This window comes from Gymnogyps californianus, chromosome Z, assembly GCF_018139145.2.
Source record: "Gymnogyps californianus isolate 813 chromosome Z, ASM1813914v2, whole genome shotgun sequence".
Lineage (NCBI taxonomy): Eukaryota > Metazoa > Chordata > Aves > Accipitriformes > Cathartidae > Gymnogyps > Gymnogyps californianus.
The window spans coordinates 16,308,228-16,369,175 of NC_059500.1; the positions used below are offsets into that span (position 1 = coordinate 16,308,228).

Consider the following 60,948-nt stretch of genomic DNA (forward strand, 5'->3'; position numbering starts at 1 on the left):
CAGGCAGGAAGAAGCCACATGAATTATTTGTACAAGCTGCAGCCCTGCAAATTAATTCTTAGTGCAGGAGAAAGACACTCTTGCAGAGCTTACAGCAATCAAAGGGCACCCTGCAGCATCAGCAGGGCCACAGCCAGAAGAAGGATCAGGTAGAACGTAGGACATGGGTGCAAAGAAGAGCTGCTAGAAGCTGCTGCCACCCATTTGGAGGGCACCACGTTAGGTTCCCCAACTCATATTTTGGAAGGAGCTCCCTCTCTGTGGTGGGGTAACAGTGCTGCAGGTGTTCACCTTGGAGAGTGTGAAACAGCCCCACTCCTCCACGGGCTCACCCCACGGATGTAGGCATTGCTTTCTGCTGTGGCTGCCGCGTGACTTCAGAGGAAGGCACTGCCTGCTGAGCATGTCTGGCCTTCTAAGAAATAACAATATTTTTTTAAACACCCACCCTCCCATAACTACAGCTCCTTTAATAGATGATAATTTTATCACCGATGATTAAAACTGAACACTTGCAAGCCTGCAGCTGTATTTTTGTTACCAGGCTTAAAACCTCAGTTCCTGGAGCCACCAGAAGTTCAGGCCCGGTGGTGTCCCCCCAGATTTCCTCTGAGACTGTCTTCCTTCTCCCAGGATGCTCCAGGAGCCCCCATCCTCACTCACCCTCCCCTTCCCATTGCAGCAGCACCCCAGCTCTCTGCGAGGTGGGGACAGCTCGCGCTCCCCAGCGGGTTTGTTGCCTCTTGCACCCTCCTCGTCTCAAGCTAGTCATAGCACTGCTCCTTCTGCTTTTCAGTTTGCTGCAGTATGAGGGATAAAGCATGTAAGCAGCCATGGAAGCCATCAAAGGGGACTTACTTTGCCATTTTTTTGCTGTCATTTGCATGGCAACTCTTCGTTAAAGCTGGTACAGCATTGTCCTTTGCAGCTCAGCCAAAACAATCTACACAACCATGTTAATACAAGAAGAATTATTTAACAACAGAAATCTAAGCTTCAAGGAGCCCTTTTGCAGAAGTAATTCTCATTATGTAGGGTTAGGTTTCTATGCATAATACTGATTTTCGGAGACTTGATAGCTTCCTAAGGGAAAAAATATAGTTTAGATCATGCAGTGTAAGAGTAGCTGGCAGCTACTGGTAGTGAGCAAAATATAGCTGCAAAAGTTTACTTTATAATAGATAAGCAAGAGTCTTGTGTCTTCCTGGAGCCTGACTGGAATTCAAGTATTGTTTGCTTTTTTCTCTCCCACAACACACATTTGATCTTATAACACTTTCAAAACGTTGAGCAAATGGAATACTGCAAGTTAAACATTACGTGAGTCAAATGTACCCATTACCATGACTTCAAAACAACTGCTCAGAAGAACTTAGATCTGTAAGCAAATATTTTAATGAGGAATTAAGAGTAACCAGTGTTTACCACAGCTCACTTTCCTAATAATTCACCTGCCAGCTCTGTGAAGATTTCTGAATATAACACCACTCCTAGCCATTCCTACAGCTCCTTTTTGTTGGTGGGTGGGTGGTTTTTTCCCCATCGGAGAAGCCCAGAGCATTTGACATCTGTTCGTTATTTACCCAGTGCAATGCACTTGGCAAGCGCAGCCAGTTCTGCTCATTTCATCACAAGAGTAAACCAAGGCACGGCAAGGCAGAGCCTCACTGCCAGTGTTAATGGCTTACATGGCACTACGACAATTTACACCAGGTAATGATATATCCAAGGATGTTAAACTGGTTGCCAGGGCTATGAAACAAATCAGGGCAGAGCCAATAGCAGAGGGAGACATTGCAGTTCTGGTCACCTCTGCTGACAACACAGCACCTGCAGACTGAACCACTGGCAGCCCTCAAGAAAATGCTGTAGGAAGGGAGTTTGTTGTCAGGAGTCTCAAGAGTACTTTTTTTTCTTATTTGAAAATTAAAAAAATAACCCACTGGTCCACATAAATACATGTATTTGAGACATATTTAATAAAAATATCTCAAAAATTCAAATAAAAAAATGCAATGTTTATTTTCAAAATTATAGTCACTCATCCCCTCTAAACTGAATTTCCTGAGAGCAAATATAAAACAATGAAATTTAAATTCAAGGGTTTCAATTTAATTTTTTTTTTAATTTCTAAATGTAGATGACTGATTTCTGACCCCATCAAAAACAATGTCAGAACTACCAGTTATCTCAGTGGAGTCAGGATTTGACACAAAATATGTGAACTCCTGCGGGTAACAGCTGAGGATAAACATCCTGAAAATGGCACCTCTGCTTACTTTTATAGCTTGGGGATGAGAGGCAGTTATTTTTTTAAGCTGAACATAGCCTACAACTTGCTGGCTTTAATCTCTATAGCTTTCTTAGGGTCACACTAAACCAGTCCAACAAACATCCTTGTTAAAAAAAAAAAGTCTTGCATAAAGTATAAGTTGGTCTAAGCATCCCTTTAGAAACAACAGTATTGATGACACAAATAGCCTGAAGTAATATCTACACTTTTTATTAAAAAGGATCTCTGGATTATTTTATTTCACACAGATTGATGTTACCATATCTTCTCTAACCTTCTATGTTTGGGAGTACATTTTTCTATTTTAAACATTATTCTTCCTCCTCTGTTGTCCTCAGAGCTATATTTTAAGATAGTGTGACATTAGTTGTCCAGTGACAAATCAGTTTCCTGACCCAAAATTATATTTTAATTTCCATATCAAATCCAGTGCAATTATATTTACTTCAGTAATTTTCTCAGAGCTTTAGTAAGACAAAGAAACTTCATTTATTTAAAGCTTTTTTGAGTGCTTGTTACTGTTGTGTGTAAGTGCAAGAAGGAAAAGGAAGTGACAAATAGTGATTTTCAGGATTTTATTTTTTAATTACAGAATTCTGCACCAGGCTAATAAGAACTGACAGAGTTCTACGAATACAAGTGTGTTAAGAGGACAGTACATGTACCCATGACAACAATGGAAAGATGCTTTAATGTTCTTTAGTATTGCTAGCTCCAGAAATTATGGGTTTTCATTGCCTTTTTCTTGAGCAAACAGGTATTTTCAATAGCATTGATTCAGAGCCCACAAGCTTTGAGACTATGTTGTCCACCAAAACCATTAACAGATCCTTTGTTTATTTTAACAGACAAACAGATAAATGCAAACTCCACCCTGACCTTAGAGCCAAGAGAGAGTGGGTGTAAGTCAGTGCATTTGCTTTCCTTCTGAAAAGGAGACTTCTGAGTAGTGTGAACGTCACATTTATCTCAGAATACCCATACCACTTCTGCTGCATTGAGACATAAATTGTGTGGTATGTAAAACTGTAGAGCTTCATCATGTTTTGTTCCCCCCCCGTTTAAAAATTCTATGGAGAAGACCATTAAAAAGTTAAAGTTATTATAATAAAAAGCTGGGTCCCCAGCATAAGCAGGTTCTGTGGCTCATGAGAGGATAGATACTTCCACTTCTGCGAATCCTTTCTTGGGGAGATTTGCCTGAAATACACATGAGTACAGAAAATTTAATTGACTTCAACTCAGCAACCTGAACCAATGTTACAACAAAATAGCACTAACTTTTTAGCAACCTATAGTAGAACAGCTATGATTTTATGGTTATATATTTTTAAAAATTAAGGACTCCAGTACTGTAAGAGTCATTTTGTCCCTGGCATTAACAGAACCCAGACTTTTTTGCATATATCTCATCTTCTGTGTTTTATAGACCCCTGCTTTGGGACACTCAGTGGCTACACAGTTATTCTTCTCTTCCCAAAGGCCTTTCACCTTTTTGGCATTAAAAAAGGGTATCTGTAATGTTTGCGCTCTAATGGAAACCAGACGTGGCAAGAATGAAAGCAGAGCCTGAATCCCACAAAGCAAACTTTGGCCCCAAAAGGCTTCAGCTAAAGCTAGCTTTCTTCATCTGTCCCCTTCTGCCTGGATTTCTCCTTGGCTAGACAAAGGTCTCCATGGCCATCAACATTTCCACGCCATCTTTCACTGTTGGTATATGGTATGCGTGGCCTCTCTTTCCCAAAATTGGATGTTGGTGGGCCTGGAGCAGCTGACAGGAAGGTGCCATTAAGACAAGCTATTTCCTTCCTGTATGTGAAGACCATGTTTTTGGGGGCATGCACTTGAACAGCTGCAGTTCTTTGGTTTCTTTCTTATAGGAGCATGACAGCTCCTCAGCTTTTGTTTTGCCCAGTGGTAGGCTCTGAAGTGATTTCATTCCACCTCTTTCAAGATACAGCAGTAACAGAAATAAAACTCACCAGGCCTATTCTTAGCACAGCCATAGCAAGTACTTTGTGATTACAGCCCAAGGCTCAAGGAGAAGCCCAACACGGGCTCTGACATAATGACCCTGAGCTCAGGAGCCAGACACAAACTGTAGACCAAAATATTTCCTCGAAGATTAAATAGTGGTGGTATTTTGATGGGAAATTTGTTCTGAAAATCTTTAATGTTCAATCACTATTTAAAGGTAGATTTTTTTTAATTAATCAAGCAGCTTCAGTTTCTGTTACAGAACTTTGAAATCGAAGCCCCCTGATCTCTCTGTCCTTGAAAAATATTGCTGTTTTGATTTTCTACCTTGTTTCTTTAACAAAGCCTGAGAGCTGAAATGCAGCAGGGTGGAAGCTGCCTTCTCAAACACTCTACAGAGGACTAGCCACAGGCCCACCAAACCAACCCTTATCTAATAAACCTCACTCAACCCCTGTCAGCTCCATGCAGTAACAGCCTTGGATTTCTTTCAGATGACCCATCAGTACCTTCCCCGCAAGCCTTTGCTCCCTCTCCCATTCTCCCAGCCCCAGAAAGTACCAGCAGCAGCTTATGCCCCTCACTCCTCTTCCCCTCCTTCTTCCCCAGGGGTATTTTCTGAACTGCTTTCCTTTCCTGAGCATGCTTCACTTTGTTCCTCCGCAGAGGAGCCAAGAAGCCAAAAGAGAGCGTTTTTAAGGGTTTTCCTTCATCAGAAGTCTTTTGAATGTTCACTTGCACTCGAAATAAAACTGAAAGTCAGGGCCCCCAAGTGCAGTGCAGCGCAGTCCAGCAGTGCTCCTGTTTTGTTACTGCTTTTGTTGCAGCAAGTAAGCTACGAAATCTTGCAATGGACACGGCCCCAGATTATAATTGACAAGTTGGGTAAGTGTACTCTTGGCTGTTTGGTATACGATTATGTTAGAGGCCAGATGCAAATGATACACATATTACATGTTGTACAGATATACATTTGTCCAGAGCAAACCCAGTCCACATCAGAATAAAAATCATGTTAGCAGTACTGACAGATTTGAAATGCTCATGTATTTTAGCCCCTTGCTCTCAACTGTTACCCTTCAGGGCATTACAGATTGTCTTGGAAAACAGCCAGCATTTTGCACTCCTCCTCTGCATAAAACAGCTGAAACTGTGTTTGTTTTTAAAAGTTGCCTAATAATCGAGAGCTTCCTTGCCAAGATTCAAGCCTGAAGCCAAGTGTAGAGACCATATTAACATCTTGGAGTGGGGGAAGGAGAATTTTTGCGTGAAAGAAAGAAATAAATTCCCTGTCACAGGGAGAAAGTAGAGAAAGATCAAAAATGAAAGCACTTAAAAATTAGTAAAGGACCTGAAACATAAACATGAGGGAGGGGGGAAATTATATTGTTTCTCCATGGATATATCCTTGTATTATTGCTTCCAAGATCATCTTAAAGCAACCATTTTTTCTAGAAAAGGGGAGGAGAATAAATTAAAATTCCAGAGTTCTTTTAGAAGTACAGCTTTCATGGTTCCCTGTATTGACAGTGTTAAAGACACTCAGATTTCAGTGACATGACATTTTTGAAAAGCTTAGAGCATCAGACTTCCAATTCAAAATCTTATTCTTCAAAACAGAGAACATTAGCGTTTTCACAAGACCACCAACTTAAAGCAAACAGCCAACATAAAACTGAACAGATAGTTTCCTGAACTCTCTCCACAAAAGCTGGCAAGACTATCTGTCATCTGTCAGTTGCAGTACCACTCTCAGACTCAGGGCATCTGGCTCCTGTTACCAGCTGTGTCCCAGTAGTCCTTTATGCACTTTGGACAAGTCGTTTACCTCCATATGCCTCAATACTTCAAATGCAAAATGTAGAAAATAGCTTTATGCTACCCCATGGTGCTCATATTATTTATACATGTACACGTGGCCTTTATTACTCCAACCAGAAGCATTATGCCCATATTCACTTGCAAAAGCTGTTGAAATTCACTGAAGTCTCCTTCACTGGCTTGAGTATTGAACACACATCCTTCGATACCTAATTTTAAATAAATAAATTTAGAATGCAGTACACCTTGAAAACCACCAGCTCAGTACAAATAATAATAATGAGAAGAAAGCACCTGTTCATCAGTAAAGGGCAATTCCTTGAAGCTTGGAGTAGTTCATTTAAAATACTGCAAGTTAGATCTCTCACCTTGCCTGGAATCCCAGGTCTCCCCTAGGCTCTTTGCAGTGGTCAGGGGACCCTATCCCTTTCAGAAAATTTAGCTTTGAATCAAAAAATCAAGACTTCTCCAAAGCCTGAAACTGCTTTTTGCCTGGTATGACTCCTGAGACCAGTGTGCATGTGTGTGTTTATTTTTTTTCACTATGTCCACTTTATGAATGGGTAAAACAAACCACAGAGGTTAAATGATTCACCTACAAAGTCTTTGGACACAAATAGAGACTCTTGGTATTTTGCATTCCCAACCACCAGATCTAAGAAAAAAGACCAGTGCCTCACGCCAAGCAGAGCCAGGTACCAGACAAGTCCATGTCAGAAGGAGGAGGAAGTTCTCCAACAAATGCAACACGAGTGTATTCCTTTTAACTGAAGAGGAAGCTCTGCCCTTAAGCCATACCCTTCCTGGTTCATAGAAACCTCTCCAAGAACCAATTTTGCAGCTGAGTTTTGAAAATCTTAGGCTAATGTACTACTTTCCTTCCCATTTCTTGATGTGAGAGGTACATCTCATAGCAAGCTGGGAGAAATGCTGCCGCTGGTTACCAACTGGGAAAGAGCTGGGAGTTCTCATAATCCTGGATAAGCCACATGCATCTAGCTGCGGCCTCAGGCAGGCAAACATCTTCCAGTCTTTCATGCTGCCAACTAGAAATAATATGTACAATCTGTGAGCGCTCCAAGGCTCATCTCAGTCACTAAGCTTCACCACTTCCATTCAAGATTGCAGGCACTTCACATAGTGCTCCTCTTACACTCCGACGTCAAAAAAGAGCAGTGCAGCCTTGCAGCCAAGCTTTCCATTTCAGACTTCCATCTTCCTGCTCTGAAGGAACATTGCTAGTCTGTGAGTATCCCATTCTGTGATTATTTTGAAAACTATTTTGGTTAGGCTAGATCATACCTGAAGGCATCCTGAGAAAACCCAATAGCTTTTGCATATAAAACTTGTACTTCATGAGGCTCAGGCCTCTTCTATTCCATTTCCTTTGTCTGTGTTCAAATTTGCTTCTAGTAAATAGTTTTGTTTTTCAGATTTAACCAGTACGAAGAATTTAAGCCAGCCAGATGGAAATACCTTCACAAAATTACTAAGAAATGTCATGTAGTAATACTGTGAGTGAGTTCCAGGAATTACTGAAAGTCACTTGCTATTTATTGCTTAGTAATATAGTGCTTGAGGTTTCCTGTCACTAGTTCAGTTGTGCCAAAGCTTAAAAAAATAAAATATGTTTTCACATGCTTTGCAAATGCCTGCTTCTACCGGATCACTTTACAAAAAGACCAGACCTGGTATTCAAGCATGCATGAAGGAGATTGGAGGACCTTTCTTTATTCACTTTGTGACCAAACTGCTTGCAAAAACTGACCATGAGAGCAAAAGCAAAAAGGATAACACAGAATTAAAGTGCAGTAGGCATCATTCTCCCATGATTTCAGACAAATAATTCTGTCGCCCTTACCAAATAACTCAAGCACAGCATTTCATGTTCATTTCAACTTGCGGCTGCTAGGCCACGTTGGATAGGCAGCCCCTCACCACCACAAGGAGAAGGGCTACTCCACATCCCCCTCTACTCCTGAGGCTGTCAGCTGAGACCACAGCGCAGCTTTCATGACTGCAGGGAACTGACGTCCTCAGCAGGAACACGCAAACGCTCCTGTTCCCGACTGAAGCACAGCAGAGTGTTTCAAGATGCCCTGCCTACGTGACTGAGGACCACAGACTCATGCAGCCTGTCAGGGACCTTGGGAGGACTCCAGTCCAACGCCCCGCCCAGAGCAGGCTCAGTCGTGGGGTCCAACCACGTTCCTCAGGGCTTTTTAGCCTGTTGGGGCTGGCAATATGCCAAGGATGGAGATGGCACAACCTCTCTGGACCCCTGCTGCTCTGCTGGGCTGTCTTCATGGGGAAAAGCCTTTTCCTTATCATCAGGCTGAGCATCTCCTATTTGAGTCTGTGACCATTGCCTCTCACCCTCCTGCTGTTTGCTGCTCTGAGGAGCAGCTTTTGCTTCTCAGTAACGTCCTCATAGATATCAGTGGGCAGGAGGGCACAGCAAGAACGGAGCTACTCCATGGTGGGCACAAACAGGGTGACCCTAGCACAGGCAGTGGCTACAGTGGTGTCAGGTTGGTGACAGTGACCAGTCCCATCTGCAGCCCCAAACAAGGTCAGGTAACAAGTCAGTCCTGGGGTGCACCAAGGGAGTCCAGCCACAAACAGCAGGAGACAGGGCTGGGTGCACTGTGGTGTAGCTCAGGCCAGAATGGCCTGATGGGCCATTGGGTTGGACTAGAGACCTCTGAGGTCCCTTCCAACCTCCACAATTCTGTAATAGATCATTTCAGACCTTGTGTTTGTATTCTGGTAAAGGGGTATGGAAAAGTAAAGTGTTTGACACATAGACTGGATGATTGCAGTCTGGTGGGCAGAGAATGAACTCCAAACTCTGAATCTGGTTTTATAAGAGTAGGTGCACAGTGAACCAAACCAAAGGAACAGACTGTGTTTGATTAATTCCCTTGTGAGGTTTCTAATGCAGCCTACTTACAGACCCAAATTCTGTGACACAGAATCTCTTAGTAGGTTCCTCAACCTTTTTGAGAAACAGCTTTCAGTATCTTCAATGTAAACAGGAAAATCATTGTCACTGTTACGCACTGTGTCTATCTTTGCTTCTGTCTCCCCTGATAAGCCTCAAACCCATTAATTTTCCAAGGTTGGGAGAAACAGTAATATTTGCCAAATGGAGACAATGTTGTCAAGGAAGTAAATGCCATTGGTATCCTTATCCAGGGAACTGTCTGCAAAACCCCAGCCTAGTCAAAACTGAGAGATCAAAACGACTGTGAAGCTCAAAGATGAGAAGCTTTTTTTGAGAGCCAAAGCAGGGTGTACTGACCAAAAGGAGAAAATAGGGGCAACTTTTACACGTGTTTACAGCAAAACAGTGAGCAGAATATATGTTGCTCTGGATCCATTTTAACTGCCCCAAGGGGACACAGCTTACACAGCCAAAGCTACCTCTCTGTTTCATGTGCTGCCACCTTCAGCAGTGAAAATACAGGCTTGTCTGGTGACAGAAATATCCCTGTGTCTCAAGCGCAAAAAGAGCTGGTACTTCTCAGAAATTACTTCTGCTAGTCTCTGCATGTTTCCTTAGAGGGAGACCGGTTAGGTCATGTACTCTTCCTTGGACACCATCCAGATTTTAAGGGATTCATCCTTTTGCCCCATAAAAATTCATGTCTGTACACCAGCACGGCACTCTAATGTGGTTTTCCGCCTATTTACATGAGTAATGTCAACAGTGACATGAAGTGGTATAGCCACCAACTCTGAGGCAGCACCCTAGGGCATTTCAAGGATGTGTTCTGGCTCAGGTCTGCCACAAAGGAGGCAAGCCCACCAGCACTCTCTCAACAAGGACAGAGGAAATGAGATAAAACAGTGAGAACTAGTGCAAAGGAGGGACTAGAATCAGAAATACTCTAATTCTACTACTCTGGGGTAAAATTGGGTGTGCTGGCGATTTCCAAAAAGGATAGCAGCCCAGAGCTCAGACAATTTGGCTTCTGGGGACAGGAGGTGAAGACAGCCTTTTCTTTTACAACCTCAAGGAACAGACAGCAGGTGGGAGTTTTAAGGGCTTTGCTAAACTGGCAGAGATCTGGGACTGATTGGCATGCTTACTTAAATAAAGTATATGATCATCAGAGAGAGCAGCCTCCCTACCCTCACTCTCTGTGCTCCCACTGTGGTTCCCAGCCTCTGTTTTTCATGTCCTCCCTTCCTACCCATAACTCCCATCCTTCTGCCCAAATAATTACTCCGAACAAAGTCTGTGATCACATAGATCCTTACATAAGGAGGTACAAAACTGCAACATCTCCCAGGACTGGCCTCCTGCCTGGGAGGCTGGGCACACGCGACCCTTGTGTTGCAAATATGCCACCAGGACTGACAGCCTGATAGATAGAAGGCAAGTGGTTCAGGTGATAAGCAATGACATTTTTACAGTTTTCTGCCAAGAGCAGCGAAGACGTTGTACTCAGTGTCTTGTGCTTAGGAAGATCATCTACATAAAGAACTTGCTGAGGAGGGAGTAACGGCACTGCAGACTTGTCCCACGTTGATGGTGTTATGTGAGGGGCACAGGTCAGAAAGAGAAAGGAATAGCTGAAGTGTAAAAGAGAATGGTCATCTGGTTGCTGTCTGTGCAGTGAGTGGGCATAGCTTCACTGAGACCTGGATGAGTAAAACAGGCTATTAATTCTCCAATTTAATGTTTTAAAGAGCAAATCACTTTAAATCAATGCACCTCTGCAACTTCCTTTTACACGCTTTGCCGTGCAAGAAGAGCGGTGGTAAATACATACATCTGCTATGCAGTTTTACATATATTTATTTAGCTGGCAGAAATTATAATTTTGCAAAGATCACTAGAAGCAATATATTATTCTTAAGTGTTGGAAATGAAAGACAAATGCAAGCTGATCCAGTGGCAGACATACCCAGAAAGCAAACAAATAAGAAATGTTTCATCTGTTGTTCTCACAGAAGAAAGACAAACAAAAAGACTAACTCACAGTTTATTCTCAGAGCAGCCCTCTCATCAGGCAACACAGGCCAACACTAAAGGTTTACAATATCCATGAGTTCTTGTTTCTGTTGCTATTAAACTCTGCAGCTTTACTCAAGTCATTTAGGGAAGCATATTTTAGGGAGGCCACTGACTTGGGAGTGCTTCTGGTTTTGGAAGTATGTTTTTTAGGAGGTGCATAATATTTCCTCCTTTCTGACGTTTTGTTGTCAGAAAAGCTTTTGATCCTGATGTTTCCAAAACAGTGCACACAAAAATCAGGTTAGCTAAAATGAACCTTTAGATGGACTTGCGAAGTAGGTTGTGTACTTAATATTCTGGAAGTTCCTGGAAGACTCAGAAGTAGCATATGCACAGAAAGGGAGAAAAGTAACTCTTTTGTGGTAGGCACATTTTATCACATGTATTCAGGAATATTTCAATAATTCCCTCCCACAATCATATGACAGTTGTCACTGTGGTACTGGAGAAGGGAGGAAGTTATATCTTTGTACCCAAGCCAATGCTATAGGAGGCAAGCAAACTGTGGGTGTTTATACCAGAAAAAAACCCCACAGCTAAAATAAAAATGTTAGTCAATATTTATTATTGAAATGTTAATTCCACAGCAGCATTAAGGGAGGAGAAAAGTAGTGAGGCCAACCAATGTTTTCCAGCTCTTCACCCTTTTCCAGGAGAAGCACAAATACAACACAGTATCAGAAGCAGGAAGAAGAGCACAGGTCCTGGTCGGGACAGCCTCAAGATTCTCCACATCTTGGAGAGAGCAGAGGCCATTCAGCAGGAGATACTTAGGAAGGACAAATACCTGACATTCTCCTGAGAGGGGGCTGTTTCAAGATTCAGTCAAAACCAGGTGAAGGAAGGAAAAGAGTTGAACCGTGGTCTTTCACACTTCAGGTGAGAATTTGGACAAAGCGGGAAGAGAGAGAGAGACAAGGAAGTACAACCCAACCCTGCTTCTTTGTCTAACTCCAGGAAAAATCTGTGGCCGTGACCTCTGAATAGACACACTTTTCCAGCTGGTTGGCACCTTTTAGGGTCTTCTACCTCACGAAGCCTCCTCCTCTCCAGAGAGTTTCCTAGGGGTGCCTTACTGGCTTGCTGGCTTTTGTGAATCGCCTCTATCTGGCACCTGGGTCTGCAAAGCTTTCATCAGAGGTTTAGGTGGCTCTGAGATGCAGTAATGACTGAGCACTACTCTAACACTACTGGTCTAGCAATTACTGGTGATGACTAGGTTTTCTTCTATGAAACAATTTTGATTTTTCTTTCATAAACACGGGAAGGAGAAGACTCCAGCAACGGCATGCCTGACTCAGTGGAGGGCTCTGAAACAATGCCGTCTACCAGCCTCAACTGCCCTTTCTGTGATGGGACCTCAGGCTCACCAGAGCTTTGAGATGGACTTGCTGAGACATTTTTCTTGTAATGAGCTCCCCAAAGAAATTCAAAAAGCTTTCAAACTCACAAGGCCAGATTTATTTTAGAATTGGGAAAAGAAAAAAATTAAAGCAGTTAGGTCAGCAGAAATATAAACATGTTTATAACTAATTCTTTCCTGGTACCAGTGTCCCTGTTTCCATGCCTGACTTCAGCCACCTCAGGGACTACCCAGACTCCCTGATCCCTTAGGAGTTTCTCTGTCCATCACCATAAGACCACCCTTTTGGACTTGTTGCATATATCCTGCCCTCCTCAGCAGTCTCTGCTGCAAGGTCTCTGCTCTTTCCTCTGGGTCTAGACAGGTATCAGGGCATCTCAGTGTATGGGACCATATCTCCTTCAGCACATTCAGTTGCTTTTGAAGGAAGGGATACTATTCTATCCTTTCCAGAGGTGTCCACCCAACACAGTTCTTACAAATGAGCTTAATATAGGAGCTGAAAGCAAAAAGGAATAAATAGACACTGTTCACCAGGCCATCAGATTCACAATGGGAAACAACAGAAATTTCCCCTACATCACTCTGAAAGCAAGTCTTTCAGTAATGCTGGTTTTCACAATTCAAATATATTTTTATTTAAGTGGTTGACCTCTTTAGGTATTGGTTTCTTTAATTTTCATATCAGTCTTGTATCAGCTTCTTATTTTTTCAGGTGCAAATCTTAGTCATTTTGACCCTGAGGCAAATTATGACTACATCAGCATGTGTGAAACCCAGAACTGAAGTTAGATAACACTGCAAATAAAACCCTAAGAGAGGAAAGACCTTCTATCTTGAATACATGTAAAATGCAACTATTGTCACCATTTTGCCCCTTAAAATGTAAAAGAAAACTTCGTGCACTTGAGCCTATTCCTTTGTAATTTGTAGCACTGTTTCAAGTCCTGCATCTATTACTCCAACTCACTGCTTCATCAAATTTTTGAACGAGTGTAAGCAAGAGAACCAGACATGAAACCCTAACCCATCTCAGATTTATATGGCTATGCCTCAATATATGGCTCAACATTTTTGGATCTCAGCTGTGTCTGCTAGCCAACATGAGTATGGGAAGCTCAGCACGTGATATGCTAATTATTTCAGGTATGAAGACAGATGGGAGTGAAGTTGGGATACCAGGTAAGAAGGAGAAGCGGAGGTGTGATAGTGTAAAGTTCTCTGTAGTTAAAAATGGTGACAGGTATATCTACATGGCAGTAGAAAAGGAAAAGCGAGATTTGCGCTTCACACTGGTACGTACTAATCAATGATAACTTCTGCTGAGAAGTATTATGTTCCTGCACCTCTCCAGTAGCACGACCTGACAGGTAGTCCTCTCCCTTTCTTTTCTGTTTGCTGCATGACGTGTGTGAAGCACTGACAACGCATTCTGACTCCAGGTTTATCCGTTAATCAACACTGTGGCATGGCTTATCTGCACAACCCCTTCTCTGACAGAAGAACAGAATAAAAACTCTCCCTATGCTGAACCCCTGGGTAGCAAGAGCTTGCAATATCCAAACTTTTAAGTCCTTTCATGACTACAGGTAGCAGGCTTCAGAAAAGCTCTAAGGAAAAGGATTAATCATGTGTTTGTCCTGATTATATCAATGGAGTCAGTGCCTTTGAACTCTGCTGGCTACAGGGAAAAAGCACTCAGCTCCACTTCTGAGAACCACAGACATGTCTCAGGACCTTCTCATACCCTCTTTTACCAGACACACTGATTTGGGAGACAAGAAGGAAAACAGAGAAGTTTTCCTCTTTCTCCCCTTCTCGCTTGTCTGATGGCCCAAACAGGGGAAAATCCTGGAAGAGATGTCCCTGGATTTGGGTCACCCCAGTGCCTGAGACGATACTACAAAAGGACTAAGCAGCCCTAAAATGTCTCACTTAGCATGCCACCACTGCCAAGCCAAGCTACTATACCTAGGAGCACTGCAGTAAAACCACCCAGGTGCAGTCACTGAATGCTGCTGTTCCCAGGAAAGGTGGTCATGTATCCATCTCAGAGCACCCGTCAGGTATGAGCATCTGATCTCAACAGGTGAGTTTGCCATAAGCATCTCCAAATCTTCTGACAGAAACACCTGGAGTCCTGTAACCTAACAGACTATTTCCTATTTTGTAGGAAGAATTTCATAAGAAATTGCGTGAAGAATGATGACCCAGCATGCTGACCCAGCTATGGGATGAAACAAGCCAGAGTACTAATAAATCAATGAAGTGCAGGAACCTGGTCAGAAACTGCTAATGTTTTGATTACTTCTCCAGTGGTATTTGGAGACTTTCCAATAGACCAGAAAACTAGGGAAGGCTGTGATTTCCTCCTGGCCAATGGAAGTCTGCAGAAACAATGTCTTGAGATAGGACTCCTTTGTCTCTGACCAGAATCATGTCTTTCAACACAGAGGAAGAGAGAGCAAACATACTTACAAATTTCTTGTTAATCCTTCCAACAACTCCTCTGAAACGAGAATAAGCACATGCAACTAACAGAATAAGTTCAAACTGAGCAATTTGTTCAATGCCACAGAACAAAGAATAGCCAAACTAGAACTCGATCCCATCCCTTAGCTATCCTTTTTGTCTTCTTACCTGACACGTACAGTTAAACTAATAATGTTTATTTATTTCATAGGAACTGTTGATCATGATAGCTCTATTGCTTGAAGATAGTGAGCATAGAGTATCTGCCTACAACATTACCCAGCAAAAACTGTTGCAAAACGAAACCAGGAAGTCTACGGACTCTGTACTTTTTTCATGGATTCTCTAGCTTTTAATACGCTGAAAAAGTCTCTAATTCTTTTTCAGTCCCTCTGTTTCTGCTGTACCAGAAACCCTTATTCTCAGTTCTTGTAATTTTAAGCATTTATTCTTCAGAACTCCTGTTAATCCCCTTTTCAGGTTTAACTTTCTTGATTTCATGTTCCTTTCTATTGTCCTAACCTGCATTCAATTTTCTCTTCTGGAAGAGAATTCTTTAGGCTCTAGGGATATCTGAGAAGCTATTTCAACCCAAGCTGCCCCATGCCAAGACTCATGCTGTTCATATCCCTCCTATAGGGCATCAGTGTCTTCTTGTTATCAAATGTCTCGTTGTTTCAGCTTACAAATCATAACCACAGCTCTAAGCACATAAAGATCCTTAAAACATGTAAAAACTGCTACATTTTTTTCACAAATCAGAGCCAGAGTTAGAGGTGAAAGAGCCTTTCAATCTCTCCCATTGAAGCTGCTCCATTTTGTGAAGACAGGGCAGGAACCTAAGCCCTGCCTCCTTTCCTGATGGTACCTTTCCTTTCAGTACCAGAGATGTTAGCTCCACTGTCATTGAACCTAGGGGCTGAGAGAGAGAACAACTGGAGAGTATGCCATTGCCCAGTGGTCAGAATACTAACCTGGAAAATGAGAGCTGTGGTCAAACCCCTTGAAGAAAAGAGGGAGGCATTCAATTTCAGGTTAATGAACAGAATGTCTCCAACTCCATCACATCATACAGCTGTTTTTCTGTGTAATTCCTACTTTAGTAACAATGCTGTGATAATTCCTACTACATCCAAGTAGCACAGAAATACCTGGCTTATTCCAGCAGGGATCAGGCATGGCTGACACATTTGGCTCTCCAGTGTGTTTTAAGATACAGTTTGTTCTGGTAATGTACCTAAAGAGCTTCAGAAATGCAAATCTGTGCATCAAGGTCCTCAGATATCTCTAAGGCTAAACAATAACTAAGCAAGGATCTCCAGAATATAAATTTGGCAGTTAAATAACCATGCCATCTTACTGTGATCATTTCCAAATGACACCCAGCTGGTGGGAAACATAGAAACAAGAACACAATGGGCTGTGTCAAGATGACCTACATCTCCCTCCAGCATGTGTGTTATTGCTTAAGGAAGTCCGATAGCATTTCCAAATTCACAGAACTGCAGTTTTCACCAGGTTGCAGAAGACTAATGACTAGCCTGCAAGAGTTGGAATTCAACCAGCAACTGGTGGACTTTGTTTCGTTATTATCTAATTGCTGTCTCCTTTTATGGCAAAATCAAGCAGAATGACCCACAAGTAATAATGACCTAAGCCCCTATGCTCTACGTTGTATTTGAAGATTTCTTCTTGTTCTATTCAAGCTGCCTTTTCAGACACGAAGAAATGTGCCAATGGCACTTTAAAAACAAACAAAATAAACACAGACATGGAAATGTATGCCCTGTAACATCCTGAACTCTATGCATTAACAGGTGATTGATAAAATCTTTAGGTGGGAAACAGGAGGCTGGATCCATAGCTAGGGCCCATTAGCTTAGGTCTGTGTTAATCTCCACCACAGTTTACAGCAACTGGGGGTCTGTGCAGTGTTCTGTGGTGACACAGCCACTTCTACTTTGTCCACGAGCACAGCCTTGACACATTTTACTCACCACCATGAGTAATTTTTCTTGGCACATACATACACCAAAATTTATCGTTCAGAAGAAGATTGTCACAGTATTTACTCAGCTGTGATTGCAAGCCCAGCTGCCAACAGCGACAAGAAGAGGTACTAATTCCCATCTCTCTGATATGGGTACAGGAGCCAGTAAGGGAGACAAAGCTGGAAAAAAAGGAGCAACCCAAAGGGAGAAGAAGGTGTTTCTGGCCCAAGTCATACTGTCATCTGCCTACTGAGTGATGCAGGTTCTAACGATCCTGACTGTGCTATCAGTTTAAACCATGGGGTTTAAGTTGGACTGGAAGATTTTCACAGCAGCTAGTGAACTTGTTTCTCTGGAGAGAAGAGCCAAAACTTGTTATTCCCGCTCATTTTTTAGGGCTAATTGGATCTGTAATCTAGTTTCTAGTTTTTGAAGTTCCTCTCCTTCCAGCTGTACCACCAAATGTCCCACAAAATGAAACAATAACAGCAAAAGGAAGAAGGATAAGAAGTTATAAGAGAGAGAGAAAAACACACAGTTTCAGAAAAAGACTGTGTGAGAAGAAAGCTTTAAAGAAGGAAAAAGGCTTTAATACATTGCTCAGAAACATGTATTTTCTCTTAAGTGAACTGATTGTTTTCAAAGCCAGCATGCAAAAAGCATCTTCTTTCTTGTTTGCCACTCATTGTGACAAATTTTACAGTTCTTTGTTTTGGGGTGTTTTACAGAGCATGAATGAGCAAAAGTGAGGGAGACTTTCATGCTGGGGAATCAGGAGCAAAATTTGTACGTGCAAGTTTCCAAAAGCAGATGGTGAATTTGGGCGCTCTTCTGAGTACTCACAAGGCCTGATTTTGGAGGAGCCCTGAGTGTGTACAAGTCAGCAAAGAATGAGGAAACACAGTAGGATATAACCGTTGATAGAAAGAGAGAAGACAACACCCTGTGCTGTGTGATCACTTGACAAAAAGGGAGCTCTTGAATCTGGAGGTGGAACCTGCCATGCAGCTTTGTGGTGTACAGTATCTGACCTCAACATCTTGCACACTAAAGACATTTTTTATGAAAATATCAGCACATGTGGTGGTAGCTCCAGGCACTCAGAAAGAAATAATCAAATTCAGCTCTCCCATACCAAATCACATCACTGTTATTGCCCTAAATTAAAAAGGTGTTTGTTACGGATTCCAGCTCCCCTGCTGTCAAATCCTTTGCTCCTCCTGCATCTGAACCCCACCAAGGGCTAAATCCAAGAATGACTACTCAATGAAGCCATTTTGTGCACACACAATGAGCATTTTGTTCAAGCTATTTAAGACATATTTTACAATAAATCTTTTCATTATCAGAGGCATTTTAAAAATGTTTCACCTTTAGTCACAGTTTACAGATTCACTGTGTACAGTATTAAGTTTGGTATTTGATGCACTACACTTTTTTTTTTCTTTTTAATGCTTAATCGTTTTTAAACCACTCCATGTCGCTAGAGAGGACCAACCAGGGGTAAGTAAACATTTTTGTCCATAGCATATGTTTTCATATTTAATCTTAGTTCAGTATGTAACAGGTTCTTTCTCAGAATAGAAAGGCAGGTGACAATATCTATATGGCTACAACTGCTTTATAGCATTGGTTTCTTTATGGTGTTTCCCTGTGAGGTTTTTTTTTTAAGATCAATCATTGTGCATTCTAAAGGGCAGCTGTGACATGCCCTTGGAAACATTTTTCTTTAACACATATTCAACTAAAAAAAATCTACTTTTGAGATGGGCACAGACCTATAGCTGACTATGGCACTGATCTTGCAAAAAATATTTCCTGCACAGTGGGGGTTTTTTTACAGTCATGCAGTGTCCCACTCATCTTGCTTGCAGAAGCAAGACTGGCTTGCTGGAACCAACCATGGTACAAATAGAAACTGTTTCTTAGACTTCAAAACAAATGTAATGTCAGCTTACCTCTCTGCTGAGCTTTGTCTCTCTTGTTACTGCAAATCACAATAAAAACAGACTCCAAACTCAGCTCCTAGTGAGCACCTCCTCTAGGCTGCAAAATTCCATGACCTCCCCAGGAGTCTGCTTGGAACTAATGAAATGAGCTGACGAGTATCAAAACTGTCTCCTCTTCAGGAAGATCTAGCACCAAAGTGACTCAATTGAAAATTCTGCCTGCTGATGCAAGACCCGTGATGGGTCAGTAGAAGAACCACATTTCCCTGTGTGGGAAGCCTTCTGTATATTAAAAAGAGAAAGGGACTCCCTCCCACATCTCATTTTTCATATTAAACCTGATCCAATGACGACTTCCTCAACAAAGACATCTGACCCAAAGGTGCTGGGAAGGAATACAAGGTTACAGCCGCCTCATTTGCTTATGACTCCTTTACTCATGACTTCACCCCTCATCCTCTAAGAAGTGAATTTATCCTCTATTCACTTCTAAGAAGTGAATCTATCATCCTGTCATACTGGGGTGGCTGTATTTTTCTTCTTCCCTGCAGTGGGAAGCTGAACATTACCTCTCCTCTACACACAACACAAGAGGCTAATGAGTTCCATCACACCAGGAAAACAGCAGACTCTATGCTGCATACGGGGAGGCAACAGGGAGGCACCACTGCAGTGTGTACATGCTCTCAGACTTGCTTTAGATAATTTTTAGCTAATGTGGGTACAGGAAATAGTGAATTTGCAGCAGCATAATGCTGAGTACTTAGCAACTGAAAGCACTTTCACCCTGACTTCAATAACCAGGCCAGGTAGCTCAAAGGTAGTGAGAGTACATCTGTGTGTGTCTCCTGACGCTGTGCAGAGATGTCCTGAAATGGCTGGTGCTGCCATGAGGTACTTGCTTTTGCAAGCACAACTGCCCAGCATTGCTCCTTGCTGCTGTGCAATGTCCCAGATACAGATCCTTTTGCTGCTGCACGGGGTGGTACTGATCAGCCACAGATGTGGCCAACAATCTCAATAAATAGTGCAGAGTAAATGAAGCAGTGAGGCTGCCTGTTCCTCTTCCACAGATGGGGAAGCTTCTTCACATTTCACCCGTTAGACAGTATCATGGAGTAGGAGACAAGCCAAAAGTTGTCACCTGAGCTTGTCCCACTGTGTTTGCACCTTCCTCAGCTTCTGCCAGTGAGCAAGTGCCTACAGGGCAAAGTACTTCCCATTCATTGTTGTTCATTGGTTTGTCATTTGCAGTAAACACTTGGAGATTCCATGGTGTCTGTTAATAGATGTTATAGAGTCTCCTTGTGAGTGAGGCTCTTGTGTGCGAGGCTGATGTCATCAAATGAGGTCACTGAAAAAAGCCAGGTTAGATATGCTCTGACCCTGGTTAGTCATCCCCTAATATTAGTCACTTATCAGAAAAGTCATGAAAGGTTTCAAAATGTGGACAGAGTGTACCGTTTATTAACTGCTATTCCAAATTATTTTGTAAGAAATGTGACAATGAGGAAAATTTGGGGAAATTTTTAGGGGAAAATTTTTAGGTCTTTAAATCCACTGAGTCACTATAGCTTCTATTTAGAAATCTTCAAATGAGGCTTCATGATCTTTTAGTAGAACGAAATCAGGGGAAAGTTAGTGAACATGACAAGTTGGCCTTACGTCACTGGCTGTATATTTTGCAGCAGCAATCACAGGGTATTTCACTGTGCTTCAGCTTGTACATGTCTCCAAGGACCAAGTGCTCAGCAGAGCTCTAACTAACAAGATCTAGCTTCCCCTCTGCTCCTTCAGCTTGAACCTACGGCCCAGGGATGGGACTGTTTCCTTCAACTAGGTCATTTCACTAAAACACATGGTCTGAAACCAGGGAGCTGACCTTGTCAAGCAATGACTGCTGCACTGAAACCCTGCTTTGCCGTTCCAGCAGTGCTTAAAGATTCATGCGTGCAAATAGTTGAGGGTGTCCTACCCACAAGAAACTTTGTGCACATGACTCCGTGCAGAATCATCTCCTTGGCAGCGTAGGTCCCACTTGAACAAGTATTTATGGCACAGGTTGTTCAGCCACGCTTGAGGCTCTATATTTATGCAAAACAGAGTTTAGTCACCACACAAAATCTCTGTACTGGAACTACAGTGAATGGAAAGGATCCAAACCTGGGACACAGATTTTCTGCTACGTTGCAAGATCTGGGGAACAGGAAATGAGGTTATGAGGCTCTGCCTCTTGCTCCCAAGCTGCTAACACTCTCACAAACAACCATTACTATGAATTAGACAGCTTCAGCAGGTGTCCCTGCATTCCCAACTTCACAAAGGGACAGGCATGGTAGAAATGAGCATTGCAAACAGAAATTTGAGAGAACAAGTTAAATGTGCTCACTGAAATCAGTCCTGTTCAGAGGTCAGTTCTTTGTGAGCAAGGTCCTATTATGTAAACCAGGATTTATGCAAGAGGAGACCATCTGGATGCCTGTGACCCTAGTCCAGGAGTTGCTTTGTGTCTTAATAAAATAAGACATACTACAAGGAACTACATGAACAACTTCCATCACAGCTGCCTTCTCTTGGGAAGCTGTTCTGCAAAGGACCAATGATGCTGCAGGAACAAAAGGCAACCATATTTGCCCTGTGAATTTCTTTGGTTTCACTGCCCTTTTTCTAGTATTTGCTGTTTTGTATTTGTATTCCCATTCTTCCCTTTTCGTTCTGTTTTCTCCTCTCTTCCACTACCTTACTTTCCTTTTCCTCACAGCGACCACTCTCATTTCCATCTGCTCCTCCCTGTGTGGCCTCATCCTGAATGGGAAATCTCCTGAACTTTCTGTCAGCTGATCTAAAGCTGATACATGCCAGAAGCATCAGATCATGCAAGGTTCAAAAAACAAGAAGACACAAATTAAAACGGAAGGTTCTAGCATGAGGGAAGGATGAATTCTGTTTTTGCCAGTTCAGAGCTGTTTCTTTCTGCATCTTAGGAACTAGATAGCATTAACAAATGTCAGGACTGCTAAAATATGCAAACAAAGGCATTATCTCTTTTACTGGAATAGAAAAGAATACAGCATACTTAGCCTCTTTTCCAGGGATATGCAAAAGCCTTGCAAAGACAGAGGCACAGCACGCCATTTACTGAGATTTCCTAAGGGAATTCAATCATTGCTGGGTGTTGGCGGTTTTTTTTGCAGATCCCCCACAGGCAACAAACTTCAGGGCGACGGTTCAGGTTGCTCCATACCCGCCGGCGGCGGGCGGCGGGAGCGCGCCGCGGAGCGCAGCGCAGCGTTCCCCCGTCGTCGTCCCCCCCCCCGAAACTGCCGCGCTTCCTCTAGGTGGCACACGTACCTCTCCTACAATTCACACTGAGGCGGGAACGCGCCTCCGACGTTGCCTTTGGCAGCTTTTCTATGGGTTACTGCAATTTCAAAACAAACAAACAAACAAACAAACAAACAAAAAGGCAGGTCCGCTGCCCCGGCAGGGAGTGGGGCCGGGGGGTCCGCGGGGGCGAGGCAGGGCGGCAGGTGGGAGATGGGGGGCATCGTGTTTGCCGTCCCCAGTAAAAGCGGTGAGCGCAAACAGCAAAGGTCATCATCAAGCAGAATGCGCTTGAAAAACTGCCATTGGCTTTGAAACCTGTGGTAGCGCGTGGGAACTGTTAAATAAAGTCAGACTTACAAAAAATGGGTATTCGAATATAGCAACTGTGTGGAGAGTACAGAAAAGCCTAATTCTGCCCCAGAGCAGCCTGCCATCTCCCACAGACATGGAGCGGTGTACCATCAGCCCCAAAAGCAGGAGTCATGTCTGCTGGGGCTGGAGTGTGCCAAACACCTTTGTGTGCTGCCCCTGCCTGGTCTGGTTTTGCAGCCCATGCGGTCGGGGTAACATCTGTCACAGGCATGACCTCCATTCACCTGCTACTCATACTAAAAGTGGTATCTCATTGCTTGCAGACGTTACCCACAGATGAATGGCATGTTCACCACACATCCTATTTCTCCACTACTGTGAGCTGCTGTCTTGCAGTAGTCTTGTTAACCACTTCCTCGCTGTACTCTTACCTCTGTGTTTGGAGGTCCTGGTTCTTACTCCTGACGCTTGAATACCAGCTGTTAAAAATGTTGGGGGGGGAAGGGGAAAACAAATAAGCGAAGAGCCATATTATATTTATTGTTAAAGGCCTTATTCATACAGCACTCATAGTAGTGGTGCTCTGCTTTGCTGTCACCTCTAAGCAACACCACATGACATACAAACCTAGGATGACCACAGGTCATGACCCAACATGTGCCATATAGATACACATACAACCAGAAAATGCAAAAGGATGAAGTTAAGATGATACGGAGCAATTCTCCAAGTCTTCCAAGATTCCCCAGTCTCTAAGTGCTGACCATTAAGCAACCATTTTTTGATCTTTTAAAATTTGCGTTCAAGAACTGCATAAAACATTGCTAGTCAGAAGCCCTCCCCATTCAACTGAACAGACGGAGAAGCTACCTCCAGCACATGTGGAGGAAATCACATGCCTGGTACACACTGTAGACATCTGAAAATGCCACCAACCAACACTAACCCTGCTCTTGGGAGGCCAGCACTCCACCAGCTGCAGCAGCTGGCACACCCCTGTACCCAGGGTTTTCTGCCTCTCCGTTTGGTCACTGTTTTGGAGTCCAACCAGGAGGGTTGCTGCAAACCTGATGAAAGAAGACATGACAAGCAGGCTTAGGCTGTGATATTAATGGTCTGCCCCTGCAAAGGAGGCTGTGCTGCCAGCTGCAGAAACCCCGTCACTCCTCAGTGAGGACCTGCACCTCACACAACAAAATTTTGCTGTGGGAACAATAGAAGAAGGGCTCCTGAGCTGTAAAATGTTAGACTTTAGAGGGGGCAGCCAGTCTGTGGGATATGATCAAGCAGATGTGCTGCATTAGTACGTTAAGGATCATTGCAAGATTACACACAGTGTGGAAGATGTATTGAACACAGCAGCAATCAGTAACTGAAAGAAAAAAAAAAAAAGCAACTCAGCTTTCCCTTATTGTAAATAAAGACTTTTTTTTGTTTTTTCAGTGGAAGCAAGTATTTCCAATCACATTCCACTCCTGAATAAAATCTGGAGGTTAATACATACAGCTTTATAGAGAACTGCACAGTGGTTAGAGATATCTGAGACTATAGGAATGGTAACTAATGTGCATATGTGCTATGACAGGTGGGCACAGTGCCATTCCAGAGGCAACAGAAAATGAAACACCTGTGTTTCCTGGGCAATCGCCTCTTTTGTGAATATGTAACTTGAAAACAAACACATGCCCAAATGTGCTTGATAGCAGCCATCATAGGCTGTACCAAACCCACCCCAGAACAGTGTGTGATAACTCGTAGCACACCCCGCAGCTTGCACTGCAGCATCAGCAGGCACAGCAAAAGCAGCAGATTAGCTGTATCCTCCCTCCATGCATGACAGCCGCTTCTGCTGACTACTCAGCCTCTGCAGGAAAGCAATGAGGGAATCTGAAGCTATCCCTGCCCCTGAAACAGGGTGTTACTAACCCGTTGTTCAGCATCACAAATCATCCTGATCTGCTTTTGTTCACAAAAAAAAACCATGCACACCCACACAAAGTGCCAAACCTCTCGTCTTTTCCCCACTTTGAGCATCCTCTGTGGCTTACAGCCAGGAAAAACAGCTTTAGCGGGATTAATTTTGCAAAAGGCAGTGGCGCTATAGAGTAATGACTATATCTAACCAAGCTAAATTGAAATATGAAGAGGCATATTGTAATATAGCAGCATGAGAAACAAGGCTAGTCAGGCAACTCTATTTTTAAGAGAGTATCTTAAGGTTGCAATCAATGAAGAGTCTGCTATCACCCCGCAGACAGGATCTCCAGAGTCACAGTGCCTCTTCCACTGTGAGAAGGATAAAGAAAGATGACTCAACCCACATTTCTAAACAGGATTGTTCTTTGATAAGTAGTCTTATCAAAGCTTTTGTAGGAAACGCTGCATACGTAAGAAGTTTAAAATGCAATGTGACACAAGTTTAACATGTTTTACCACTAAAATAAAATAAAAATTAAAAAAAAAAATCCACCAAAGTGAAGTTTTAATGACAGAAACGTTAACAGCTCATCCAGTCTCACAAGAAAAGGATAAATCACAGATAGAAGAGACCTCCTCAGGTAGAAACAATTTCATTCTAAACCATACCATAACATGCTCTCTTTATTGCTTAAAACCACCTAAGCTACACATGTATTATAAAATATCCCATTCCATTTGATGAGATCATATATGCATTATTTAAATCACAAGAATGCCAGCATTGCTAAATTATAAATTTGAAGTTATTTTAAAACATTTTGTGTCAAGACACTCCAATTTTGCTGAGCTTATCTTAAAATATTTGATACTAAAAGACACTTATTGTTCCATCTACTCCCATTTCACTGACGCTTTGATAAATTACAAGGCAAATCTCTTTCATTATTCTATTTAGCATCTGTGTTCTCATGTTAAAAATAAACCCACTGTGTCTTAAGTCCAAGGTCATGGGCTCTTAGATACCAACAGAATATCAAGGTAGGCCTTTCCTGACCATATGGTGTCTCCTTGCTTATCCATAATTATGACAGCTAAGAACAATAAAAGTGTTTTTATAACTGAATTTTGGATTTAGAGATTCTTGTATAGAAAACTTTGTCACTTAGGATTAAAATATTTGTACACATGTAACACCAGATTTGATTGCCTGATTAGTCTTGTTTTACTGTGGGAGATGTTAACTTTCACTGTCATCAGCTGCGTCTACAGACCTAATCATAACACAAGCAACCCCTGCAATTGTTTCAACAGAAAAGAGTCTTACCAATGAAACAAGGCATTTAACTGTATCCAAAACTGTAGAAAGGATATACTTAAGGTGACAAGGCATGAGCCAGAAACACCAGTAAACCCAAAGCGGAGCACAGAGAGAGACTAAATCATGTCTTAGAAATGTAGGGAAGACTTAACAGTCCTTGATTCACCCAGCATAAATATTTCAGCAGTAAGTATGAACTCTACAAAGCACATGTTGCATGGACAGATACTGCACACATAATATGTGCTCAACATTTTACTGAAGCTTATTTTACTTGTGCAAACACTTTGCAAACAAGTTAACTGGATAATCGATCTTATCAGATAGGCTACTGTATATAAAAACTAAAGGATAGTAAAGAAATCAAAATGCCAAGCACCTTCCCATCATCAGTCATACAGAAATACTGAATGTCTTCAGTCAGATCTACTATGTTCCCCTCCCCCACAGTTTTGGCCTTGATTCAGGCTCACACTCAAAACTCATCCCTCAGCCCTTCACTCTGCCTCTAGAGCTGCCTACTGTTAGTTTTGGCAGCATAGCCTGCAGCTACAATACACACTATTTAACAAATTTATTAAGAAAGAAAGAGAATAGTCCATGTTCAAAACTGGAATGCAAGCTAGACAGAAACTAAAACTTCACCCCATGCTTTTTTCTTTCCTGTACCATCCCTTCTGCAGGACAGAAACCTATGCTTCTGCCTGCCTAAGAGTGGAGTTTGACCAAAGCCTCAGACATCAGCTTCATCTCCATGTTTCCATCTTCTAGCCATTGCAAAAGGGCTTTGAATGAGAAATAGCAAAAGACAAAGCCAGCGGACAGAGTTATTTTTGATGTTTAAATGACATCAGGTAAAGTTGGAAAGTAAGTTGCTTTCCAATGACTTTTCAGAGTGCACATCTCCTTTATTTTGGAAGGCTGTGTGAAGCTTGGAGAATGGGGGAAATTATGACATGCCAAGAGGCAAGGAACTGAAAGTTCAACATTTGGAAAGAAACTGCTTGAGGAACTGAAAATATTATTCTAGTTTTCAGCTAAACACTTACTTCTAGCATTTAATGAATGCTCTGGAGAAAGAATGCTGTGGTTAGAGTCAAACCATTGCTCCACCATTCTGATGAATTTTTAAGTACTTTGGTGTAGCCAGTCTGGGGAATGACATTATCCTGTTTCCTGCTTTTTTGATAGTCCCAGTTTCTGGGCTTATGTGGTTAGGAAAAAGAAAGATCTTAGCTTTTTGCAATAGGTTTGAAAATACAACCCCAGAAACTGATATAATTAATAGACAAGCTAAAGACCACCAAAATGTTTGGGGTTTATGGTGTGATAATTTAAAGCGTGTAATATGGTGACTCATGGCTTGGGCTTTACAATAGCCGGACTAACAGTATACAGACACCTCATTGACCTGGGTTCGGCTGGGATAGGGTTAACTTTCACAAGAAGCTGGGAGGGGGCACAGCCAGGACAGCTGACCAAAACTAGCCAAGGGGATATTGCATACCATATGATGTCATGCTCAGTATATAACCTGGGGAAGCTGGCCAGGGAAGGAGGGATCGCAGCTCGTAAATGGGCTGAGCATCGGGTTCTGGGTGGCGAGCAATGGCATTGTGCATCACTTGCTTTACATATTCTTCTATTAGTATTATCGTTATTATTATTTCTTCTCTCTTTGTGTTGTCCTATTAAACTGTTCTTATCTCAACCCACGAGGTTTTACCTTTTTCTTCTGATTCTCATCCCCATCCCCCCTGGGGTGGTGGGAGGAGTGAGTGAGCGAGCGGCCACGTGGTGCTTAGTTGCCAGCTGCCTTAAACCACGCCAGTCCTTTTTGGCACCCAACGTGGGGCACGAAGGGTTGAGATAACGACAGAGCAGGTTAAAACAAAATTTGTTATACACATTTCTTATATGAGTTAAATAGTTGCTGGTCACAATGTTGGTTCATTTGTTCACATGGTGTTGTTATGTAAGTTCTTATATGCACTATGTATTCCCTGCGGTGATGTTTATCACCTCTGGGAGAGGGATCAGGACTATCATTTTGCTGTACTGGGTAGTGTCAACTTATGATATGATTACATCACTGGTCATGAGGTTAAGCTGGTATTTGTATGTGCCGTTGTTGTCATGCTAGTATCTCGGGCGCCTTCTCTCAGAATTTAATAGTAATCGTACCCAATCTATGGGGAAGATGGGGGGATACTTCCTCCCACTCTTTCACGTCCTCTTTCTCCTTTAGGCTAATTACGACAGCTTTTGAGAATTTTGAATATCCTTGGGATGTTCAAGCCAGCATGCTCTTATTGCTATGTCTCCTCAATGTGTCTCAGGTCTTGTTTAGGGTTACACAAAAATTTTTAAAGAATACCACCCAGAGATCTGCCCTAAGGCTGGATAGTCATGGGTGTCATGGCATGTGGGAGGATATGGGCAGGTATCTAGAGAACTTCTCACTTCCAATGGTTTGGAACTTTACTCCTGAACAACTATAGGACCCTGATAAAGTGATAGAATATTTGAAAGGAAAATGCTGTGGCTATTCCAAAGAGGCCCAACTTACTGCACTGAGCTGGGCCCTCGCCTGTGTCTACCAAACACTGCTCGATATTATGCAGCACCCTCAGGGGAAAGGGAGGGAAAACAGACCGACAGGCACTGTAGCTACTCCAACCCCTGTGACAAGCACTGCAGTTACCCCAGCCCCGGCGACCGGCACTGTGGCTACTCAAACCCCGGCTACAGGCACTGCAGCTGAACCAGAGGTACCTGTGCCAGTATCAGTCATCCCTATGCAGAAGAAGAAATACAGAAAAAAATCAGTTCGCTTAATGAGGGATGAAGGTGAACCAGAGTCATCACGAGAACAGGAGGAAGAGGCAGAACCAGAGATAATCACTCAATCTCTATGCCTGAGTGAGCTGCGAGATATGTGAAAGGATTTTGGCTGCCATCCAGGTGAGCACATTGTTACCTGGCTGCTCCAGTACTGGGGTAATGGGGCCAGTAGCTTGGAATTAGAAGCTAGGGAAGCCAAGCAGCTTGGATCCCTGTCTAAGGAAAGGAGCATTGACAAGGCGATTGGAAAAAAGACACGAGCCCTCAGCCTCTGGAGGCGACTTTTGTCAGGTGTGAAGGAAGGTACCCCTTCAAGGAAGATGTTATATGTCACCCAGGCAACTGGATTGCCATGGAGAGAGGTATCCAGTACCTGAGGGAACTAGCCATGCTGGAGGTGATTTATAATGATCCGGGCAATGAGCAGTTACCCACAGATCCAGGTGAAGTCCAATGCACACAACCCTTGTGGCAGAAGTTTCTACAAAGTGCACCACCATCGTATGCCAACTCATTGGCAGTAATGTCCTGGAAAGAAGGTGAGGGACAAACGGTGGATGAAGTGTCTGGCCAACTCCGGCAATATGAAGGAAGACTGTCTTCCTCCCTATGGGCCTGCATCTCGGCCGTGGAGAAACAGTCCCCGGAGTTCCAGCAATTCAAAGAGGATATGTCCCATTCCCCACCTGTGTGGGCCCATATGTCAGCTATTAGAAGTAAGCATTCCTCTGCTCAAGAGAGAGGATATAGAAGGTACACACCACGGGGTACCCTGTGGTTTTACCTGCGCAAGCACGGAGAGGACATAGGGAAGTGGGATGGAAAACCTACCTCAACCCTAGAGGCACGGGTACATGAGTTGCAAGGAATAACAATCACAAAAGGGGATTCTTCCTGGAAAAATGCCACTCCGGTTTCCAGTGGGCAGCTCCCCAGACAGCATGGAAGGGCTGATCTTACTCCTGATCCTCTTGAAGGGACTTCTAAGTCATTTTTACAAGAAGTGAGTAGGGAATCCTATGATCAATACCAGAGGGGCCCTGCCTCCAGCCAGGTGGAGGAGAGGGACAACCGGTTTTACAGGACTGTGTGGATCCAATGGCCTGGCACGTCAGACCCACAGGAGTATAAGGCTCTAGCGGACACCAATGCACAATGTACTCTAGTGCCATCAAGCTATAAAGAGGCAGAACCCATCTGTATTTCTGGGGTGACAGGGGGATCCCAACAGCTAACTGTATTGGAGGCTGAAGTGAGCCTAACTGGGAACGAGTGGCAAAAACACCCCATTGTGACTGGCCCAGAGGCCCCATGCATCCTTGGCGTAGACTACCTCAGGAGAGGGTATTTCAAGTACCCAAAAGGGTACTGGTGGGCTTTTGGTATAGCGGCCTTGGAGACAGAGGAAATTGAACAGTTGTCCATCTTGCCTGGTCTCTCTGAGGACCCTTCGGTTGTGGGGTTGCTGAGGGTTGAAGAACAACAGGTGCCAATCACTACCACTACACTGCACCAGCGGCAATATCGCACCAACTGAGACTCCCTGATTCCCATCCATACCCTGATTCATCAAGTGAAGAGCCAAGGGGTGAGCAGCAGGACTCACTCACCCTTTAACAGCCCCATATGGTCAGTGCGAAAGTTTAATGGAGAGTGGAGACTAACAGTAGACTATCGTGGCCTGAATGAAGTCATGCCACTGCTGAGTGCTGCCATGCCAGACACGCTAGAGCTTCAATACAAACTGGAGTCAAAGGCAGCCAAGTGGTACGCCACAACTGATATCACTAATGCATTTTTCTCAATCCCTTTGGCAGCAGAGTGCCGGCCACAGTTCACTTTCACTTGGAGGGGCGTCCAGGACACTTGGAGTCGACTGCCGCAGGGGTGGAAACACAGCCCCACCATTTGCCATGGACTGATCCAGACTGCACTGGAACAGGGTGAAGCTCTGGAACACTTGCACTACATTGATGACATCATCATATGGGGCAACACAACAGAAGAATTTTTTGAAAAAGGGAAGAAAATAGTTCAAATCCTTCTGGAAGCCAGTTTTGCCATAAAATGAAGTAAGGTGAAGGAACCTGCACCGGAGATCCAGTTTTTAGGAATAAAATGGCAAGATGGATGTTGTCACATCACAATGGATGTGATCAACAAAATAACAGCTATGTCTCCACCAACTGATAAAAAGGAAACACGAGTTGTGGGTTTTTGGAGAATGCATATTCCAAATCACAGTCTGATTGTAAGCCCTCTCTATCAAGTGACCCAGAAGAAGAACAATTTCAAATGGGGCCCTGAACAACAACAAGCCTTTGAACAAACTGAACAACAGTAGCCCTTGTGCCAGTCCAGGCAGGGCAAGGTGTAAAAAATGTGCTATACACCACAGCCGGGGAGAATGGGTCTACATGGAGCCTCTGGCAGAAAGCACCTGGGGAGACCTGAGGTCGACCCCTCGGGTTTTGGATTCAGGGATATCGAGGATCCGAGGCCTGTTATACTCCAGGTGAAAAGGAGATATTAGCAGCATATGAAGGAGTTCGAGCTGCCTCAGAAGAGGTTGGTACTGAAGCACAGCTCCTATTAGCACCCTGACTGCCAGTGCTGGGCTGGATGTTCAAAGGGAAGGTCCCTTCTGCACATCATGCAACGGATGCTACGTGGAGTAAGTGGGTTGCACTGATTACACAATGGACTTTAACAGGAAACCCCGGTCACCCAGGAATTCTAGAAGTGATCACAGACTGGCCAGAAGGCAAAGATTTTGGAATATCACCAGAGGAGGAGGTAACGCGTGCTGAAGAGGCACCATTGTATAATAAACTGCCAGAAAATGAGAGGCAGTATGCCCTGTTCACTGATGGGTCCTGTCGCATTATAGGGAAGCACCAGAGGTTGAAGGTGGCTGTATGGAGTACCCCAGGACAAGTCACAGAAACTGCAGAAGGAGAAGGTGAATCGAGTCAGTTTGCAGAGGTGAAAGCCATCCAGCTGGCTTTAGACATTGCCGAACGAGAAAAATGGCCAATACTTCATCTCTATACTGACTCACGGATGGTGGCAAATGCTCTGTGGGGGTGGCTGCAGCAATGGAAGCAGAGCAACTGGCAGTGCAGAGGTAAACCCACCTGGGCTGCCCCATTGTGGCAGGATATTGCTGCCTGAGTAGAGAACTGGGTTGTGAAAGTACATCATGTAGATGCTCATGTACCTAAGAGTCGAGCCACTGAAGAACATCAAAACTACCAACAGGTAGACAAGGCTGCTAAGATCGAAGTGGCTCAGGTGGATCTGGACTGGCAACATAAGGGTGAATTATTTATGGCTCAGTGGGTCCGTGACACCTCAGGCCATCAGGGAAGAGATGCAACATATATATGAGCTTGTGATCGAGGGGTGGACCTGACTACGGACACCATCACACAGGTTAACCATGAATGTGAAACATGCGCCGCAATGAAGCAAGCCAAGCAGTTAAAGCCTCTGTGGTACAGAGAACGATGGCTTCTGAGAACGAAATATAAATATGGGGAGGCCTGGCAGATTGACTATATCACACTCCCACAAACCCGCCAAGGCAAGCGCCATGTGCTTACAATGGTGGAAGCAACCACCGGCTGGCTGGAAACATATCCCGTGCCCCATGCCACCACCTGGAACACTATCCTGGGCCTTGAGAAGCAAGTCTTATGGCAACATGGCACCCCAGGAAGAACTCAGTCAGACAACAGGACTCTTTTTTGAAACAACCTCGTAGACACCTGGGCCAGAGAGCATGGTATTGAGTGCGTATATCACATCCTCTATCATGCCCCAGCCTCTGGGAAAATTGAATGATACAATGGACTTAAAGACTACCCTGAGAGCAATGGGTGGTGGGATCTTCAAACATTGGGATACACATTTAGCAAAAGCCACTTGGTTAGTCAACACTAGAAGATCTGTCAATTGGGCTGGCCCTGCCCAGTCAAAACTTCTGTGTACTGTAGAAGAGGATAAATCCCTATAGTGCAGAGGAAGAATATGTTAGGGAAGACAGTTGGGGTTAGTCCTGCCTTGGGCAAAGGCAAACCCATCCGCAGGATTGCTTTTGCTCAAGGACCTGGGTGCACTTGGTGGGTGATGTGGAAGCATGGGGAATTTTGACGTGTACCTCAAGGGGATTTGATTTTGAGTGAGAATAGTCAGTGAATTAAATTGTGTGATGTTAATTGCTAAATAACCCTGCCACTGTATGTCATCACTACTACAGTTGCTATATGCCAATCAATGGTATTACAGTAAGAATCACCCAAATCAATGAAGGATGGACTTCGATGAAACCAAGCGAAGTGCAGTTGGTGATGGAACTTGAACTGGCTTCAGCAACTGGTGCCCATCAACATCCTCAAGATCGATATCTTCAATGCACAGACCGTGGGCGTGGGCCGCGCCAAATACACAAGCCACGAGCTCTGGGTGCAGCATGCAACAATCCAACACCATACACCATCTCTCCTACCCTGAAAGGCTGTTATGACAGATGAAGTCCCAAAGTCATGGATTAAATTAACTCAACAGACACGTTAGAGGGATGGCCCATAGACTAAGGGAATGATATCTCTGTGTGTGTGTATATCTCTCTCTCTCTCAAAGACAGGAAAAGTGGTGGTAAATAATTGGAAAGTGTAGGATCTGGGTGTGGTGCAGATGGTATAGAATAAGGGGTGGATGATGTCCTGGGTTTGGCTGGGATAGGGTTAACTTTCACAAGAAGCTGGGAGGGGGCACAGCCAGGACAGCTGACCCAAACTGGCCAAGGGGATATTGCATACCATATGATGTCATGCTCAGTATATAACCTGGGGAAGCTGGCCAGGGAAGGAGGGATCGCAGCTCGTAAATGGGCTGAGCATCGGGTTCTGGGTGGCGAGCAATGGCATTGTGCATCACTTGCTTTACATATTCTTCTATTAGTATTATCGTTATTATTATTTCTTCTCTCTTTGTGTTGTCCTATTAAACTGTTCTTATCTCAACCCACGAGGTTTTACCTTTTTCTTCTGATTCTCATCCCCATCCCCCCTGGGGTGGTGGGAGGAGTGAGTGAGCGAGCGGCCACGTGGTGCTTAGTTGCCAGCTGGGCTTAAACCACAGCACTCATATCCTCAGTAGTCTGCCAGCCAGCTTGGGAAGATCAGGTTTGGTATTCCTACGAACTAATTTTCAAGATGATCTACAAAGGAGAATGGGCTAGAGGGAAAGAAAACTCCTAATGCTTTTCTTCTTAATAATTCATGGGCTTTACAAAAGCAAGACAAAACTAACGTAATACAAATTCTTTGCAGGTCAGCTTTTAAAAAATGTCTTGACCTCCTTCATGTGTTCCTTACTTAAAGGTAGGACAGGCACAGCTACCAAGTGAAAAATTCAGAAACATTCACTAAACTCTCAGCAAAGCTCACTTTGCAATCAGCTGACAAGAGGTCTGAATAAAAGTTCAAAAAAAGTAATTAGTCCTTGATGTCCATGGGCTCAGTAAATCAAAATTTCTTATTGCAAGATTTCTGTATGTTGAAATAATGCACTAAACTACACCACCTCCAAGTCCCCAGCCCCGTTTGGAGTATTTCACATCCTTGAGAATATGAGTTGACTGTAACTAGGAAATCTTTCTCCCTTGTTCCCTGTGGAGATATAAATGCATAGCTATAGAGATAGAGCAATCGATAAGGATAATTTACTACAGGATAAAAGTGAACCTACAGATTCACAGCATGTCTTTATACGCAGCTAAACTGTAATGAGAAAGTCAGTAGCTTTCAGCAGCTAAGGTCGACCACTGCACTCTTGATCAAAATAGAAAAAACTAGCACAATGTGACTGATTCTCCAATTCAGTCCAATAGATGCATTACAGCTTAAGCAGAAGAGCTGTCATTAACACTATAAATCTACGTACATACACTTAAGGACTGGATTAAATGTTTAATTAAAGACTTGCTCATTGTGAATTTTATGTAGTCGAGTAACATAGTCATTTATTGTGGAAGATGCCTGACATCTGCCTGACACATTAAGCACTGCTTAGCTCTCAGATAGCATGTTACCTGACTCACCCCCTTCTTCAGACACTCCGAAGATGACAGTTCCCTACAACTGCAGAATCGCAAAGCCCATGAACAGGGTGCACAGCAGCTTTTACCATTTGACTTTATATATTGAAAACATCTCAAATTCACTAGCCTTTCTGCTGCTGTCCCACAGGCCTATGAGCACAATCCTTACATGTGTAAGTGAGCGAAAGAGACAGAGTGATTTGTTCAGCACTGTACAGTTAAGTGATGGGGACTTGAGAATTATTACTTAGATTCCAGGTTGTTTTGCTACACAGATGCTGCAAAAGCAAGCTGGGGCTGTGCTAGACTTTGTGAACTGGAGAATGTGTCCTAGATTCTGCATTCATGTCTTCCTCTGTAGTCAGCTAAACCTCTAGATATCAAGGCATCTAAAATAAAAAGAAAAAAAAATTTTAAAATCAAAAACCTAGATCTAAACAGCACATTTGCAGATGCTGTAGTTTATCAGCGTTTCCATAGTACAAACCACAGGACCAAGCCTTTGGGCCATCTATGGATCAGGAAACACTTTCTGGTGGAACAAAACTAAATCCCAAATAACAAAATCAGCAATAGCTTACAGAGGAGGTAGTTGACTAGCATCTGCTCATGTTTTGGTAACTTACAGCTCTCTGACATAAGAAAGTCATTGATTTCTTTTCTAGTTTGAGTGCTTTCTCTACCACTGATTCAGCTATTCTGCGAGAATATTTTGTCAAAGAGCTCCAAGGAAGCAAATGGCATATCCAACATAGTAAACAAACATAGAAGCAAATTTCAAGGTCTCTCTCACTGAATCTGTAATGCTTACACCTTCAATAAGAATAACAGTGCACTTAGAGAGCTCACTGCAAACACAGCTAGGCAACTAGCCATAAAATTGCCAGAAGTGTGTCTATGCAGTGTTTTACAGTGGTCGCGTCCACATTGTTTGAAAGAATACATAAAGAACAACTGGGTAAAAAAGAGAAAATCCACTTCCAAAATAGTGTCAATACTATTCAAAAGAGACACAACTAAATTTGAGTTAGTGCTTATACTTCCACTTGAAAGAAATGCAAAACCAGCATGTTTTTCTGTTCTGATTTATGTCCTTATTTATTTTGATCCGGACGAGGAATGTTAGGTCGCCAGTGCTGCCTACCTTCCTCCTTCCCAAAGAAAGAGACCCAGCTGAGGGAAGAACAGAACCTCCTACTCCAAATGTAACTCCCTAAAGGGTGTTAGCTGGAAGAAAACATATCCGTGACAAACCTGCCAATAACTTTTTCCTGCCCAGTGGTAACTGGCCTAATTTCTTGACAGACCAAGCAGAAGAAATCAAGGAAGAAACAGACTTTTTCAAAAAGCCACATTCTCCCCTGCTAACGTTAAATCTCCCTGATATAGGCAATTAGTATTTGAGGGGAGCACCGAATGGGCACCTTTCTCTTACAGGTAAGCAGACCACCAGAGCTGGCAGATAACTACTGTGAGGTGCAGTCGGTAGGAGAACTGGCCTGTGAACAGCTGACAGTTTTGAAGACGGGAAGCCCATCTGCTCTTGCAGTCATGTTATCACCCAGCTTGAGGATTTTAAAAACTTTCTGCCTGTTTTGTTTATTTGTATGGTTTTGTTTTGTTTTCAAATCCTTACCACTGTATCCCCAAATATTCCTGTTATCCTATGATACTGCATTCTTCTTGGCAGACATCTCTGGTGATTTCCTACAGGAGTCAATGATGCCTATTCTCCCCAGTGAAAACAGTAACATAACTGACGATGGGTATTTTTACTAACATCTGCACCTACTTTATCAGAACATGATACATTAAGATTATTCTGCAGAAAAAATGTATTGACAAGTTTTTCAAAATCCAAAGCTTTTTAACCTATACTAAATTACCTTTCATTGTGGCACTGAGTTGTTTGCTCTAATTGTAAAACAATGTTTTGGAAGACCTTCAATTTCTCTGGAGTCAAATCAGTGAAAACTCAGAAAATCTGCTGTGAGTAACATTTTCCTTTGTGGTAAGCTGCTTTTGAGTAATATTGAGCTGATTACACATTATGCATACTAATGATTATCTTCCTGAATCTCTCAACATTTCTCTTTTTTCCTTTTGACTGTAGAAATTGGTATCATTGCAGTGCTTGTAAGCTCTACCTGCTTACCCAGCGATTTGTATTTATTTGGTATTTTGTCAATGTCTATATGCATATTTAATATGCCTGCAGCACACATTTGTAATACAGTTACGAAAGGCGTGATGCCTCCCTAAATGATTGTTTCAAGGTCATGATTGCACAACTTCTCCTTGCGTGATTAACTTTGAAACCGGAAGAAGTCACTTCCAACTGTGTAACAACTTCTTTAAAGCTACCAGCAACTGGGCAGTGAAACTGTCCTTCAGCCAGCACCTGCATATTCAGAGCAAAAGGAAAACACTGTCTGAGATTCCAGCTCCAAAGCAAGCAGTTTTCAACTGAAATATCTTATTTTCTCTCATGGGTGGGTTTTCAGTTCTTGATTGGGAGAATAAGCGTTTATGAATTTGCAAAGGCAGCCTTTTTGAGGGCAGCTTTCTTTTCCCTAATAGTGCGGTGTGGGTTTTTCTGAACTGCAGGAAAAATCAGGAAGGACTCCTTACTTTGTCATTCATGTATATTTGACAGTGTTACTTCTTGAGGTTTGTAAGAAATGCCAGCCTCTTCTGAAAGCAGTGTGAAGGAACATTTTGTGGTTTGGTTATCTTATTTACTACATAGCCTTGGAGTAACAAGTGGGTTAAACAAATTAGTAGAAAGCCTATCTTTCTTTAGACATGATTTTCATGCTTTTTGTTTGTTAAAATAACATGCCCTGCTTAAAATTTTCACACAATTCCAGTAGACATGGACTGTTTTTCTTTACCTTATGGATATATTGTTGGCACCAAAGCCCTGTCAGAACCCTTTTTCTATCACTAGTGCATGGCTGTCCTGTAGCTGAGAATCAGGATCAGTATACTATCTCTGCTGAAATGATTCTGCAATATTGCTATTTACCCTAGTTGCTGTCAAAATTAGCTTGCAGTCTTTTTAAGTCTTAAGTATACCTTTCACTACTTGGGTGTTTCCGCTGTACAGTGGTCTGCATACCAGGGTAGATAGGTTTAACTCTTCCTCTTGTTTCCTTTTTTTTACTGTAGAGGTCTGAAGTATCTTTATTTTCTCATTTTTGTGGCACCAAATGCTTGAATAGCAAATTAATTAATAAAGAAAGAGGAAAGAAAAAAAAAAAACCACAATGAACAGAACACTAGGAAATCACCAGATTGTGTATAAATGCTCAATTGTTTAACCGGAAGCAACTATTTATATCAAGAAGCTCTTTATCATGAGTTGAACTCCACTCATTTCTACATATCTGAGCATAGAAATAGTAGCCGGTGTGAGTGAAGAAGCAGAATTTGGCACTAGGCTGATTCGATTATAGGAACATGCCAAGCATTGCAAATAAAACCACTAACTTAACCTTTACATAGGCAGTCTTCATTGGCCACGCCCGTTAACATTCTTCTACTTGCTGCTGGAGGAAATTGCCTGCACCATTTGGTACTGAAAACAGAGAGCTTTCTTGGTAGTATAGCTGTGCCTTTCTAAAGTATTAGGCCAAGAAAATAATTTCATTGTTTTGATAATATGTGCTGATTGTTTCAGATAAAGATGCAGGCAAACAAGTGGGCAGCATGATTGGCAAAGGACTAAAAAGCAGAGAATGGCAATATGGAGTAGGATTGTGATTGCAAACTTCCCAAGAGAATCAGCTTAGAGATCACATGTATCTAACAAAGGTCACATCCGTCCGCTAAGGTGAGGAAATAGATCACTTTCACGACACTTCACAGTGAAAGAAGCAAGGGCACTTATAAACCTGAAGAAGCAACATTGTGAAACATGCCTGAAAGAAAAAGTGAGGAGCTGTTACTTCCTCTGAGTCTTTGCACAACACCACGCGCAGTAAGACCCAAGAAACCTTCAACTCCCTTTGTAACGCAAGCACTCCACGTATGGGTAGTTACAGCGAGATTCACAAAGCAACCTTTAGGACGAAGAGGAAGATCGCCCGCCACCGCACTTCACCGATGCGGTGATTCGGTGGGTTCAGCAACCGGTGTTTTTTCTGTCAGCTCGGGGACGTGTTTCCCCCCGGAGCAGCGGACGGCAAAAGGCGGTGGTCAACACGCAGGCGGCTCGGGGCGCCCCGGCCCGGCGGGCGGCTCGGGGTGTCCCGGCCCGGCGGGCGGCTCGGGGCGTCCCGGCCCGGCGGGCGGCTCGGGGTGTCCCGGCCCGGCGGGCGGCTCGGGGCGTCCCGGCCCGGCGGGCGGCTCGGGGCGGCGGCGCGGCGCGGCCGGCGGCAGGGGGGGAGCTGTCCGTGGTGCTGCCGTCTCCCCGCGCCCCCCCGCCCCGCCGCCCCGCCCCGCGGCATCCCGCCCCCACCCGCCGCTCGCCCGGGGGCCGGGTCCCCGGCGGGCGGCGTCCGCCGAGCCGCGCAAACACCTTGCCCGTCCTCCGTGGCCTTTGTTTGGAGGAAGAGTTCAAAGTCTCGACCTGGTGCATTTTTTTAATTAAGGGGGAAAAAAAAAAAAAAAAAAAGAAAAACCAGCCGGTTCAGGCGGAGGGTGGAGACGTCGCAGTCGCGGCTCGTATCTCCGTGCAGGCTCTCTGCACCACTGTGCCCACCGCCTGTTACTAAGCGTTTGTGCCAACTAGGAAAGCTCGGAAGAGCTCGCAGTTCGCCCCAGGAGAAGGACGAAGAAGGGCGGCCACCGCCGCCTCCTGCGCCTCCGGTACCGGTGGGTGTCCGGAGGGCGCGGGGAGGCAGCGCCAGGGCGAGCGTGCCCGCCGGGACGGCAGCGGGGCCCCGTTGACACCAGGCCCGCGGTCCCCGGCCCGCTCCCGTCCTTAAACCCCGCTCTCGTCGAGTAAAGCCTTTTGCTCTCTTTGCTCCTACCCTTCCCCCCGGGCTCTTCTCCTCCCGGGGTGGTCAGGCATAGGTTAAGACGCCGCTGCCCTTAAGAGAGGGCCGGGGGGGCAACAAAAGAAAAAGGAAGAACGAGAAAATGGAGAGACCGCCCCGCCGCCGGACGCCCATCCGAGAGCCCGGCCCTCCCGGCCCTCAGAGGGCAGCGCACGGCGCTCCGCCCCGCCGGGGCCAGGCCGGGGGCCGGCCGCGGCCGCTGCCGCTGCGCTCCGCCGCGCTGACGGTGACATCGGCGCACGGGCGAGGCGGGGCCCGCGGGGCCGGGCCGGGCCGGGGCGGAGCGACGCCAGCTGTGAGGGGAAAACAAGAGGCGGGCGGCGCCGCCGCGTCTTCGCAGGTGGAGGCGGCCTTGGCGACGGCACCGCGCAGGCACCCCGGGGCCGGGGCCGGGGCCGGGGCCGGGTCGTGCTGCCCGGGGTGCCGAGGGCTGCCGGCGGAGCGGAGCGGAGCGGAGCGGCGGGACCGGGCGCTCCCATGGGCAGGGCGCCCCCGGCGGGCCTCGATCGCCGCCAGCCCCGGGCAGCGCGGGGCGGCCGAGTGGGAGCTGCAGCGCTCCGCGGCGCCCGGCCGCCGGCGGGTGTGAGGCCGGGGCGAGCCGGGGCATGGCGCGGCGGACGGGCGGCACGGCGGCGGACGAGCTGGCCAACGCCGCCGCCCGCGGCGACCTGCAGCGCCTGAGGGAGCTGCTGGACGGCGCGGCGGACCCCAACGCCGTCAACTCCTACGGCCGGACCCCCATCCAGGTAGGGAGGCCGGGGGCAGGGGTGCGGGCGGCGGGGCGGGGGCAGCGGGCCCTCCGTGCCCGAGGGGCGGCGGCGGCGGCCCCGGGGCAGCCTCCCGGCGGCGGCCGCCCCCCGACGCCTGCGCTCGGCCGCGGTCAAAGCGGCGCGGCGCAGCGGTTCCTCTCGGCTTTCTGGAAAGGCGAAAGTCTGTGACGGCCGCAACAGAGAGGTTTTAGTCTTAGCAACCCTTGACTTTATTTTAATCAACTGAGATAGAATGACTCAAAACCGAGAACTTTAATGCTCATCTCGCAATAAACTTGCAATAAAAAGTAACGAGTCACCTTTTCAGAAAGAATAACCCTTTCGTCGTACCTCGTCTTCTGCTTTACACGTCTGTTAGTATTTTTCCTCTCCTCCCCCATGAAAAAAAGTATATTCACTGACTCTCACGATATATTCACTGACCCTTGCTAGCAGAAACATCCGGGTGCGATAGCCCTGCCCCGCAGTCACTGCAGGTAGACAGCTAGCAGTCCCTGTGGGGCTCCGTCTGCCCACATTTTACAGTCGCGTGAACGTGCAGATAGATGTAGTGCCCGGAGGAGTAGCAGATACTAGATTTATAAAGCTGAGTTAATTTCCGAGGTAGCTCTAGCCAGCTTCTGCTTAAATTTTAAAAATAAAACGAAACTGGAATAATCTGAGAAGCTATATGTAAGTTTTACGGCCAGTGCTTGCGAAACTCTCTCCTACAAAATGTCGGTGCAGCATTTCACCCGAAGGACGTATCTGATGCCGTCCTCCGGCATGCTTTTTTTCTGCACCTTTGCGCAGCAGGGATTTAGCCCGTGCGCTGAACGCACTGCCGGGTGCGCTGGGGGAAACGCAGCTTAGAAAACGGCGAGCCCGAGCGGGAGGGCTCCCGGGCATGTTGGTGCTGCACTAGGCAGGGGGGTCAGGCTAAAGGTGGGTTTTGAGTCTCTCCTGAGGGCGAGGGAAGCGCGGGCGCCGCGCTGCAGGGAGGGCGGCTTCCCTGCACACGCGTGTCCCCTTGCCAAGGACCTCCTGGAAAAGCGTCCCGGGTGAGAGCGGGACGGCGGCGGCCCCCGGGAGCCGCTCCACCGGCACGGTTCTGCGGTGGCCGTTGCAAAGCGGCTCGGGACTTGCCATCGGTTCCTGCGGGGGTGCGAAGGGCGAGCCCCTTCCCCCGGTCCCTCCGCCCCGCGCCTGCCGCCCCCCTGCCGGCTCCCGTCGCGGAGCAGCCCCGGTGGGGGCCCGCACGCCCCGGCCCCGACGGGGCTGCCGCGCCGCTCTGCCCCGCCGCGTCCCGCGGCGCGGAACGCTCCCGCCGGGTCCGAGCTCCCCGCCCTTCGTGGCGCCTCCGGAGCTGATCTCTAGGCCTCACCCGCGGATTTTTCCTCTCCTTTCCGCGGGCGATCCCCGCTCCTGCGGGGCTGAACGAGAGCGCCTGAGCGGGGCTCCGCGGGCGCGGCGCTGACGCTGTCTCTCCCCGCAGGTGATGATGCTGGGCAGCCCGCGGGTGGCCGAGCTGCTGCTGCAGCGCGGAGCCGACCCCAACCGCCCCGACCCGCGCACCGGCTGCCTCCCGGCGCACGACGCGGCCCGCGCCGGCTTCCTGGAGACGCTGGCGGCGCTGCACCGCGCCGGGGCGCGCCTCGACCTGCCCGACGGCCGCGGCCGCCTCCCCCTCGACGTGGCGGCGGGGGGCCCGTACGGACCGGTCGGCCGGTACCTGCGCCACCCGCCGCCCCGCGCCTAGCCTCCTCCCGGGCGACCCCCTCCCCTAATTTATTGCCCGCGCCCGCCTCGGGAGACACGGAGTCGAGCAGCACTCACGCGCTGTAAATAATCCCCGGATCGCGTCTCCCCGCTCGGATGCACGAAGGACCAGCGGGATATGCGTTGTTTTGTACGCTATACTTTGCACGTGTTTGTACGTTATCCTGCACTTGAAACCCTACGCCCCTTCACGCCGCCCTTTTTTTCACGCGAGAGTCCAAACACTGTGAAGAGAAATAAATATGAAGGAAAACCCCCGCGCAGAGATGGCACAATAAACCCTACGTGTTTTGACAGGGCCGCGTCTGGGCTTTCTGTTTACCCTCCTCCCCCGGGTCTCCCCGCTCGCACTTCCCAGCCCTCCGTCTGAAGGGAACGGAAGAGGCTCCGGGCTCTCCCGGGCCCGAGCCCACCGCTCCCCGTTTGATTTCAGACTCAAGATAAATCGGACTCAAGGGGCGCTGAAGCCAACCTCTGCCTCTCCCTAGCAAAACCGGCCGGGACAGCGGGGAACTGAGGCTTCCTGGTGCGATTGCGGCTTTGGCAAATACCTTCTGAAAACCGCGTAAGATGCTGTGCATGTCTGTGCATGGGCCCGTGGCACATCCGTGGCTCTTCTCATGAAGGTTGTAAACATGGGACCTGGAAGGAGAAAATAAAGAACGATTTGTGTCTCTGCAAGCCCGATACCGCCCTCGCTCGAAGTAATAGGTGTTTTACCAACTTGCAGGTGACCTTCCCTGAGTTACTGTAAGTTTAACAGTATTTCGAAGAAATCATGACCGTTGCAAAACGAAGGTGGCATGCAACTGAAAACTAGAAATCGTACGTACGAGCTCGGCCCCAGGGTTTCCCAAGCTGCTCGAAGGTGGCACGTTTGGTAAAGAAACAAACAAGCCGTTGTAACAACAAGGCTGTGCTGCTGGAGGACGAACGGGGGCGAGGGGTAGCTTAATTGTCTGAGAGCTGATATGTATTTCGCCGACTGCCCCGGCGCGGGGAGGCTGGGTGTGAGCACCCCAGGGTGAAGCTACAGCGGCAGCCCAGCCTCCCCCGAGAGGCAGCGGGCGGCCGGGGAGACCGGCTCCCGCCGCGGCGGGTCCCCGACCTCCAGGGGTGTGCTGCGGGAGGCGTCCGGGCGGCAGCGGGCAGGGCGGTGGGGCAGGCGGCGAGGACGGCGCTTCCAGCCCGTGGGGCTGGCGCCGCTCCCGCGGCACGAGTACGGGACCCTGCCTCCCTCCCCGGACCCCACGCGGGGCTGTGCTCGCACGTCCTGCGCGTTAGGGACAGAGACGGGGCGGCAAGGCGGGGCCGCGGGAGAGCTCTGGTCTCCTCACCCAGTGCAAATCCTGGGCGCTTTGCAGAGCTACCCGTAGCGAATTAAAGGTGAAAAAGGCTTCCCTTCGTTTTGCATTCCTACTGAGTGTCCAACTCCTAGATATTTCACACATAAACACAAAAAATAATATATATACTTTTATATAATGTATTGGAATATCTTATTTATTACAACATAATTTCATACAGTGCGTGCTTTCCAATTACTTTGTATAAGTTGGCATGCTATAAATATGTAGTTGTGCCATTTATGGACGTAATAGATCTATGTAATACCTATATAAAAATATGCATAATATGCGCATATAAAAAAACATTATGATTATGTATCAAGTCTATGTATTTCCTTATCAATTATTTGTATATGTAATACGCCTATATCTAATTATAACTACATTATATGCGTATAAAATATGTACCAAAAAATCACATTATGTTTAGTCTGTATCCATGCTTGTTTATTATAAGAATGCCTAGAATATATATTTTATACATATATTTAAATAGAAAATATATAAAATTACAATTTGCGGTGGTAACATCCTATGAAATTGTACTGTATTCTGTCTTAGTACACAGCATAGCCATAAGCGAGCCAAGGACAACACTGGGCACGCAGCAGTCAAGCGCCTACATCCCATGCCTGAGGGAACCGGGATGGAGCTGGGACCAGACACGGAGACACGGCAAGGCTAGAGCCTGACCACCCTCTTTACAGAAAAGTAAGGGTCTAATAAACTGCACTTCCAACCTCAGTTAGACCAGTATTCCTATTTTAAAAGGTAGTTTTCTCAAGAACCAAAATTCGATTTAAAATTTTGAGTGTTTCCGTTATGGCTTATGAAACAGCAGCAACAACAACAATAATACTTATGCATAAAATTGGCAGGGGAATAACAGACTTTCCTAGGCTGATCGCACCAAACGAGCAGAATATGCCCGCAAAACCCAGCAGGGCTAAATGCCTAATTGCTATAAATCTGCCTCACGCCGTAGGTCCGGAGCCCTTGCCCGGGCCAGGCCCACGGTGGGGGCTACTCACCCCGTGGGAGGATGGGGGTCCCCCACACGATCCCACTCGGCTGCGTGAGCTTCCACAGGCACCTTTTCTTCTGGCAGCAGTGTCGGCTCCAGGGCTTGGAGTCCTCCCTGAAAAGAAGAGTAATAATTGTCAACAACAAACAGCAGCAGGAATATACATTTCAAGAAAGCCCTAAAAGCATTACGTTTAACGTGGCAGGTAGCTCGCACTTTTTATTTTTGATATCACAGCTGTAGTTGAGCACATGTGCGCACACACACACAACCCTGTGCAGCAGGGTTTGCGCCCTGTGCACGACGAGATGCTCCTAGGGCCCGGCTCGGCCATGCATTTAGCGTTGGTGGGTATTTGGTTTCTATTGCCAAAACTGTCAGTTCATCCTCCCACCGCCGCTCTGGCACCTGCATCATGCAGCCAGGCAGGCATTCATTTCTCTCAATTTTGCCTTGTCTGTCAGGGAGGAGTCTCCACAGGAGGGGAAAAGGGAAAGAAAGAAAAAAAAAAAAAAAAGGCATCTCTCGAAGAGCTGCTTTCATTTCGCAATGGCTGTTTTCACTCACCCATTTCCCAGGCTTGAAATCGGACTCGGTCCAGGAGAAACCATTACAGGCTCCTCTTTATTAGCATTGTTGTTAGGGTTACTCCGTGCCCAGGCAGAAGAAGGAAACTTCTATTGACATCGGTGTTATTACTGTTTGTCCAGCCGAGAGAAGGAGGTGTTTGTTATGGGGGGGTGTTGCAGACGCGCATATTCACCAGCCCTCCCAGGGACTGCCGCGCTGCGTCCCCTCCCCGGAGCCTTTCCCGCCGGCTCCCTGCCGTCCCTGCGCACCCCCAGCTCCGCGCCGAGCCGTGTCCAGCCGTGCCGTGCCGTGCCGTGCCGTGCCGTGCCGTGGCCGTGCCGAGCAGGGCCCCGCCGCCCCCGGGGAGGGCGAAGATGCGCCCGCAGGACCGACACCCTCCCTGCCCGTCACCCTTCCCCGCGCCTCGCACGGAGGTACCCCGCACACTGGGAGGGGGGACGCACAGGCAGAGGGGGTCCCGGGGAGGGAGGCGGGACGGGGTGCGGGACACCCCCACCCCTCCCCCCGCCGCCGCCGCCCAGAGATTCTCTGCCGGGCGGCAGGCCTCGCTTAGCAGCGGCTGTCGGGGGGCTCAGCACCCCTCCGGCCGTCCCCGCGGCAGCGCCGGGAGCCGGCCCGGGAGGGGAGCGCCGGCAGGTTGCTCGGGGCTTTTGAGCGCTCCTCCGCTGCTTTCCCCCTACCGCTCCAAAATCTCACCCTTCAAACCGAAAACAAAGCGGTCCGGCACCGCGGAGCACGGCCGGGGAGAAGGTCGGGGGAGAGGAAACAGTTAATTACCCGTTTCGGTTACCGGCGGAGGGAGAAGAGATCCGCTTTTTTTTTTTAATTTTTTGTTTTTTTTCGCTCCGCTACGCAACGGCCCCGCGTCGCGTTCAAATGACCATGTGACAAGGAAATAGCTGCTCGCCCGGGCCAATACTGGCCTACGCTTTTAAAGCGGCAGGGATCCGCTAGCCGCCCTCCCGGGGCACCAACGCAGCCTCCGGGGGGACGGGCAGGGGTCGCGGTGCGCCGGGCCGCCACAGCCCCCGCCCCGCCGAGGGCTTCCCGAGGGGAGCGGGGTCCAAAATCAACCAATCAACAAGAAAAAAAAACAAAATCACCCCCCCCCCCCAAACGGAGCGGGAGGCGGCGTGTTTGGAGGGACAGACGGGGGCGGGGGGAGGGCAAGGACATGTCGTCAAGGCTTTATTTGAAAGCAGGGGAGCGCCCTGCGATTGGCCGGCCTCCACGCCCGTTTGGCGGTGGTGCTCCTCGGGGCGAGTCGATGGGAGGGGAGAGGAGCCGGCGGCCTCCCCCGTCCCCATCCCCCGCCGCCGGTCCTCCTTCTCCCGCTTTCGAGGCGGGAGCCATCATCATAGGAGGCGTTTAAGGGCAGAGGAGGCGGGGGGGGAGGGAGGGAGGTAAGGCGAAATGAGGAGTCGAAATTAGTCAAACGGAAAAGAAAAAAAAAAAAAAGCAGGGGGAAAAAAAAAACTAAAAAAAAAAGAAAGAAAATCCTCTCCAATGAATGGAGGGTGAGAGGGCCGATTCACCCGTGGGGCCCCGCCGGGGAGGTATTTCTAGCGCGGCGCGGCGGGGCTCCCCCGCACCCATGGCCCCCCGGATAAGGTGCACCGTCCGCTTTCGGCGCGCCCGCAGCCTGCGCCGGGCCTGGGCGCTGGGCTGGCGCATCCTCCGCGGCGTCGTCGGGGCGCTGGGGCGGCGCTGGCCGCCGCGCCTCGCTCTGCTGCTGGTCCTGCGGCGGAGGCGCCGCGGGAGCCCCCGGCCCAGGTAGGGCCCCGGGGAGCGGGGCTGCTCGGGGAGGCGGCGCGGTGAGGGGGGGGGGCAGCCCCGATCGTGGCGGACGGCCCGACGGGGCGGCGGGGAGCGGGAGCGGGAGGAGGTGGCGGCCGCCCGGGGCGAGCGGGGTGCCCGCTCCCCGCGGCTGCCCGTCCCCGGTCGCGCAGCCCCGCGGAGCCCCCTCCGCGCCACATGCTCGGATTACACCGGGAACACGTGAGGTTTTCACAGGCGTGGGGGTTATTCTTTTTGGTTTTGTTTTGGGTTGGGGCTTTTTTGGTTTTGTTTTTGTTTTTTTTTTTTTTTTTTAAACGCGGTAGAAAACGACAGGTTCTTGAAAAGTTACTGTAAATTATTTTTGCCTTCGTTCTCCCCCCCCCCTCCGAGAATTTTTTCTTTTCGTTTTCTCTATGGCTAATTTAGAAAAAATAAACCCACCACCCCTTACCAACATTTGCAGACAGTTCCTTGCGAACAAGGAACATAACTATTGTTCTGAAGAGAGAAAATGGCCACTGTTTTCCGAGCATGTATTACTTTCCACTGTTGTAAATGACAGTGAAATACAGTGGCCTACTTTGCCTTCCCTTGCTGTTATATAAATATGCATAATAAGGGTCAGAGCGGCCGAACAGAGTAAGAGTAAGAAGTAAGTACTCGTCAGAAAGAGTAATTAAAATACACACGTATAAAGGACCTTGAGAGACAACAGAGGTTCAGGCGTTTTTACAGACTTTTTCCTGATTGCAGAATGCAAAATCGGATTGTTGTGGATCTGCACGGCGCAGCTTAGGCCTCGATCATAACACGTACTTAGACACATAATGAAAAATAAAGCGAATATTAATTTTGACGAGTATTTGAGGATTGTTCTGCAAAATCCTCATAGGGGGTCATTAGAGGAGTCCACAACCTCCTCTAATCTGGAGCAGACTGGAGAAGAACAGAGGTGGAGAGAAGGAAAGTAGAAATATTTTCCTGAAAACATTTGCCAAAATAAAGGTTATATATTTTATATAGATATATATACAAAAATATGTGTAAAAAAAAAACCCGAAATCCTTCAAGCTATAGGACTCGAGGTGTGGAGATAAAGCAATTCACAGCTTGTCTGCTCCGGTCTCTGGTTAGATCACTTTCAGCACTTTATTGAATATGAAGTGTGGGGAGATATGCACACAGACACACACAGACACACACACGTGTGTGTGTGTGTATACATATATATTAAAAAATCAGAAACAATATCCAATTTTCCTTGTGACCTTCAAACCCCTCGTTTCTTGCATTTGTAGTAGGCCTAATTTCTTCATCTTACACGAAACAGGGGAAAAAGAAACTATAAACTCTGACTGACCTAAAGTGCACAGATCTCGAATATAAAACATAAATATGAAGCTGCCGATTATCTCAAAGTAAATTCACTGTAGCAAGGACAAAACCCTCTCATGGATCAGGCAGTGTGGCAATTTTTTTTCTATTTCCACACTTGCTGCAAATACAGCTGCCTTTTTTTTTTTTTCCCCTCGAGCTTTTCATCAGGTAGATCGAGTTCTTCTAAAACACCAGTTCGGTCTAAAACAGTCACTGAAATGTGCTGAAAATCTGATTCTGAAGGGGCTGAGGAGGGGTAAAACAAAAGTGTGTGTTTAATCTAAAAAAAGATGAGATTTTCGCTTTTGCCTAACCGTACCCCTTCTGTAATGTGATGTAACAACATTACAGTCACAAAAGTAATGCACAAATATTTTGGCAGCTCGGAGACAGCGAACCCCAAACCCATAGTATTTCGGGCCACAGTCTGCAGGAAGAGAATGGCTTATATATAAGCCATATTCGAATTAGATGGAAATCCATTTCAGGGGAAAAAATAAGTTTGGAAACAAAAAGAAAACAGCTCTTTTTGCCCTTATTTCCTATTTAGAGAGACGGGTCCTATTCTCAAGCTTTGTTCAAAATGAAATTGCCTAATTAAATAGATGGAACAAAGAAAATTTTAACACTCCTCGAGCAGTATTAGAGCCTTGCGTTGAAACAGCATCCACGAAACTGCTTCTGAACCCCGAGTGGGTCCGAGACAGGGACGGACACTCAAAAACTGGCTGCTAGAGGCAATCCTACAGCTACCCACCCGGGCAGAGCATTGACCATGCCGTGACATATTTTTCTTGCGACATCTAAACCTGTTTATTTCTTAGGACGATGGGAGAGATTTTATTTGCTTTGCCGTTTGTGTGTGTGTGTATGAGTTTGTTTATTTGTTATTTGCCTTTGCTTGCTATTTATTTTTTAAGGAAGGGAATACCTTGCCCGACAAACGCTTAATTACTTTTTGTAAACTGTTAGGTGATTATATAGAGCCATTAGATGGTTTTACTTTCCGATGATTCCCCGAAACGAGGGACCAAAAAAATATGCATCTAAAATTTTCCGGAGAGTTTCTAAGAAAAATGTGAAAATATCTAGGGATGTTTTCACAGCTATTTAGGGCAGCATATTACATTCAGAAATGTGCTCTGCACAAGCTTCTGTCACACGACTCAGAAAACAGAAACTAAAGTGTTTATTCTTTATCATTGCAGGTTGTTGCGTTGTTGTTTTTTTGTTGTTTGTTTGGTGTTTTTTTTGTCATTTTTATATTCAAAAGAAACCTCTATGGCACAACTTCTAAAGGTCTAAAATTAAGGTGCTGGATATTCCTGTTCTTACCCAATACCTGTAATGAGGTTAATTATCTTTGCAAATATACTGACATTTTAAGCTGAAGAGTAGAAGGATACTGTTCAACTATTTCTATTCATCCTTTTTGCTTCATTTTTAGCATAAGCCCAAACAATGTGTTTTTCTCCTCCCTTAATTGTAAATCAGGTTATTTCCATGCAACCTCTGCATTGTACCCCCCCACCCTTGCCCCTCGTGCACCTTTTTTGCCTATTCACAGGCGAGAAAATCCCAATATTATGTTCTCTATAGTTTGTATCTTCGTAGTAGTTACTTAACCCCTAAACTTATCACCGAAATACTCGTTAGATGATAAAATAACTCACGTAAATATTTTGAAATACTTCCCCCCCCCGCCTTCATTAAAAGGGTAGTACTTGCTGAGCCTTAAACAGGGCATAAGATGGCTGCTTTTGGTAACTGAAAATTACCTTTTCCGTCCTGTATGCTATTATTAAAACATCTCAGAATAATTTGCAGGATTGCTGTACTGTAGTATTAAAATGGATAAATGGATCTGTTTTCAGTGTCAAAGCTCTGTATTGTTGAATAGTGACTTTAAAAAGAGATAAGAGCAGAAATGTAAGATAGGGAGACTGCTTAACGTGGATCGATTTTTTTTTTTTTTTTTTTTTCCGGGAAAATATATTTGCAGTAAGGTTTGTTGGGGGGAGAAGGTGGTTTCTCCTCCCTTCCCCCAAGATACAAGTGTAATACAAGGGTCGTTTTCAAAACACATTAGCACACGCTCAGCTATTATTTCCCTAACTTCAGATATGACCGTGTGTTGTCATGTTTTGATTAATTTGAGGTCATTTGCTGGTACCAGAATTGTGCAAAATAGGATGTATATTTGTGGGGGAAAAATTCGTATGAATTCAATAATGCAACTTGAAATTGTGTCGTTTTAATGGTCCACTAACTTGATAAGTGATTTGGAGGGTCAGTAATCGTTAGCACGGGACCTTATTTCTTGTTTTACGCCATTCTGCGATTTCGCAGCTTTTAACAGATTTTAGGAGGGACGGAGATGCAGATAGGCCATCTGACTCCTCTAGTAACGTCTTCACTTACAAATACGTTGACGTGTGAGTGTATAATTTTTTTTGTACTTACATATTCACAAAAAGACACGTATGCATACACTTATGCACACACACACAGATGTATAAAATGCACTATCAATACTATTTCACAGAAAGCAAGATTAGCCAGCGATAATACACAACCCTGCTGCTCCTCAATATTGATTTGAAATTTTAAGACACCTGACACACGTAACCAAGGAGGTTTTCTCCTTGGATTTATCTCTACGTGGATACCATTAAAGGCAGAGAGCGCACGAAGGACTGGAGGGCACTTTGCCTGTTGGGTTGGGTATCCTTTCCTCTTAATTTCTCAGACTTTACGGGCTTTTTAAAAATCCACTTTTAAACTTTATTTGTTTGGTTGTTTTTTTGCTTGTTTGTTTGGTTTTTTTGGCTTTTTTTTGTTTGTTGGTTTGGTTTTTTTTAATGGCCCGCCAGTCCTGGGGTCCGCTCTGCACCATGCGCTGCAGCAAAACCACGGTGCGTGGGAACCTGCCGCAGGTCCCTGCCGAGCGGGCATCTCTCCGCCCAAGCCGCCTTCAAATGTCGCACCCTGCTCTTGCAACGCCACTTTCCCCAAAAACTCTGCGAGGGAGGCTCAGAAAGACCCCAAATGAGGAAATTTCAGTGAACTTCTGACTTGTCTACGCAGGGGTAAATTTGTGTTTATTTCTCCTCATCCAAGGATGCCCCTGCCTTTCTGCCGTCGGTACATGTAGACATAAAATCACCGTTTTTCCCCTTTCGCCATGCAGGGCTGTTCGTGTGCCCAAGCGGCGGGGGGGAGATTAACGCCGAAGGGAACAAAGATGCATCTGCGTGGCAGATACTGCTTTAATGGCAATCCCACTGGTTTTCTGCAATTAAAAAGAGGAGATTAGGAAACTGACGGGGGGGGGGGGGGGGGGGCAAAAAACCCAAACCAAACCAAAAAAAACAAACCCTAAAAAACTTCCTTAATCTGTTTTCTGTGTTTGCTGACTTCACTGTCCGACCGCTCCGAAACGCCCCGCTCTCCGCACTGCCCTGCGGGAATGCAGGAGCCTTAAGGCTCCTCCTTCGCCTTGCTTCTTACCCAGGTCTGCCCGTAGCTTCCAGATGGCGGAATAAAAACTTCAAGCCGCGGGTCGCGGGTGCTGCGCAGCCCCGCGGGCGCTGGGGCTGATCGCCCGCTCCCCTCGACGGAGGGGGTCGCTGGGGGGCGGGGGGCTGACGGGCGTCCCCGGGGCCCGCAGCGGGGAGCCGCTGTGTGCAGGAGAGATGAGTGGGAGGGCGGAAAGCAAGGGGAGGAGCCAGGTGCCTGTTTTTTGGGGATCTTCACAGCGGCGAGGCGAGGCCCTGCCCAGCCTCTGGCTGCCAGGCTAGAGCCGTACCTTACCCCGGCTGGGTCTCGCTGCGGTTTTCCTGCCTGCGAGCGGCTCCCGCAGGGCCTGGGTGAAGCGGTCCTCTTCTGCCGGGTGCCATTAGGTGGATCGCAGACTTCCTGCGGGCACGGCTCTCTTCCTCATCCGGGCCGCCTGCTCCCGGCCGGCAGCGGGACGGAGGGACGGACCCCAGACCCATCGCTCGGAGGGGCTCGGGGCGGGGCAGGGCCGGGCCCCCCTCCGGAGGCAGAAGCCAAATCCATCCCTCGCACAAAGAGTCTCTCTCTGCCCCGGCAAGGCTCCAGTGTCGTCGTCGTCCCCCGCCCGCCCCACGCAAGATAACCGCGGGGCGCGTCCCACCTGCCCGGGCCGGGGCAGCTGCGGCCAGCCCGGGCAGCCCGGAGAAGCCTTCACACCGCCCCCGCCTCTGTGGGGCGCAGGGCCGCAGCCCCCGTCCCCTTCCTTCTCCCGCACCGACGGCGCCCCCGGAGGGAGGCAGCCCCCGCAGCAGCCGCCCCGCGCTCTCGGCGGGGTGTGAAATCGCGCTCCCCCTCGGGGGTGCCCAGCTGCCCCCGGCTTTCAGCCTGCGGAGCCGGCTGCCGGCACCCCGCGGTCCTCCGCCGTGCCCCCCAGGGAGGGTGCGCGGATTTTACCGCAGCCGCCAGGACTGCGCTCTCCTCCCCGCTTGGAGCCGGGGGCCGGGGGGTGCTGCAGCGCCCTGCCCCGCCCGGGGTGTAGGCAGGGCAGGGTACGCAGGGCCGTGCCCGGGGGCCGGGGCCGCCTGTCCCGGGAGGGGGGGGACGGGACCGGGGGGCGGCCACTGCCCTCGGGGAGGAGGAGCCGCGGCGCCGCGACGTGCGAGGTCCCGGCCAGGGGAGACGGAAAGCCAGGGGCGGCCGTGCGGGTCGGGCCGGCGGGGGGCGATGGAGGGGTCCCCCCGGGGCGACGGCTCCGGCGACCGGCTGTGCAGCGCCGCTGCCCGCGGGGACCTCGAGGAGGTGCGGAAGCTCCTGGACGCGGGCGCGGATCCCAACGGGACCAACTCCTTTGGGAGGACCCCGCTCCAGGTACGGAGCACCGGGGGGGTGGGGGTGACGGGTGGGGGGAGCTGTCCGCTGCCACGCTGGCGGGGGAGAGGGGAGGGATTTTGGGTGTTGAATGAATTTTTATTGTTAGTATCGGAACGGGACTCCTGCCGCAGCTGCCTGAATACAAGCGGGCGCTTTCCTGAACCCTGGCCCGCCTGCAAACACTAGATGGAGTTTAGAAGGGCATCGCTGGCAGCAAACGAATTATGCTAGGGGGTAATTTAAAGGAGAAGTGGGACTGCAAAATCCGCTTCCAGCTGGGTTCAGGGAGTTGTCTGCGCCTCGATCAACTTTTCTTGTTTGTTTGCTTGTTTTAAATATAGCCCTAATAGGTCTTTTCCCCCAAGGAAATCGAAGTGGGGTCCCTTACTAGTATTTTAATGTGAAAGAACGGCGCAGAAGACGGTGTAGAAATTGTCACTGGGTAGAAATTGTAACTTGAAACTAGGTATATATTAGTAGTCTTCACTATCATTAGTAGTATTTTTAATATTCACTATTAATCAATAGCGGTAGATATTGATAGATATTTAAGTACCGGTGTGTAGTGGAGTTGCTTTCCAGGCATTTTGAGAGCTAGAAGTGTGTTATATTAATCGACAATCTTCAGCTGAAAGTTTTTAAATGCTCATTGAAAGATTAATGTACTGTGATTTGAACTGGAGTTGTGTATTTTTTGAAAAGGTTTTCTCGAGTTGTCATTTGAAGCAATGTATTTAATGATTCACCAGCTAAGCTGAACAGCCATTTTGGCCCTTGCACTTTATATGGAAAAGGAAATATTTTTCTAAAGTAAGTTACTGAGAAAGGCACTGAGAAAGTTATTCGTTTTGTTTCTGTTGTAGGTTCAAATTCCAGATGAGAAGAATCTCCAAATTGTTGTAAATTTTCTCTTTCCTCCCCTCATTTCAGAGTGAGACTAAGTTCTGTTTCCTTTACCAACTATTTGCAAAATGGCTGCCACTCTGACATGTGGACTCTCTTTATCTTTCTGAAAAACTTAAGCTGTACAGGAATTTATAAATGATGAAATGTATAAGCATTTTCGCACTTCTATTATAAATAAAACCAAATATTTGTAGTCCATAATCAAATTGTCTTGAGAAAGAAAATAATGAGAAAACCTATTGTCTCAAGATATTTTTTACAGTGTTAAGACTCAATTTATGGAGGTTTAAGTTCCGTTGAAAATGACCAGGGGAATGCGGGAAGCAAAACCCCAAGTGTCATTTTCTTTCGTTTGTTTGCTTGTTGTTTTGTTTGTTTGGTTTTGTTTTGTTTTTGTTCAATCGTGCATGATCAGACCTTGCCAGAAGTTTCTGCTCTTGGTTCAGCTGCAGAGTGGCATTAGGGTTCAGCAGGAAAGTTTTGTGCGTTACCCATGGGCGCTCAACAGCTTTCCTTGCTCCCGTGAGAAGAAGCCTAGGTTTAGCCAGAGCTGAGAGAGAGGGAAACGGCTCGATCCAGAACTCAGGAGGGGGGAAATCCACACCGGGCACCGAAAACAGCCAAACCACTGCCAGGGCCGTTGCACCCGACTGCCTTGCCCGGCCGCGCTTGCTGGGCTGCGAGCTGCGCTGTCCATCGGTAAATCAGCCAGGAACGCGTCCTAAGTGGCAGGAGGCTTAATGCACGGCTCCTCAGGGCTGTCACAGCATACATAGTGTGTATTTACGTAGTGTGTATATACATAGTGTGTACACATACATACACACACACACTATTTATGGTATAATAAATGGTACATACAAGTGGTATATAAAAATGGCATATATATATCGTGTATATATACAAATTTATACCTGTGTATATATGTGTGTACATATATATATGTGTGTGTGTATATATACACACATACATGTGTGCATGTGTAGGTGGTACATGTACACAAGCACCATATATACCATGGTATGTATAAATGGTGTAAGGTGTGGAACAGAACATGCAGATATGCAGTACCTAGTCTGGAAATCACACGCATGGTAGCTAATATTCTAATTTATCACAGAATCATAGAACGTCTCAAGCTGGAAGGGACCCTTAAGGATCATCGGGTACAGCCGTGCCCATGTATGCAGGTGACGGCTACAAAGAGCTGACATAGGAAAATTACGCCCAAAAGACACCCCGGCCCCGCAGCCCCCCCAGCCCCCAGCCGCCCCCCCCCCCCCCCCCCCCCCCCCCCCCCCCCCCCCGCAGCCGCGGGGCTCCGCGGCGCGGGCGGGCGCGGCGCTGACGCTGTCTCTCCCCGCAGGTGATGATGCTGGGCAGCCCGCGGGTGGCCGAGCTGCTGCTGCAGCGCGGAGCCGACCCCAACCGCCCCGACCCGCGCACCGGCTGCCTCCCGGCGCACGACGCGGCCCGCGCCGGCTTCCTGGAGACGCTGGCGGCGCTGCACCGCGCCGGGGCGCGCCTCGACCTGCCCGACGGCCGCGGCCGCCTCCCCCTCGACGTGGCGGCGGGGGGCCCGCACGGACCGGTCGGCCGGTACCTGCGCCACCCGCCGCCCCTCCTCGCTGCCGCACCGGGCGCCGGGCCGGCCGCGCGGGGGGCTGTGCGCTGACCCGCCCCCGGCCGCCCCCCCCCCCCCCGCCCCGCCCGCTGTTCGCCGCCCCCCGCCGAGACCCTCTCCCTTGTCCCCTGCGCGCGTCTCCGCGGCAGGTACCGGGCGCCCCCCCCCGCCCCCGGCCCCCGCCGTCGAGGCGCCCAGCGAGCGCTCACGGCTGGCGGTGCCCCCGGGGCCCGGCTGCTGGGAAGGGTCTTCCGCTGTCCCTCTGCCCAGAGCTCCTCCCGCACACCCCGGGCACTCCGTGTCCTGCTTCTGCGAGGCGACGCACGCTTCTGAATATTCTAAGAAAAAGCGGAAAGAACCAAAACACGGCTGCGAGGAGCGCTCCTGGTCCTCCCCCCCCGCCCCCCGCAGGCTCCCCGTCGGCGGGGGACAAGCAGCAAATGGTTCTCCGGTGCTCCAGAGAGGGCGGGGGGGGGGGGACACGACACCAATTTCGTCGTTTCCCTCCCTCCAGTTATTGTTAAATTGATGCGGTTTCGAGAAGTGAGAACGCTCCGTTTCCCTTAGCGGCTTGCTCACTGCCGTGCAAGCCGCTGCCTTGGTCTCCACCAGATACTTGTCTTATTCACGACGGTGTTGATTTTGTTCATTATCGCCCAATCCCGGGGAGCTTCGCATTTCAGTGATACCTTGAGATTCTTTTATATAGCGCTCCGAAATAGTGAACACCTTAGCCATCTCGTTTACAAATTTAATGCATCTTCAAATCTTCTCCCCTCATCACCCCGCTCAACTTAGAAAGTCTTAAAATATTTAACACTGACCGAGATTACAATTTGGGAACTACTACAAATATTTTGTATAGACGTATTCAGGGAAGGCTATCCATGTGAGAAACCAATTGGTAATCGTTTAGTTACTGCGTAGTTTTAACACTTGGAGGTACCCCGTTGATTTAGAAGATCTGAGCAACGAGATCGGGATTTTTAAGACAGCTTTCCCGGTCTCTAAACCAGATATTTGGAAACAAAAACAAACGACCGAGCTTGGTTATAAATCTGAATCTCTTCACATGCATTGCCTCTGTTTTTCCTACACTATTTCCATCGTCTACTCTATGTTCCTACCACTTATGTGTGATGAAATACCTGTTATTATTCAACAGCAAAATATCAAAGAGGTTGGCTTAAAAAAAAAAAAATCCTTGTGTTCAACTATTAAACGGTCCTGTAAGCAGCACTACTCAGTGTGGGGTGGTGTTACTTGTTTCGACTTTGTTCGTCGCTTACATTTTTTGTGCCTGTGCATAAATACATATACATACACACAACACATCCACGCAGGTCGAATACACAGGGCTTATACGGAGGTGTGTATTATTTATGCACATACACACTCGAGTTAAAAACATCCATGAAACTCATTAATTTCTTTGTTTAAAACAACGCTTACAGAGCAGCAGGAAAGCTCAACTGCACTTCGTACCTTTGTATGACTTTACGATCTCTTTAAAGGCGGAAGATTTTTTTTTTTCTTTTTCTGCTAAAAAACCGATGGCAAGCACACCGTGTGGAATAAGGCACCACGGGTGCATACCATGCCCGAAGGCTATTTTTTTCCGATTTCCCACAGATACGTTGGTATTTTTGTTGCCCGTGCTTAGGAGCCTGTACTTCGCTCAGGGCACAGATCACGAGGCCAGAAGAAGAGCTCCGGTGCCCCGTCGTTCCGCCTCTAGTTTACCAAGGAACGGCTTTCTGCCGCTTATTTCGTTAAAATAGAAGGGGGAGAGCAAAAAAAAGAAGTAACCCTCCCTTCAAAAAAAAGGTTATTTCCTAGCTCTTTGGGGGCCAAATCGAGAGCGAGTCCCGCCCCAGAGGGCGTTTGGCGGCCGGCGGGAGAGGGCTCAGCAGATCGGTCTGGGGCAGGGGCAGGGCGAGTGGGACGAATGTGTTTTTCTTTTTATCCCCCGACCCCCCCCCCCCCCCCCGGGCTTGCACGCAGGCAGGAGCCCAGCTCAGCCTTGCGATGCTTGGGCCCGAGGGCAGGTGACGGTCCCACCCGTCCAAGCTGCCGGCGGACCCGAGCCGGCGCGGCGGGGCGCGGAGCATCCCTGCCTCCTCGGCTCCCCGCTACCCCCCGGTCCCCGCCGCCCGCCGCCCCGCCCGCAGGCTGCCCGCTGAAGGTGCCCCCTTCCCCGTGGGACGGAGGGCCAGAGCCCCGGGGAGTCCCTTCAGAAACACGGCAGGTGGAGCGGCATCCGCACCGAGATGCCCACGGGGTTTCCACGCAGCCTCTCCCCGCCCTGGAAAGCCGTGCCGAAAGAGCGTGGCTTTGCCAGGGGCTTTGGCCTCGGAGCTGCCGAAGCCCAAAACTTCTTTGGGAAGTCATCTGAAGAGGGTGAAGAGTTTTTGGGACGGAGTTACGCACGGTGATTTCGGAGGTGGTGTAAGCGCGGTAAGTGCCTGAAGGGACAAGGCATTCACCGGCCGGGGCAACTCTCCTTTTAGTGCTGCCACCATGAACAGGGAAGGAAAGGAAGAATTCGCACTGCTTAGGAAAGTATAGGAAAAGGTTTTCCCTCCAAGTTCCAGCCCAACCTCTGTGAAAAAGTATTCGCAACCTTTTTGTCTCTGTAAAAAGTCTTTAAAAAGATAGGTTCATCACATTGAGGTGCTTTCCTTTCTGTCGTAAACGTTTGCTCTTTGGACAAGGAGCCAGCGGCACTGTGTGTTACAAAGCACACTTCAGTTGTGTGTGAATGCCCGCATCTAAATAATTTCGCTAGATATTTTCCGTTGTGGTGTCCTCTGTCAAACTTTTATATTTAATAAAAATACCTTCAGGTGTAATGGCACTTAGAAAAACAAAATCTTTTCTATTACACATTCTGGAAATTTACTTTTTGAGAACATGACTCCCAAGCTTTACAACAGGCATCATCCCCTTTGAATTCACCTAAGTTTATTGTGTCTAAGGGTCCATAGGCTTTACATATCATATTCACAGTCTTTGAAAGCTTCACTGAAGTGAAAAACAAAAAGCATTTTAGGGAAGAAAGTCATCACCTGACCTTGCCCGGGCCACAGGTGTGGAACTACACTAACCTCACTGCCTACTTACATAGAAAATAAGCCTCAAGCACTGTGAGTCTCAGGAGGAAAATGGAAATGCTTAGAGCGCTCATAGAAGAAAGTAAGTGAGGAATTTGAAGATGGGACAGGTAAGCCACAGGACCTGGTGCTGCAGAGAGGACCTCTGAAGACATTCATATCTCACAAGAGCTCTGGTGGGGCAATCACTCCCAGCAGTAGAGAGGAGGGAAGATGTACCTAATGGTTCTAGATTTTTTTGTTGTTGTTTAAATCAGATCCTAATCTGACACTCACTGAAGTAATTAACCATTTCTTTCTTTTCTTTCTTTCTCCGCCCCCCCCCCCCCCCCCCCCCCCCCGAGACTTACAGGAAAAAGAGGTAGGAATACTTTAAGATACTGTATGAACAGAAGTTAAGACAGAACACACTTTTTGTCTGTGGAAAAGAGACCAGAGGACAAATTTATCCACACTTCTCTCTGTTACTGTGTACTCATAAGTATCTGCATGCTTTTGGTAGAAACACTTGCTAAGACAGTATTTCTGTGCTGGAGAAAGCCCAAGAAGGGGAAGCGAAATGAGAGGTTGTCCTTAGGAGTTGAAAACCAAGAACCTTGCAACTGGAGGCTTCAGGTTGCCTCACAGAAAGGTACACAGATGTTTGCCACTAGACCCAGCATCGCTCTTGGTAGCTAGTGTAAGCTCAGGACTGAGGGTGGGCTGTGAGAAGCCTTGTTTGCACCCACTGCTCCAGCCAGGGGCTGTGCAACCAGGGAGAGGGTTTCCACAAAGGACCGAAGGGACAAGAAATTTAGAGTTCAGCTCACACCATCAGCAGAGGTCACAGTATTAGAAATACCCTACTTCCTACCACTGAACTAGGTAGCTCATGCTGCCATTGATGTAGTCACTCTTCTCAGGAAGCAGCTTCCTACATGTGATTTCTGAACAAAGACATTGCTACTTAAGGAGGTGAGAGTGGTAATCTAGAATGTAAGAGTTTGATCTCCCAGGTGGGGAAAGTCCCAAGATAAGCATCTTTTTCTCTACATGGTGCTGGTCGTTGACAGCAGACTGGGTAAAAAGGTAAGAAAACAGGCATGTTGAGAGCTGGGAGGATGGGGCAGAGGCACAGGGTGTCCAGAACAGGGGGAGAAAAGGCAGGTCCAGCTCAGGGAAGAGGTGCCTGGAGAAAGGGGGGACAAACACAGCAGACTCTGCCTAAGCCTGAAAGGATGCACAACGGACGTTTACCTCTACCCCACCCCATGCCAATCCGGATCAATGGTTTTGTTTGGCTTCTAAAAGAAAGCTCATCCCTGCAGACATCCAATGCACATGGCTTATGAGCAGTGGCACTTACAATTAGACAGTGGACCCTGTTCGGAGGCAATCATGGGAAAGAAGGCATTCCTTGCCTCCGGAGATCAAGCATTTAAACACTGCTAGCTTTACCTTTTTTTTACATCTGTTTTCACCTTAGGCCCCGAGCAGCCTAAGGACCAGAGAAGGAATTGCAGGTCAAGCCGAGGTACTAATAACACCACGGAGTGGAGAATTCGTGTCAAATGTGGATCAGGTCCAAGGACCGAGATGATTCCACTGTCCTCCTCACATGCAATTTAAGGGGAAAGCAACTCCTACTATCACCTTCCTCCTACTGGTTTATCTTGCTGGCTTATCTTCAGGCAGATGTGAAAGAATGATTTTAAATGTTTAACCATGATATGGAAACAAATAAAAGGCATTTCAGAACCTTCTTACACAGCCCATACCAAAGCTGCTTCCTAGAAAGCACTTATTAATAAAACACAGATTCTAAGGTCAAATTAAACAATTTCCATGAGATCAAATGTCTTCCTCCTTGTGCTAGAGGAACCATACTGTAGGAAACCAAACAACTGCACAGACTTCATATGTCCTCTAAGATACGTTACACTTACTACAGGCATTATTCTTAGTTACATATGTTGCTAAATCTGGGGATCGAACATTGTGCCCAAACTTTTTTTTTTTCTTTTCAAGGTGTACATAGAAACCACTGTTTTTTTTAACTCATATTGTTCCCTTAGGCAATGCTATTC

The 60,948-nt window shown here is 47.0% G+C and overlaps 2 protein-coding genes across 2 annotated transcripts; both read left to right on the forward strand.

Moving 5' to 3' along the window:
• Window positions 1–40,257: 40,257 nt before the first annotated feature.
• Window positions 40,258–42,230, forward strand: LOC127027235 (cyclin-dependent kinase 4 inhibitor B-like). The gene is made up of 2 exons (XM_050912827.1): window positions 40,258–40,468; window positions 41,967–42,230. The coding sequence occupies exons 1-2, from the start codon at window positions 40,328–40,330 to the stop codon at window positions 42,228–42,230; spliced, it is 405 nt and encodes a 134-aa protein (XP_050768784.1). The 5' UTR covers window positions 40,258–40,327.
• Window positions 42,231–53,092: 10,862 nt separating this feature from the next.
• Window positions 53,093–60,461, forward strand: LOC127027236 (cyclin-dependent kinase 4 inhibitor B-like). The gene is made up of 4 exons (XM_050912828.1): window positions 53,093–53,236; window positions 55,512–55,753; window positions 57,891–57,954; window positions 60,348–60,461. Exons 1-4 carry the CDS (start codon window positions 53,093–53,095, stop codon window positions 60,459–60,461), a joined length of 564 nt encoding a protein of 187 aa, XP_050768785.1.
• The last annotated feature ends 487 nt before the right edge of the window (window positions 60,462–60,948 follow it).

Coding starts and splice junctions, on each gene's coding strand:
- LOC127027236 (XM_050912828.1), top strand. CDS start 53,093: ATGGAGGGGTCCCCCCGGGGCGACGGCTCCGGCGACCGGCTGTGCAGC. Junction 53,237..55,511: donor TTGGGAGGACCCCGCTCCAG/GTACGGAGCACC, acceptor CTCTCCCCGCAG/GTGATGATGCTGGGCAGCCC. Junction 57,955..60,347: donor CCGCAGGCTGCCCGCTGAAG/GTGCCCCCTTCC, acceptor TTTTCACCTTAG/GCCCCGAGCAGCCTAAGGAC.
- LOC127027235 (XM_050912827.1), top strand. CDS start 40,328: ATGGCGCGGCGGACGGGCGGCACGGCGGCGGACGAGCTGGCCAACGCC. Junction 40,469..41,966: donor ACGGCCGGACCCCCATCCAG/GTAGGGAGGCCG, acceptor CTCTCCCCGCAG/GTGATGATGCTGGGCAGCCC.